Source organism: Dioscorea cayenensis, chromosome 1 (assembly GCF_009730915.1).
Source record: "Dioscorea cayenensis subsp. rotundata cultivar TDr96_F1 chromosome 1, TDr96_F1_v2_PseudoChromosome.rev07_lg8_w22 25.fasta, whole genome shotgun sequence".
In the NCBI taxonomy this organism is placed as follows: Eukaryota; Viridiplantae; Streptophyta; class Magnoliopsida; order Dioscoreales; family Dioscoreaceae; genus Dioscorea; species Dioscorea cayenensis.
In genome coordinates, this window is record NC_052471.1 from 4,993,120 (window position 1) to 5,065,208 (window position 72,089).

The window sequence follows — 72,089 nt, forward strand, 5'->3', positions numbered from 1 at the left end:
TTCTTCCCAGCCAAGTTATGGCTTTCTGGTGTCATATCTTGAGATTCCATCTGCAATAAGTAATTAGCATGAAAACAATTATTTATGAATATAAATATTTATTAAAATCAATGAAGACAATACACTCACAAACAACAACATACGCATCTTTAAAGGAAGGGGAAACAACAATTTGTAAATAAACATATATAGAAAAAATTACACATGTTTTTGTATCATACAAGCAAACATCAAAATGTACAATCATAAGAGCAATAAAATATTGAATGAAGTTACACATGTTTTTTTGTTTAAAAAAACAAAAGCACTACAATATAAAAAGTTAGTTTCATCTATTACTCCACATGTCATTCATGATTGCTTCTCGTATTCCTAACCATTCTCTTGTTTCTTCACGGACTTGGGATTGTGTTCTTATCTCATGCAAATTTGGATTAGGTTCCCACTCTTCAAGGTTTGGTATGTACATGTCACTATCTCCTTGTAGAATATAATTATGTAGAATGCACATGTGATCACAATATCTATTTGTGTTTCAAAAGGAAAAAATGGCCTAGAAGTCAAGATCTTGAAACGGTTTTTCAATGCTGCAAAGGCTTGTTCCACCGACGTACACAATGAAGAATGCCTATAGTTAAACAATTCTTTGCTATTTGATGGAGAATGTGCACTAAATTCCTTAAGATGATATCGGACACCACGAATGGTATGATACCTTCGGGCACTATAAGCCCATCTTCTCTCTCCAAAGCATTCCGAAGGACAAGTGCATCATGAGCTGAGCAATCCCAACTGGCTAGCACATATGTGAATCGTAATTCAAAATTAACTACAACTAATACATTTTGAGTGGGATAATGTTTTCTCCCCCGAAAACGTGCCACAATATCATTAGGAACAGAGGCATGAATATGTGTACCATCAAGTGCTCCAATGCAATCCTATTTGTTAACGAAAAATTAGTAGCCTTAGTAATTCTTCTTGCCAATTTAATCATAATTAATCGTATTTTTTTTACCTTAAAGTATGGCATGAATCTTGGATCTTGTGCTATGATCGGACTAGTTCTTGTGTTAGGTGGTACAATTAACTCAGCACGAAGTTCTCCAATAGCATGCAACACATGATGGAAATATCGGCTAACAGTTTCTCCAGATCGTAAAAAATTCATTCCAACAACTCTATTTCTCACATTATGTCCAACAATGTGAAGGAACATGGCCATTTGTTCTTCAACACTTACATGTAAAGTGTTGCATAATAATCCTTTCGTCTTTAATATATCACATAGTCCAAAAAATGATGCTCGTCTCATTCTTAGCATCGAAATACTAGCCGCATCGGAGCTACATATAATTCTTGAAATATAATTTGTGCGTTGTTCATCCCTATTGTAGTAAGGCTCCCATGGCAAATTAAGTCTTCTTCCACTATACCACATTAATGCTAAAATACTAACAAACACAGCGGAGGCAACTGCAGCATATTCATCTTCAAAATTTGTACTCATCTATAAACAAACAAATCCACTATTACAAATAAAACCATGATTTAATAAAATACACAAAAATAGTTAAAATATAAAATATAAAAATCTTATGCCCTAGAATCAAAGAGGACATAGCGTGAAAATAGAAATTAAATATGCATTTTCAAATTTTAGATTAATTGCCATATCAAACACCCCTTAAATGTTGCAATCGTGGGAAAAAATAACGCACTATTAACCTCAAAAGTGCATACGCTTCAATCATGAAGCTCCCACATATCAATAATCCTCTAGAAGGAATCTTTATCTTTTATATTTTATAAATCATTTCCAATGATCACCTTGGTAGCCAAAAACTTTAGATAAATTTTTAATAAAGTAACTGCCTTTAATTTTATTTTTTTTCCATAAATTCATGTTTTAATCTATCCTATCCACATGCCAAAATTTGATAAATCAAAGGGAGTTGAGCCTGATTAGTATGCAACCATTCCTCTGGAATCCACGAATGCATTTGACAGGGATTTGGAGCCTTTGGCCATGATGAAGCTAACTAAAATATAACTTAGCAGGACATTTCTAAAGGAATAGCAGAAGTTCAAAATTAACAGACATCTGTCAGATTCATGCATGCAAACTCAAACTCAAACTCCCTTTGATATCATAGTTTAATAATTATTATACTATACATTCATGATATCATAGTTTTATAATTATTATACGTTCCCTTAATCACATGCATGCAAACTCAAACTCACCCGTCAGATTCATGCAAACATGATCCCATGAAACAAAACTTTATATATATATATATTGCTGACTATAGGTATATATATATATATCTATAGGTTTATATATATATTGTGATCATTATTAAAAAAATAGGAGAGTATGCAAATGTTTGTGGTTGTTATTAGTGAACATCAATGTCCCAGTTGTCCACACCAAACAAATTAAATATTTAACAATTTTAATGAACTAGATTACAGTTTTCTTATTTTCAAATTTGATGCACATATATGTATAAAGTTCTTATATCAATGATTATCAAATAATAATATCAAAAACATATAAGTAATAAATATACATATATACATACGACAACCCAAAAAATGTAAATCAAGACGACTAATACATCAATCAGTTTCAACAATTAAAGCAACATGCATTTAAACAGCCTAACATCTTATTTAATCTTACATAATGGCAAAATACACAACTTAATAAATAAAAACACAACTAACAATCCATCCACCTTTTAAGAACAAATCTAAAACTAACTCCAACCCAAAAAAGAACTAGACGAAACCACTCCATGTGAATAATTCATTATGAAGATTCTGTTATTTGCTTCTACAATCTGTTTCTACAAGAGTGGCCGAAGAGATGGGTGTCAAACTCGGTGAAGAAGTTGGCTATACAATTCGTTTTGAAGATTTTACTAACCCGGTGGGAACTTCTGTCTTTGCTTTGCTTATGTTCATTTATTTGGAAAATATGTGACTTGTGGTTGCAACGATGAAACTACAAAAAGCATTCTCACGGTAGTTTATCACTTAAAATAGTCTTTCCATGAATTCATATGTTTCATTTCAGGATGTAACCTTGATCAAATTTTTGACAGATGGGGTGTTGCTTAGAGAGATGATGGATGACCCTCTCTTGACAAAGTATAGGTAATTTTCATAATTCACCACTGGATGATGTTGTTTCCAATTCTTTGTTTAGTCTCTTGTTTTGGTGATACCATAAAATATATAATTTTCTTGTCTAATTTTTGGTTTGCGTTCTGGTAGTGTTATTATGGTCGATGAGGCTAATGAAAGATCCATTTCAACAGATATTTTGTTAGGTCTTTTGAAAAAGGTATGGGTTAAATGCCCAGCTATAATTACCGGTGCTACCTTCTTGTGTTTTCTCAATGGCCAATTGTGTTTTCTCAATTACACACATACACAGAGTTAATCAATAGCTAATAAATCAACAGTTATAACATACAACCAAGATCTTAATTAAAAACTACACAAAACTTAAATCCCAAATTACAAACAACCATGCCCTAAAAAGATACAATATACAATCAGGCCAAACTAAACAATCAAAACCACCATAACAAACTTAATCCTCTCCAAAAACTCAAAATATATCAAATCCTAAAAAAAAATCCAATATCTCACTGAAAATATTCAAAAAGAGCCTAGAAAAATCCAATATCTCTCAAAATATTAAAAAAGATCCTGAAAAAATCCATGGAAAACTTAAAAGAAATAAAAAAAATCTAAGCATCTCATGCCAGATCATACCACGATGAGTGCATCTTTTGCAAGGCCGTTACTGCTGCCAGAGATCCGATGGTTTTGTGAGCCGTCACCGCTGCAAGAGAGCCAGACGGTTTGCGAGCTATCACCGCTACAAGAGAGCCAGAGGCTTTGCAAGGCCGTCACCGTTGCAAGAAAGACTGAGGTTTGCGAGGCCGTCACCGGTGAGTCGGTGGAGGATGTCACTGCTGCAACCTAGCTCTTCTTCTCTGCCTTTGTTTTATATTTGGAGGTAAGTGTAAACAATAACTTTTACAGGATTTCAACTCACAGCAACTTTTGCTGTGAGTTGAAATCCTGCAAAAGAGGGTTTACTGGTAAGTCCATTCACATGTAAAAAGTAGTTTTACATCAAACCAAATACCAAAAAGTTAGTTTTACATGTAAAACTACTTACATCACACCTACTTACTTCTACTTACTGCTAACCAAACAACCCCTAATTGTTTTTTTAACCTAAATTTGTTCAAGTCAGGGTGCATTCTAGCTGCTTTTGATCTCTGTCCTACTCAGTAGTAGAACAAGCCTTGTAGGTTTTTTTTATATTTATTTTATATTATTCCTTACCTTTTTTTTGTTAATTAAAAGAAAATCATTGTTAATATAGATGTGTGCTGATTAGAGAAATTTAGAAGATTTTTTAATAAATTTTTTAAATATTATAATTTTATGTCAATTAATTTTTTAAATTTTCATTTAATCAGTTGAAATAAGTATTTTTCAGAGTTGTTGACATGACTACTGCCACTCATAAAAACCAAATTTACAACAATTTTGTTGATAATCTGTTTCTAATTTTTGAAACGGAAATATTTATGTTTCCAAACCATTTCTAATTTCTAAAATGGATTTGCAACAAAGTTAAATTAGAAATGAATTATAATTTTTTTTCATTTCAATTTTTAGAATTTAGCAACAAACTCAATTCCATTTCTAATTTTAGAAGAAGCATAAACATTTTATTTGTAATCAGTTTATAAATTTATTTAGGAACAAATTAGAAACAAAAACATTGTTTCTAAACTATAATTTCTGGCGGTGAAAACACTGAGCTCCCAAGTTGGGTGTAGAAGGAGACGACCCCATGCTCATTGGCATCATCATACACTGAAGCCTTCAAATCCTTAGGTAAGATCTTCAAGTATGCCATTGAGAGGATAATCTTATAAGATTTGTTTGTTTTCCCCTTTATTTTGATGTTGTTTGTGTTTTTCAATGACTGCAATGGAGTGCAGGAAGAAGCCTTTTGGAGTTTTTTTTTTATGAACTTAGGGAATCTGTATTTGTATTTCAGATAAGTGAGCCTCTTTGTGACATGAGAAAGTTTTTGTTTTAGCAAAAACGATTTTGATTTTTGGGAAGATTGATTTTATTCTTGTTTCAAAATCAAAGTGAACTTCATAATCATTGATTTATGGGATGACTGGGTATAATTTGCTCAAGAGAGGCAAGGCATATTGTTTGATCAATCTCAAAAGTTTCAATTTTTTTTTAATTATCATGATTTGAAATTCTAGGTTTGTTTGGTTTATTGAATTAGGAATAACCTTTTCTAAACAATATCCAGCTATCTTTATGTCTTCTCCTATCCCAAAATAAGAATATAAACAATAACAAGAAGAAAAGTAACACAAAAAAAAGGGTCATTGATGGAGGGGCATCTTAAGTAAGAACAAGGCTTAATTTTTTTTATTTGACAAAGTCGACAAACGACAAAGCAGAAGACAAACGGTTATGGAGATGGACCAGTTACAGTGGCTTGACTGACTTCCTAGGGATAAACCCCCGCCATACACCAAATGAAAATAGACTTGGTCCCTTACTTTTTCGTATGTTTTTATTTCGGTTATCCAACTTTAAAAAATTACAGTTTGGTCCATTACCTTTAGTTTTTGTTACAATTTGGTCATTCGAACATATGCCGTTAACAGCAATCACATGTGGTATATTACATTGCATATCTTTTCTCAAAGCTGGCATTTGATCTGGCATATATCACATGTGATCGCCATTAACGGCATATGTTCGGGTGGCAAATCGTAACAAAAATTAAAAATAAGTTATCAAATCATAACTTTTTAAAGCTAAGTGATCAAAATGGAAACACATGAAAAAGTAAGGAACCATTTAGGTTGTTTACCGTAAATAATATTATTTGTATATTTTTTACCATGCATAAAAGCACATGTCCAAGTCGGGGATTTTTTTTTCTTTGGGGATCAATATATATATTATATGTGATATATAATATCAAAATTTTCATGAAGGTATCGGGATTAAAGATAAATCCAAGAAAAGGATTTTGGAGTCCTAGCATTAGTAAACAAACATCTAGTCAAGCCTTTGTTAGTCAAAGTGGTAGGTGTATGTAACTACTTGATAATCACATTTGTTAGGCAAAGTGGTGGTTGCATTTCACTTCTTAATAATCACGTTACTAAATTATTAAGTGTAAAAGATCCTCCCTGTGCTTCATTGTCAATATCTATATAAGTTATATAAACTTGGTTGAGGGTTACATCTTAGTACATTTAATAAAAATTAAATTTATACCAATAAAATTATTTTGATAATAACTATAATAATGATAAATAAATAAAATATTATATTTTTAAAAAATGTGGGACCGCAAAAAAAATTATGATGGGATAAAATTAATATATTTAATATTATCATAAATATTGTATAAGCAACAAGTAATTCATCTTCAATATAAATGTATATATAGATTTCCATGAATAGAAAATAAGTAGAGAAGAAAACATAAAGAAAAAAGAAAAGAAATTGTACCAATAACCGTCAATTACACCGAGCCTTATTTACTTACTTCTTCTTATCTTTTTTCTTCACACACTCAAAATACATAAATGTAGAGGGTATTTATAGGCTTACAAGAGTTGAATGAATGGTTAGGATTGATTCGATCCGACGGTCCAAAATACCTTGGTAGGTGGAATAGTAACAGTATTGGTGGTTGCTACAGTACCACATAGCGTCTTCTATAGTAAGCCGTCTGCTACAATGTTGCGCCTGCTATAGTAAGTCTGTTGCTACAGTAGACATCCATTATTTATAATATTCATAACACTCCCCCTTGGATGTCTATGACTAAAGGATATGCATCGTTAAAACCTTGCTAAGAAAAACCCAGTGGGATAAAAACCCAGACAAGGAAAGAGAGTACAATATCCTTTGTGTTTTGAGGGTCATTGCCTCATTAAAATCTTTGCCTCAGAAAAACCTATTGGGATAAAAACCACGGTGAAGGGAAAAAGAGTACAGTCTCCCCTCAAATAAATAACTTTAATTTATTTTGGGAGTACTTACATTCTTGAGTCTTCTCATCCCGATTTTATGTATAAGTCTTTGGTGAATGCACTTGGGAATTGATTTTGTGAAAAGATCTGTTTGATTCTCATTAGATTGAATCTTTTGAACTTCTATAATGCCTTCTTTCTGGAGGTCATGATTGTAGAAAAATTTTGGTGATATATGCTTCATTCTATCACCTTTAATATAACCTCCTTGTATTTGAGAATAACAAGCACTATTATCTTTATTAATTACTGTAGGATTTGTTGTAGCAGTTGGTAATTTGCATGATGATTGTATATGACTAATCATAGATCGCAACTACTGGCATTCTCGACTTGCTTCATGTAGAGCTAGAATTTCAGCATGATTTGATGAAGTAGTTGTAAAAATTTATTTTGTAGAACGCTATGAGATAGGTGTACTATTATAAGAAAATACATATCTAGTCTGAGATTGCTCTTTGTGAGGATCAGACAAATACCCAGCATCAGCAAAGCCTGTGAGGTTGGATGAAGATACTTGTGGATAAAATAAGCCCAGATCTGTAGTTCATCGTAAATAATGTAGCGCATCTTTTACTCCTTTCCAGTGTCTTCGTGTTGGTATAGAGCTGTATCTTGCTAGAAGATTTACTACAAAATCTATATTTGGTCTTGTACTATTTATAAGGTACATTGATGCACCAATTGCACTTAGATATGGAGTTTCTGGACAAAGAATGATCTCTCCTTCTTCAAGTGGACGAAATGGATCTTTCTGTATATCAAGTGTCCAGACAACCATTGACGTACTTAGTGGATAAGCATTCTCCATATTGAATCTCTTCAACACCTTTTCTATATAGGTTGATTGATGCACAAATATTCCCGAGAGTAAGTGCTCGATTTGTATGCCAAGACAAAATTTGGTCTTTCCCAAATATTTTATTTCAAATTCCTTTCTCAGATATGATGCTATAATTGCAATTTCAGAAGGAGTGCATACAAGATTTAAATCATCCACATATATTGCTATCATAGCAAAACCGTTAGTATAACTTTTAATAAACACACATGGACATATACTATCATTTTGGTACCTTTCTTTTATAAGATATTCACTGAGACGGTTATACCACATCTGTCCAGATTGTTTTAATCCATAGAGAGATCTCTATAATTTAATAGAGTATAAATGATGATGATTTATAATGTCTGTTATTGTGTATCCTTCAGGGATTTTCATATATATGTCATTTTCAAGTAATCCATACATATATGATATAACAACATCCATCAACTACATATCTAATTTATTACTTGCTGCCATGGCAATTAAAAATCGAAAAGTAATTCCATTCATTACAGGAGAATATGTTTCTTCATAATCAATACCAGGCATTTGAGAAAAACCTTGAGCAACCAGTCTTGCTTTGTGTCTCATAATTTCATTATTTTCATTTCCTTTTCTCACGAACACCCATTTATAACCGACTGGTTTTATCCCTTCTGGTGTTGGCACTATCGGCCCAAACACCTCACATTTTGATAGGGAATTTAGCTCAGCCTGGATAACTTCTTTCCATTTTGGCCAATCATTTTTGTATCGGCATTCATTAATAGATCATGGGTCTGGATCATTATCAAAATTTATTTCTATATCTGTAGCAACATTGTAGATGAATATATCATTTATTTCGGTCTCATGCCGATTCATTCTTTGACCATCATCTACATAGCAAATTGAATTTTTAATATTTTCAGAAATATCATTCCCCATTGATTCTTCATTAACTTGTTTAGAGAGTTTTATACTTTCCTCTCCCTTTTTACATGGGAGATCCCTTTCTTTATTTTTCTACTTCCTTTTCTAGAAGCTGAATCTTTGGCGCCAATTGGACTTCTACGTTTTTGTCATGGCTTAGTTTCTAAATGATTTTCTTTCAATAGAGTCTTAGGAATCTCAATTCTTACAGGAGCATTGGCAGCTAATATATATGATTTCATTAACATTTTAGTATCAGTGAATGCATAAGGTATTTCATTTGCAATATTTTGTAATTTAATGATCCTTTGAACTTCAATTTAACATTCATTGGTGTGAGGATCATATGTATGTAATCATGATGCATTCCAATCAATTTTTTTTGGCTTGTTTTGAGTAATCATTTCTCCCTTTAATGATGGGAACACTAATTCATCAAAATGGCAATATGCAGATCTTGCAGTAAATACATCTCCCGTTAATGGCTCTAAATATCGTATAATTGAAGGAGAATCTTAATCAACATATATACCAAGTCTGTGTTATGGACCTATTTTTGTACGATTTGGTGGTGTTATTGACACATATACTGCATAACCAAATATTCTCATATGTGAAATATCAAGTTCTTTACCCATAACAAGTTGGTGTGGTAAATATGAATTACATGCAGTGGGTCGGATCCGTATTAAAGCTCCAGCATATAAAATAGCATGACCCCATGCACTTGTAGGCAATTTTGTCCTTAATAACATTGGATGGACAATAATCGGGAGTCTTTTAATTAATGACTCTGCTAACCCATTTTGGGTATGTACATGATCTACTGGATGCTCAACATGTATTCCAACTGCCATACAATAATCATAAAATAATTTTAATAAAAATTCACCAGCATTATCAAGACGAATTGTCTTTATGGGATAATCTGGAAATTGTGCTTTAAGCCTAATAATTTGTGCCAATAGCCTTGCAAAGGCTACATTTCTTGTAGACAAAAGTAAAATGTGGGACCATCTAGTTGATGCATTGATTAAAACCATAAAATACCTAAATGGTCAGCATGATGGATGTATTGGTCCACATATATCTCCTTATATCTTTTTAAAAATTTAGGAGATTCACCAGTCACCTTAGTTGTCGAAGGTCTGGTTATTAGCTTTCCCATTGAGCATGCTGAACATGCATATTCATTATTTGTTAGGATTTTATAATCCTTTAGTGGGTGTCTATGAGAACTAGTAATAATCTGGCGGAACATAATAGCACCCGGATGTCCAAGTCTTTCATACCATATTTTAAATATCTATGGGTCATTAACCTTACGGGTTGATAGTATGTGATTCCATCACTTTGATACGTGTAAAATATAATCTTGAAAATATACAGGGAAAGCTTTCAAGTACACGTTTTTGGTATAAAATAATTTATGGAATATGAAGATATTCTTTTCCTTCCTTATTAACTGTCTCTAAATGATATCCATTGAGACGTACATCTTTCAAGCTTAGAAGGTTCCTCCTAGACTTAAGAGAATAGAGAGCATTTTTCATCTACAAGGATGTCCCATTTGGTAACATCAATGCTGCTTCTCCAGAACTTTTAATTAGGTCTGATGACCCTGCTATTGTGGCTATACATGCCTTTCTCATTGATAAGGATATAAAATATATTTTTCTTATCAAAATAGTATGCGTTGTCCCGCAATCAATAATGCATTCATCATCAGCCATATTTCTAACAAAACAGAAGAAAAACATAATTTTAATAAAACATAATATAAAGATATATTACAAATTAGTCTATAAAGAAATCTGACACATCTAAATATGTATTTTCAGTTACATTTATATTATTTGTAGAATTATTCTCAATAGAATTAACTGTGGGGTTGTTAGCAAACTTTTTCTCAACATCTTTACCTTTCTTATTTTTGAGTGATTCTTAGTAAAGATAGACAAAATGTTTAGGGGTCTTGCAAATTCTGGACCAATGACCTTCCATGCCACAATGATGGCATGTATCCCTCTTTGTCTCTGACCCCATATTGTGGTTTTTTTTCTTTTGTTGATGTACATTAATTTTGTTATCGCGTGGTCCGATATTATTTCGGCCCCCATCACGATTGTGTCATCCTCGACCACCATAATATCCTCGTCCACTGCGGTTTTTAAAATCGGTATCACGACCACGCCATCTTCTTTGCCCAAAATTAATTTTTGTTAATGTTGCTGATCCAGATGGTTGAGATTGATGATTCTGTATCAATAGTTTATTGTTTTGCTCCGCCACAAGGAGACAAAAAATTAATCCCGAAAATTTTGTGAAATTATTTTCTCTATATTGTTGTTGTAATATAACATTTCGTGCGTGAAATGTTGTAAATGTTTTCTTGAGCATCATACCTTCTGTCACTGTTTCTCTATAGAGACTTAGCACTGACACAATTTTAAATAGCTCGGAATTATATTCTTATACACTTTTAAAGTCTTGGAACCTAAGACTTGACCAATCATTACGTGCTGTGGGCAAGTAGACCATTTTGAGATGTTCAAATCGTTCTTTCAAGGATACCCATAATTCCTGTGGATCTTCAATGGTCAAATATTCATTCTTTAGGCCATCATCAATATGATGCCTTATAAATATTAAGGCTTTTGCCTTATTATCATTAAACTCATCGTTATTAGCCTCAATAGTTTTGCCCAGGTTCTTTGCTTTCAAATGGAGCTTGATATCGAGGCTCCATGATATATAGTTGCTCCCAGAAATGTGAAGATCCTCAAATTCTCTTTTTGCAATATTTTTCATTAAAGATCAATCTCTATAACATATAATAGATGATTAGAAGAAAGGAGAAAAATACGAATACTTGAAATATGGTTACATTAAAGTTAAATGGAAATGTAAAATAAGATTAGGAGCAAATTCGTGCTAATAACGTATTGTATAAGCAACAAGCAATTCATCTTCAATATAAATATATATGTAGATTTCCATGAATAGAAAATAAGTAGAGAAGAAAACATATAGAGAAAAGAAAAGAAATTATACCGATAACCGTCAATTACACCGAGCCTTCTTTACTTACTTCTTATCATTCTTCTTCACACACTCAAAATACATAAATGTACGGGGTATTTATAGGCTTACAAGAGTTGAATGAATGGTCAGGATTAATTTGATCCGACAGTCCAAAATACCCTGGTAGGTGGAATAGTAACAGTAATGGTAGTTGCTACAGTACCACATGGTCGGCAGCTACTGTAAGTCATCTGCTACAGTGTCCATCCATTATTTATAATATTCATAATAGTAAATTAATTAAATAAAATAAGTTTTATTTTTTGAAAAAAATATTTGAGATTCTTAGGAATGATAATGTAAATAAAATTATAATAAACAAAATTTGAAATATATTATTCAAAATAATCGGTCAAAGGGCTCATAGCCTTGCGGTACTTTGCCACATTGCCAAAAATGAGTCTAAAACAATTAAAAGATTTTAAGTTCAAGATTCGTTGGAAACAATAATGGTAACGGGTCACCGATTGTGGATGCGGGTTTGCAGCTCAGTCCACTGATCCTTTGCTAAGGGTGTATAGGTTGGACTTTTACTTCTTAGCCCGTGAGCATGCCCTAATATATATAGAAATTGTCACTTTGTAAAAAAAAAAAAATCATCATTGTGGGGTTCAATCAAATTAGGGTCCCAGGCACATATCTTAGTGACCATGTTGATTTCTAGAATTATAAGTTGTATTTGGTTGAGTTTGCCCAATGACGCCTTGAACACCGGAGATGCCTCTGGCATCAAGCCCTCTTGGATTGTTGTCAACCTTGCTTTTATTTTCACAAAACAATAAAAATCGTGTTGTCATTGTAGGTTGTCTGATTGTAAGCATATAAATAAGCATTAACATTTTCTTGAACATATTCATATTTGTAATATATATATATATATATATGGTATTAAGCCCTTTGCGGACGTTTGTAAAACATTTACAGAGGATGAAAAGGTAGAGCAACAAAATGTTAGAGAGAGACAGGGAGATAAATATATTGAAAGAGACATGAATTGTGATCTATACAGATTGTTGGTTGTACCCGTTCGCTGAGAAGGTGATTGGTTGGTTTAAAAAGGGTTTGTGGTACTAAAATAAATGAAATTTGACGTTTGAAATTTGTTGAGTATTGTAGCAATAATGATTAAATGGTTTTGTTTGAAAATTGTGCTTCTTATTTTTTTTTACTAGTACAACATTGTTTTTAAAAGTTGTTGGGAATGATTAAAAGGTTTTGTTTGAAAATTGTGCTTCTTATGTTTTTTTACTAGTACAGTATTGTTTTTAAAAGTTGTTGGGAATGATTAAATGGTTTTGTTTGAAAGTTGTTGGGAATGATTAAATGGTTTTGTTTGAAAATTGTGCTTCTTATTTTTTTTACTAGTACAGCATTGTTTTTAAAAGTTGTTGGGAATGAGGTGCTAGTAAAAATGACTCAAATGAAATTAATGATGATTGAACAATTCTAATTGAAAACTATGATTCCCATAGTTTTACTGTATGTTCTTAAACTTACTGTGCTTTTTTTATTTTTTATTTTTAATTGAGAGTGTTGGTTGGTTTAAAATAAATTTTCTTCATTCAATATAATCCAATGGTTGGGAGAGAACATTTGTAAATAAATGATCCATGAATGTTCTAAGAGAATCGACCATATATAAATATAACCTGCATCAAATTTAAACAGGCGACATGTTGCTCAATTATTTTTAATGTCACTGTTAGAAACAAAGAATGCCAACTTATTAAACAATGTTGCAGAAAATTTAACTCACGGTAAATGCCTGCAGCAAACCATTTTTTCATCAGTTTATTAGTTCAAAATCATATATATATTGAAGTCACCTTGATTCTTTTTTGAGTGTTTATCAAAATAAGAAGTTAAATGGCCTTTGATAATTATGTCCATGAACAATAATGGACTATCTTTTCGATAGAACGAGGATCAGTAGCGAGTCCCCATCTTCCATCCTTTCTCTGATTTCGGGAGAGAAAGAGAAATTTCTTTGTTTTTTGTTTTATTTGTATTGATTTTTTGGGGGTGTTTGATGGTGATGGATGGGTAATTGTGGTGGTATTTCAGTGGTTGTGGTTTATTCTGGTCTCTGAGTTGTGTGTCTTGTTTGTTCAATGAAGTTGCTTGAATAGTTTGAGATTCAAGTGGAGGATTCTTGAATCTTGTTATTTGAGAAACAAGAGAATTGAGAATTTGCAAAGCTTTTCTTCATGGCTTTTTCTTTGCTTCGAGTTGTTTTGTCTATCAAAACCTCTGCTGAACTTGGCTTTGCGGACTCAGATAGATATGCAGGTAGAGTTCTCAGTTCAAAGTTCGTAGGGAAGAACTCTAGGAAGAAGGTGAGATGGAGTTTTTGTTCATTGCATGATAATCCTAAGCAACATGGAAAACTTCCAGTTTTATCTAGTTTGGTAGCAAACACAGCTGGCGAAGCAGTGATGTATTCAGAGCAGAAGGTGTATGATGTTGTTCTTAGGCAGGCAGCATTGGTGAAGGATCACAAGATGTCCGAGATAGTTGTCGGTGTGAAACCCGATATGGTTATTCCTGGCGCTACATATTCGTTGAAGGAAGCCTATGATCAGTGTAGAGAAGTTTGTGCTGAGAATTCGAAGACTTTCTACTTGGGTGAGCTTCTGTGACTTGTTGGTAATTTTCTCATGCTGTGAGTTCATCCACGGTGGTTAACATATATATCTAACTTTTGTTCACTTCTTTCAGGAACATTGTTGATGACACCGGAGCGACAGAGGGCCATATCGGCGATTTCCGGTAATTATAGAATTCATCGTTTTCCTGTTGATCTCTTTAGGATTGTGGACATTGAAGCAGAAAGTGCTTCTTTGTGAATGTTAATCTTTGGCTTTTCTGTCAAATTAGAAAATACTTCTTTTAGCATATATCTCTTCAGGGATTTGGATATCAAAGCATAAAGTTGCTACTTTGTTAGTGTTATTCTTTCATGTTAGCTCTTGGAGATCTTGTAGCTTACAAGGTGCTTATCTTCTGCTGTGACAAAATAAAAGAATCTTTGATTTGCTTATTTATTAGTTTATCTACTTAGTGAAACGCTCAAAAACAATTCTCTTGGTGCATTTGAAAGTAACTATTTGTTGGATATTAAGCCCATTTAGGGCCAGAAAATAAATTGGGCTTTGGCCCAATACTTCAATCAAAAAGTAAAAATAAAAACTATATAAGGAAGTTTTTTGTAGTTCTCCAAGTTTAAAAAACTATCAAAAAGTAAAAATAATAACTACAAAGAGTCTTCTAGTTTTTCTCTCGATTTAAAAAATTTCTATGCTAAAATTTGGTATCTTGCATTGTTTGTATTTGTTGGTTTAAGAGTTCATTATCCCATTATAGATCATATAGAGAGGTTAAATTTAGCATTTGCAACAATTGTATTTGACCTAGGAAGTCATACTCTTTGTGGCCTATATAGGCTTAATAGAGAGATTTGCGTGTCATGTGTGCCCATATACAGACATTTACAGTAACAGTGCCACAATACTACTACAATGATTGTGAATAGTAATTTCAACTGAGATTTTTCAACTATTGTAGTGCCTGGAACCCAAACACTATTGGAATAAGCTTAGTGCAAAATTTGAAGGACTAGATGTCATATAAATTTAAAATCATTGAAGCAATGTCAGCTTTCAGCTAGAGTTCTTTATTATTCATTTAAAACCTTGTCGTTTCCTGAGTTTCTAGATGTTAATGTGAGCCGTTGCTTTAACAATTGGTCGATATTTCATTTATGAAAGCTACTTTACAATGGATTTTTTTTTTTCAAAGTTTTACGTTGTTGCTGACATTTTCAATTAGTCAATGTCCAGACTAAACCTGGAATACTTAAAACAAGAAACAAAAAAAGAATATAATGGTAATTCTAAGATTAGATTCATCACTTGCCATGTTCAGTTTGGTGCAGAAGGACAGATGAACTTGTGGACGGACATAATGCCTCACATATAACACCAGCAGCTCTGGACAGATGGGAGTTGAGGCTCGAGGATCTGTTCGCAGGTCGCCCATATGATATGCTTGATGCAGCTCTATCAGATACAGTTTCAAGATTTCCTGTTGACATTCAGGCATGTTCTCCAAGTTTTGTAGTTAAACACATCGAGGCTTCACTTTATCTTGAACAGGTAGTTTTGATTGCACTTTCAGCTGTTCAAAGACATGATTGAAGGAATGCGGATGGATCTCAAGAAGTCAAGATACGAGAACTTCGATGAACTTTATCTATACTGTTACTATGTAGCTGGAACTGTTGCATTAATGACAGTGCCAGTGATGGGCATTGCACCGGAGTCGAAGGCAACAACGGAGAGTGTCTACAATGCAGCTTTGGCTCTTGGAATCGCAAACCAGCTTACAAACATACTCAGGGATGTCGGAGAAGAGTAAGTGAAGTCTCCCATCAAATATTTCGCCTTTCTTGCATATCCTTTTACCTAAAGTGAACATGTGTGATTCAGTGCGAGAAGAGGAAGGATTTATTTGCCACTGGATGAGCTCGCAGAGGCGGGCCTCACAGACGAGGACATTTTCAATGGGAAAGTAACTGACAAATGGCGAAATTTCATGAAGATTCAAATTAAGCGGGCTAGAATGTTCTTCAGGCAAGCAGAGCAGGGTGTGACAGAACTCAGTCAAGCCAGTAGGTGGCCGGTAAGTTTAGAAGAACCCTTACATATCAATATCATCAATAGGATATATCAAATTGATTGAATATTGCAGATATGGGCTTCTCTGTTGTTGTATCGCCAAATCCTTGACGAGATTGAAGCAAACGATTACAACAACTTCACAAAGAAGGCATATGTGAGCAAGGCTAAGAAACTATTATCACTGCCAATGGCATATGGAAAATCACTAATCTCTCCATCAACGCATGCGCAGCCTGAGCCTCAGAGTATGACTTTGTGAATTCTAATGCCAAAAATAATCACAAGATGCATCTTATAGCTCCAAAGAGTGACATGTATATTCCTTGTTCTGTAATCGTCGACAAAAGTTGACAAATACAATGTCCCGCTTTGTATAAGATGCTTTGTAATTAAGTTATATGTTCAGCAATATTATGCCTTTGTTGACATCAAATGGTGTGTCAATCTATCCAGTGAAATGTAGATTTCTTCAGCTCTTTCATGTCTCATGTCGTCAACTAGAAACTCATTCACAACACCATTGATCTCAATCAAGCTAATTCCTGCATCCTTCTTTATGCCTTTAATTTTCATTAAATTCCTTAGTTTCTTCATGTCTTCCCATCTGCGAGCCTCACTGTAAATGTTCGACATGAGAACATAAGTTCCAGCATTGCATTGCTCCATCTCAAGCAAGTGTTTCAGTATTTTATTACCAATCCTCACATTACCATGAATCCTGCAAGCTCCAAGCAATGCGCCCCAAACTACAATGTCAGGCTTCATTGGCATGCTCCTTATCAGTTCGACAGCTTCTTTAAGTTGTCCTCCCCGACCATAAAGATGAACCATGCAAGCATAGTGTTCGATTTCATACGGAACATTGTAAACATGATTCATTGTATTGAAGTAGTGTTCGCCGATTTCTGATAATCCAGCATGACTGCATGCAGATAACAGACCAGTGAATGTGATTCCATCAGGCGGGAATCCTGCAGCAACCATCTGTTCAAAGTGATCAATAGCTGCATTTGCGTGGCCATGCATTGCAGCTGCTCCGATGATCACATTCCATGAAACCACACTCTTTGTCGGTGTCGAACTAAACAGCTGCAATGCAATATTCAGTAATCCACATTTCGCATACATGTCAATAATGGCATTGTATAGAGTGACACTTGGGTTCACAATGTTTGCAGAAATGTATTCATGAACTTGTTTTCCGATGATCAAGTCACCGATTTGGCTACAAACCGAAAGGACAGTAACTAGACTAGCATCATCCGGCATCACTCCGGAATTGATCATCTGTTGAAAGAGCAAAAGACTTTCCCGGTATCTACTGCATTGTACATAAGATGATAGCATGGCATTCCATGAAATCAAGCTCTTATCAGGCATTTCATCAAACAAACATCTCGCCCCATCAATCATCCCGTGTTTAGCAAGAGCGCACACCATTGAAGTCCAAGTAACCACATTCTTCTTCGGCATGCTCTCAAAGCATGACATAGCAGCATTCAGTTCTCTGCACTTCCCGTACATATCCACCAAAGCATTCCCCATGATCAAACAAGTGTCAACTCCAGCAACGATGATCAAATGATGTACAAGCAAGCCGAACTTCAGATTCCCGGTCTGCGAACAAACCGAAAGAAGGGTAGCTAATGTGAATCCATCTGGCTTCAAACCTGAATCTCTCATCACCTTGAACAAACCAAATGCTTCGCGGAGATTTCCCAACTGGGAATACCCATTAATCATTGAATTCCAAGACACTACATTTCTCTGAGGAATTTCATCGAATACCTTGCGTGCGAACTCAACCGAGCCACACATAGTGTAAGCATGAACCAGAGCATTCATCACAAAGACCTGCGATTCAAAACCAAGTTTAAAGATCAACGAATGAACCATCTGCGTTTCATTGAAGGCCGACCCAGTCGCGCAGGACTTGAGGACAAAGGGAAGAGTGAAGCCATTGGGCGTGAACCCAGCCGAAAGCATCCGGCGGTGAAGCACAAGGGTCTCACGGTGATCTTTCATGGAGAACCCACGAATGATGCAGTTCCACATGAAACGATTGCGTTTCGGCAAAGCATCGAACACTTTGCGTGCATGAATGAGATCGCCAGCGCCGGACAGCGAGCAGAAAGCGACGACCTTTGCAACAGTGATGGTTTCTCCGAGCAATCCATGGACGATGAGCTGCGAGTGGAGCTGCTCGATCTGGTTCATGGATGAGCATTTTGAGAGCAAGGAATCAATGGAGCTCACGAACGGAAGGTGTTTGATCATTGGTCTCAATGGCAAAATTTGCTTGAATATTAGCCGTTGATATGTATATATAATATATCGTTTGATTTGATGAACGGTTAGGATTGAGTTTATTAGGTTTTATCTTCTTCTCTCATTCGACTTCTATCCTTTCATGGCTTCTCAGGGTTATCTCTTCTCGTGCTTTGCTCCTCTCCCTATTCGAGCTTCTCCCCCGCTTCCTCTCCTTCAATGGCGATCGATTCCATTCTCTGCTACTCGGAGTGGTGGATTTCATGGTGGACAGAGCTTAAGGGTGGTGAAAGCGAGTGTTGATGCTGGTTCTTCTGGGGTTGATCCCAAGGCTGGGGTGGCGGTCTACAAGCCGAAGTCATATGAAATCCTTGTCTCCGACGCGGCGCGGTCGCTTGTTTTCGCTATCGAGGATGGAAAGACCCGTCTTGAAATCGATTTCCCGTGAGCTCTTCTGTCACTGCTTCATTGCTGTTTTTTTTTTGGCTTCTCATGAAATCTCTGATTTTTCTGAGGGTAGCTTCTGTTTATTGGTTGTTTTTCATCAAATGCATGAAAACTGGCCCAATTTAGCGCTTTTAGAATTCTTTTCATAATCTTTGCTGATAGAAGGGAAAGTTGTGTTTGGAGAAAAAAAATAATAAGAACAAGCTGAAACAGTAAACTGCTCAGAAATCTCTCTTTAGTGATATCAAACACTAATACAGCAAGTAATGTTAATAACCACATAAACAAAAGAATCACGGTAACACACTAGCACAAGAACACTGATTATATGGGGAAAACTATTCAAGAATAACATAAAAACCACAAGATCAAAGTCTAGTCAAAAGCTCCACCAATCACTAAGAAAGGATTTCATGCCAAGTTTTCATTAGTCACAAGCTTGAGACAAATACATCAGCAAGAATTATATATTTTCTATCACAAACATACTCAGTGCCGTTGCTTGTACCTTTGGCAACCAAACTAGAGCACACGTAGGAAAAATCTCATCAAAACTAACCTTATTATTGAGATGTCTGCAAAATTTCAGCTCAATCCGATGATATTTCACCACCAGATTGTCCACTTAATAAAAAACTGTCATGTTTTCCTCTCTCTCCTCTCAAGCATTTCTTGGTGTCATTTTACTCCTTTTTTTTCCTCCTGCATGCTGCTACTAAACTTCTTTTAAACCATCAATTATGCAATCCTTGATGATAGTTTTTGGTGCTTAACCACCCTCCAATGTGGCTATATTTATCAATATTCTACTTCACGATTTTGAACTACAATTAGTGGGCTTTTGACTAGATCAACATACCATCCACTTAGGCCATAAAACAAGTCATCCAAATGGGCTACAAAATACTTGTGCCACCCTCTATATAGGAGGGAAACTCAAAATTGGATGACTCAAGTATCGAGGATGGCTCAAGTATTTTGCGGTTGACTGACTCAAGTATAGAGAATGGCTTAAGTATTTTGCGGATGACTAACTCAAGCATGCTGGATGGCAAGTATATTGCAAATGAGTAACCCAGGTATAGATGATGGCAAGTATTTTGCGAATGACTAACCCAAGTATAGAGGATGGCTTAAGTATTTTGCAGATGACTCAGTTATAGAGGATGGCTAAGTATTTTGCTTTAAATGTTGGGTAAGTTTCCCTCTTATATAGAGGACGGCTTAACTATTTTGTGGCCTACGTGAATGACTTGTTTTTGGCCCAAGCAGATGGTATATTGTTTTTCAAAATTGTGTAATGGCATATTGGTAAATATAGCCATTTTGGAGGGTGTTTAGACACCAAAAATCACCATTAGGGGTTGCGTTATTAATGGTTCAGTAGAAGTTTGGTAGCAGCTATGCAGGGGAAAAAGGAGACAGCTGAAAATGACATAAAAATGCTTGAGTAGAGAAAGAAAAACAGTTCTGATGAAGTTAACGATTGGGTGGTGAAACATCAAATTGAGCTGAAATTTTGAAAGTATATCAAGGACTAGTTTACCCAACACTTGAACAATTGGATTGTGTTTTGGAGTTAATTAAGGTAGAACCAGTGGTGGGACCAAGATGCATTGGCTGCAATATAAAATAATATGATAATAAATTTTAATTAAAATAACCACAATTTAAACTAGAACTTCACATATAGGAAAAAGTACAAAACAATTATTTTTGCACATTTGAACTAGAAATGCTGCCACGACCAATGCTGATACCAGACATGCGTGGCATGCGACTAAGAGGAGGTAACTGCATGCGACGAGTTTGTATTTTGTGAAATTGTTGTAGAATCACTTCATTGTCGATAGTTGCAAAAATCTTTCTCAATATAGACAAACAAGCTATCATTCATCCACTCATCTCCTATTTTATTGCGTAAATCAGTTTTGACAACATTCATTGTAGAAAATACCCTCTCAACATTAGCTATTGCAACTGGTAGAACTAATGCCAACTCAATAAGGTGATAAATGAGTGAAAAAATAGCACTTTTACCTGTCTCAAACATTTTCTTAGCAAAACTCCCCAAGTCACCAATACTTGCAAAACCTTCATCTTATCGCACATCATAAATAAAAGTGGTAAGTTGATCCTCAAGTATCATGTGTTCAGTCATTGAGAAGTCTTCAGGAAAAAGCTCTACTAGATGGAGTAGCTTGTGGATGTTGAATTTGGAGAACGAGTCTCTTGGATTAAGGCATGACATAAAAAGAAGTAACTCCTTGCTAGTTTCTGGGAAACGGTTTTACATTTTTTGTGCAATCAAATCAATAACTTAACATTACAACAATAATAAAATCAATAACAAAAATTACTAACTAAATTAAAGCTATTTATAAAACATCCTAAATTAAAAACAAATAATTACCTCACAGAAAATGTCTACTCGATAGTGGTGAAAATGAGTACTGACTTGTCCATCCTGCTTAGAATGACTATGAATTCTTATATTATCGTCCATATTAGACACTAGGATCAAGTCTCTCACAAAAAAGGCAAACCTTCTGCAAGAATTCTTCCCATTTTTTCTGAACTCTTGAAGCCAAGTTTTCACGGTTTCAATTAAATGCATAGCTTGAATGATATTATGATCTTTTTGTTGTAAAGCAAGCAATAATTCATTTATTCCAAACAAGCGCCTCATCAAGTACATCACAAATACAAACCAATAACTCTCCATTTTTTCTATCACTAGCCACTATACCTCTATTATCATTAGAAGTACCATCAGCATGCATGTTTTGCAGTACCTTTAACATTGAAGTCTACATTGATATTGGCCGAAGAATGGTAGTGTAATGCGATCCTCAACGAGTATCTCCTGGATGTGCTAAGTTGGATTCTTGATTTTTTTCCTCTGTCACTGATTATCTCTATTTTCTCTAACTGCTTAACCAACTTATCATGATGTTGTCAAAATTGGTTTCTTCTTTTACATGATGCTCCGGCCACATTAACAATCATAGCAACATTTTGAAAACAAATCACTTACAATCCGATTGTCTTTTGCAACAACAACAATCACCAGCTTGAGTTGGTGAGCAAGACAATGGGCATATCTTGCATATGAATTTTCTCTTAGAATAAGTGCCTTCAAACCATTGAATTCACCATGCATATTTGAGGCCCCATCATATCTTTGTTCTTTTAGCTTTGAAAGAGAACCCATGTTTTGCAAATAGGCAATCAATCGCATTTGTCAAAGAAATTGCAGAGGTATTAGGTACATGAACCATAGCAAGGAATCACTATCACTTGTCCATCATTGTTCACATATCCCAGAACAACTCCCATTTGCTCTTTCACCGATTCATCTCGGGCTTCATCAATAAAATGAAAAAAATAGTTATCTCCAATATCATTAATAATAACACGTGTGATCTACCTTACACAAGCATTTGTTAATTTTTTTGAACTTTTGGAGAAGTCATTTGATTGTTACCAGGGGCATTTTGATTAACTGTCTTCTAAACCTCTTCATTCCGTAGATTGTACCACCGGAGCAACTCGAGAAAATTGCCTTTGTTCAATGAACTTGTGGCAGAACCAAAGGGGGGCTAGTGGGGGTCTTTAACCCCCCATCCCCATGCCGATAAGCGATGAATTGCTGATGGTGAACCATTGAAGCTTCTCTCCAGAACAATGGCAAGCTATGAATGAAACTAATAAAGCAAAACAAAATGGCTTAAGTCAATTAAGTGCTTAATTATTGATTAGGTAAAAGTTTTCATGGAGGAATAAAGATGCATGATTGCATCATTGGAATGCTTCCCCTTAATGTCTGACATATTCACATGGCCACACATGAGATGAGACAAGCACCATTGGTCCATCGCATTATAAATTTTTAAATTATAATCACATTTAACTTATTAATCATTCATCTATTCTATGTGAAATTATATATATAACTAATAAATCTTCATTATTGTGACAATAATGCATCTTCATTATTGTTATAAACTTGAGTAGTTGCATTTTCATTATTGTGACAATAATCAATAAATCTTCATTATTGATAGTAAATTTTCATTATAGCTAATAAATCTTCATTATTGTGACAATAATGAAGTAAAACAAAATGCATCTTCATTATTATCCTAATTTTTTCACATGTTTATTATTAACTCATGTGCAAACAGTGAGACTGTTTGCAGCTTATCACTGTTTGCACATGAGTTAATAATAAGCATGTGAAAAAATTAGGACAATAATGAAGATGCATTTTGTTTTGCCTCATTATTGTCACAATAATTTACTGACAATAATGAAAATTTATTAATTATTGTCGCAATAATGAAGATGCAACTACTCAAGTTTATGACAATAATGAAGATCATTATTGTCACAATAATAAAGATTTATTAGTTATAAATATAATTTCACATAGAATAAATGAATGATTAATAGGTTAAATGTGATTATAATTTATAAATTTATAATATAATGGACCAATAGTGCTCGTCTCGTCTCATGTGAGGCCATGTGAATATGTCAGACTTTAAGGGGGGCATTCCAATGATGCAATCATGCTAATTTTTTTCTCCATGAAAACTATTAACTAATCAATAATTAAGCACTTAACTGACTTAAGCCATTTTGTTTTGACTCATTAGTTTCATTAACAACTTGCCATTGTTCCGGAGGGGGCTTCAGTGCTTCACCATCGACAATTCATTGCTCACCAGCGTCGGTAGGGGGAGGGGGGCGCTGGAGACCCCGCTAGCCCCCTTGGTTCCGCCATTGGGTAGAACTTCAGTCAGTTGCCTTTGAAGCTAATTCTGGTGATATTTTTCCTATTTCTCTTCTAGTTTGGCTTTCATCGGTACGGGTGATGGTCATAGTTATGTTTGTGATCTAAGGATACATGATTCTTGATGTATACTGAAGTATTTGTTTTTAGTTTGTGACTAGAGAAGATTTGGTGAAATCTTTTATTGATAATTAGTGGAGCTTTTGACTGGACTTCGGTCCCATAGTTTTTACCTTCTTATTTGAGGGTTTTCCACGTAATATTGGTGTTTTTGTGCTTGTGTTGCTGCAGCGATTCTCTTGGTTATTTGGTTATTTGTTTTGTTTACTTTACTGGTGTCTGATCTCACTAGGGAGAAAGATTTCTTAGACAGTCTACTGTTTCTGCTTGTCTTCCTGTTCTTTTTCTCCCAACAATTGAATGGATAAATGACTAAATATGGCATTCTCTTGGAATCTATGATCAGGCCTTTGCCGAGCAGCATCTCTAGTTACAAGGTACTCATGCTTGCATTTGCTATTATGTGTCACAACTACTTGATGATTCTTTTCTTAAGTTTACACACACACACACACACACACACACTAATGATTATTGCCATTGAAAATTGGATTTTGTGTGCTCATGATTTTTTGGTGTCCTTTTTTTTTATTTTTTCTTTATAAAGGGATCTTCTGATGAGTTTATTGATGCTAACATCCAACTTGCATTGGCTGTGGTGAGAAAGCTCCAACAGATAAAAGGAACCAAGTCTTGCATTGTAAGTTTGGATCTTTGTTGATTTGTAATTCGGAATAAAATAGTTGAGATGAAAAAGGATAAGGAGTTTATGCAATCTTCTTGGTTAATGAACTGGTAGTAATTGCGTTAGTGCTTTGTTTGTAACATGCAGTGCTATAATTTATGTTTGTATCAGAACTAAACTCCTCACAGTTCATTTATTAGAAAGTATGTTCACTTTTTGGAATGTAGGTTTTTCCTGACAGACCAGAAAAGAGAAGGGCTTCCAAGTTGTTTAGGGCTGCTCTTGATACGGTAACTCTCTTTTCAAAGTATGTGACAAGTTGTTGCTTGTCATATTTATCATTTGAGATGTATGTTAGAAAGCTTATCTTTTCTATTTTTTATGTCGTATCTTTCATCTTCTTTTGTCACCTTCAATGGCTGTTGGAGCTTGCATCTCTGCTTCTCATTATGTGCTTTCTTTTATTCTAGATTGGTGATGTGAGTCTTGCCTCTTTGGATGATTTACCTAGTGGACCTGTTACTACCTTCTTCAAATCCATAAGAAGCACATTGGATTTTGATTTTGCGGATACAGACGAAGGTTTGTTTCTTACATGAAAATTAGAAACATTAGCTTCTTTGTCTCAGCTGTCTCAAAGTATCCGAGTTTGATGGCATTCTGCATCCGCAATATGTTGAACTAATGAAACTGAGCATTTGATTTTTCTAATTAAGTGATAAGACATGTATCAATGGTTTCTGTAGATATAAAAGGAAGATTTAATAGGTCTTTTTACTGCATTGGTTGGCTCTATATAATCTTCTGACAGCAACCCATAGAAATAAGGTCATCTGGATTCTGCCTTTTTTTTCCTTTGTTTTTGGTTTCATGGATTCTTCCTTTTGAAGTGCTAGAAATGTGCATGCTTTAATTGTTGCATTGACACTAGTGTTTCTGTGGTTCTCAAAAAATGAAGCCTATTTTGTTGTTGTCTCTCTCATTTGACTTATGCAATGTTTTTAAGAGGATAATGCTGTACTTCACATTTTCAGGATAAAATCATTTGCCATATTTTAAATGTGATTCACGTCAAAATTTCAGCTAGCCAATGGTTGACCATTTTTGGTATTTTTATAATGTTTAGGTTTCATACGTAAAAGAAGGTCCGTAATCTTGTGGTTAAATTTCATTCTGGGATGTCCCCACCAATGTTTATACTCACTGTTACTTAAAAGTATCAGATATTGTTTGTCAGCTCCTAACGTGACAAGATTGATTTTAATTTATTATACCAATGTTAGAACCAGATGAAAACTTATATATATATAACTTGTATTATTTAAAAAATTTATTCAGCTCTATCCTATATTCTGACTTGTATTACATTTGATTCCAGATCGTTGGAAACCAGATGAACCGCCATCATTGTTGTTATTTATCAACTGTAGCACACGTGATCTTTCTGTTATAGAGAAGTATGTGGTATGCCTTGTCTTCTTAGTTTAATACTTTTTGGCTCCTAGGAAGCTTGGTTGAGCTACTTCCTTGAAATTATGCATATCATGCTCATAATCTGTGAATTTCACAAATCTGATTGCCCAATCTGATATCAAGTTGTAGTTACATGTGATAAGCTTGTATTAAAGTTGAGAAAAAAGTTGCTTGCATACCTACAGAAGCAGTTAATTGCTAATATAGCCTCATAAGAATCATATTTGCTTTTATACCCTGATGAAATGTTTTTATTTGCTTATATGTCTTATGGTTAAAAATCTACAATATAAAATGTAGATTGATCATTGTTTTTTTCTTCTCCTTTTCCATTTTCCAAAATGAGTGAAGTGAATAGGGTAGAGGATAGTTTTGTTTTCTAATGAATTTTTTTGGGTTGGTTTTTGGACGTATGGTTATATAAGCAAATAGGAATGATTTGCCAGGGTATATCAATTTTACAGGGCTATATAAGTAATTGCCCTTTTTTGCAGGGTTATATTCAAGCAAAAAACCCCTAAATTTTATCTATCTGGTAGTCCATTTGATTAACACAAATATTTTTTCATACTATTTTTGCTTTAATTATTGATGGAACATTTCATTTTCAAAATAACAGAAGTCAAGCATTGTCATGCCTATGATTTAGCTTTTATGTCCTTCTCCTTTATTCATTTCATATCCTGCTTTTGCAGGAAAAGTTTGCCACATCAACTCCTGTTCTTCTCTTCAATCTGGAACTAGACACATTGCGGTATTAATTTATTTCACTTCCTGTCAATAAAGGACACACATTTCATGGATGTCACCATGTGACCTCACTGGCTAATTGTTGTTTTCTATCCTGCAGTTCAGACTTGGGTCTTTTGGGTTTTCCCACCAAAGATATACACTATAGATTTCTTTCTCAGTTTGTTCCAGTATTCTACATCCGCACGAGAGAGTATTCAAAGGTAGAGATTGTTTAGCTCATCATCCTGTTTCATGACCATTCCTTATCATTTTCTTTTGATGGGTTGAAGACAGTGCCAGTTGCACCTTACATAGTGAACTACAATGGAGCTCTCTTCCGCCAATATCCTGGTGAGAAACTAATTCTCTTTATAAACTCATTTGAGTTTCCAGTTGCTACTTCGATAAATTCCTATGTAATCCAATTTCCAGAAAAGTTGTGTAGCAACCTTGTAGGAGTTACTTTTCCAAATATTGTTTCCTTGAATTTTCTCTCTAGCAACCCTAAAAAATTTCCATAACTTGGGTCTGATAGTTTTGTAGAATCTGGTATGCATTCAATCATGTTGGTCACTTGTTTGTGTTAATGAGCTGTTTACTGAATGCAATAACAAATTTTGTGATACAGCAAATATCATGCTCTTAGTCTTTTCTTAAATGGCACATAATTGCTCTCATATTTGTTAGTGTTTTTAATGTTCTTATCCCTTCTCTTGCATCTTTCATGTGTTGTTAAGACGGTTCACATGCATGCTTGGCTACATTCTCAAAAAGATGGTTCACATGCATGCTTGGCTACATTATGGGGTTTCAACTTTATTGCTTATTTTGAAATAGATGAAGTCTCTCAATCCTTAGCCATACATTGGTCTTTCATTCTTATGCCTCAAAATTAGTTTATTTACCTCATGAAAACAACGAGAAGATTGTGCGTGGATAATATATGCAAATGATAAGATTCTAAATTTCAGCTCTTCAGAATTTGGGAATCGAATCATATGTATCAGAGCTTGTTTGATGACCCTTTAAGGTTTAAAGCAACAATACTGGAAAATGTAATTTTATGCTTCAAAACTTCAGTCAATCTACTTTCCTCAAGAATGTTCTTGTGCAGGGCCTTGGCAGGTGATGCTTAAACAGACTGATGGCTCGTATGCTTGTGTAGCCGAAAGCACAACCCGCTTCACGCTAGGGGAGGTATTTTCCAACCTTCAGAGTAGAGTTATTCTTTTGATCTGTCGTCTTTATTCTTTTGATAAATCAAGATGTTTTCTGTGCCCAGACGAAGGATGAACTCCTACGTGTTCTTGGACTTCAAGAAGAGCAAGGAAGCTCGTTAGAATTTCTAAGAAGAGGATACAAGGTTTGCATCCTTTTTCTTTGCCTCTAAATGCTTTTGCTATTTAAACTACCGTTATTAAGTTCACAAACTACATTGTTCTCGCGGTTACTCTTTAGAGCAGTGTATCTACTTCTATTTCACTTGTTTCATATTGCCTTTCTGAAACACTGGAACACGCCCCCAAAAACGGGGGACATTTTTATGTTGCTCTGATGATCTCAATATGGGCCTCAATTCTGGCACAAATTCAATTTCATATTAACGAGAAGGAATAAAATCAAATCAAATGATACGAATGCGAAGAATGTTTGCTTTCTGATAATCAAGACTGTCACTTTACTGATTATGTTGTATTAACGCAGAACACGACATGGTGGGAAGAAGATACAGATTTGGAGCTGTCTTCTGCATGGAGAAGTTGAGCATTCATCAGACCATGTTGTTGATGAAGATGTATTTTTGGCCTCCAGATTGAGGAAGGTCAAATTCCCAGCCTCTTGATCATCTTAAAATTCCCAGCATCTTACTAAAAAAATCCTGCAGCTTTTCTTTATGCCATTTGTTCTTAACCCTTGCAATGTATTCTTTTCTATTTATACAATATGTATTTCTTTGGAGTGTTTGAAGTTTTGTGTAGAAACCTTAACAGAGCATTGAAATTGCATGTAAAATTCCTCTTTATGTATAATGTGTGTGTGTGTGTGTGTGTATGTGTGTGTGTGTGTTTTGTTTTATTTTTTTTTATTAAGTTTTTTTAATTGCCTTTGACAAACATGTAACATATAAATTTCAAAGATTAAATTCTCTTTGGGACACTCACACAACTCATGGAAATTTGATTAAGTATGTTACCTAATCTTATATCTCAGCTTGCTAAATCCCTTTTTTTTTTTTTGTCTAAATCAAAATCCAAGTAAATAATAAAATCTATGCATTAATCAATTTAGATGTGTTTTTCATGAAAATTGGTTAACCTGTGAAAAATCAAAACCAAAAAATATTAAAACATGAAAAACATAAAAATTCCAATCTAAATCAGTTTGGTTGTGTTTTCATTTTCCTTGCAGTTTTTAAGTCTTTCATGAATTTTAAATATATATAGCAAGGAAAATGAAACTTCCACATTTCAAACTTTAGACAGAGCTCCTGAAATCAAGCCCAAAAATCTACGTAAGATAAAGACCCAAATATATTATGGTATACTTTTATGCCGATGTAAATCCCTGACTTCTTTTAAATGAGGATGAAGGTCGCTTGTTGCCTAAAACTTTAGCTTTTGGAAGACAAATTGAACAAGCACAAGGAAACTGCAAATGAAAATGCACATTGATCCTCTGAAGGAACATAACAATAGCTGAATTTAAACAACTGTCTTATCTCTTGATGTTCACAGCCTGTGTTTGAAAAAGCATTAATAATAGATATCTGCCAAAATCTATGGTACAGATAATTATTCATTGACAAATAATTGGATTACAAATTTACAAAAGTTATCCTAAACAACAACTAATTTGAAACACCTAGCACCATTATTCCACAACTGAAAATACATTGGAACACATGCATCATACATACAATCTGTACACAAGAAGCAGAACTCAGAAAATATTGGCAACTCATCTCCTTCATACCGTATCGAGAACACCCTGAAGAAAGTTCAGTCCCTCCAAAGATATACTTCTCCGGACTCGAGACCTTGTGATCTCGATCCGAGGGGGAGGTTCAGTGGAAAAACATACAACCACGACAGTTAAATTATCGCATGTATTTCTTCTTAAAGCCTCTTGCACAAGCTCTCTCGCGCATTTCTGAGGATCATTGTGTGCTATGAGCCCTTTCCTGACTATTGTCACAGCACATTGGCTGCTCATGACGTCCCAAAGGCCGTCGCAGCCCATGATCAAGAACTCATCCTCCTCTGATAGTGTCGTCTCTTGTAGCTCTGGTTCAGCACTCAATGGGCTAACAGAGCCTTTAGGACCCTTCATGTGCCAATCACCAAGAGCTCTTGCCACTGACAGCTGCCCATTTAGATATCCATCATAGACCATGCCCCCGAGCCTCTCAATTCTAAGCCTTTCGCTGTGGCAATTCGGTTTGTGGTCTCTTGATAGCTCAACCGCCCGTCCTCGCTTACCTAACACTGCCCGGCAGTCACCAGCATTGGCAATGTGCAGAGTCCTGAGTTGATACACACATAAATTAAGAGTTCATCAAAATTCAAACCACAGGGATGAAGACAAACCTTCCAAAAATAAGAGCAGTCAGAGCTGTGGTGCCTGAGGACTTATCAATCGAAATGGAATCGGCGATTGCATGATCAGTTTTCATGAATGCACTCTTAATGGCCTTACCAACATAATTCGGGAAGTGTGTGTCCTCAATTATGAACCGGAGAAGGTTCTCTCGCACAAATGATGCAGCATCTGTGCCACCATGGCCATCAAATACCTGCTCAATATATACTACTTTACAATCATCTATAAGGTCGACAAAACAATGCCATGATCACAAACTCACCCCATAGAAAGCCCCCGGGGAAGGAAAACAAGCAACACCTCCAAGATGATCAACAAGATTATCAATACATATATGCTCATCTTCCATGTTTGTTTTCGGGCCGATCTCCGCACAGCTTCCTGATCGAAACACCGGTAAGAACCCAGGAATCACATCAGATGGGGACCTCAAGCCCAAACTCCCAATATCCAAATCCTGCAATAAAACCAATCAAGTAATTTACATATACATCGTTTCAATGAATTATACATCAATAGAACAACTCACAAGAAACAACATACCAATTCAGCCGAACCACCAAGTCTAGCTGTGCTCCCGGGATGCCGAATCAATGGAACGTGCCTTGGTGGTTTCCCGTTGTTCACCGGATTCACAACATCTATAGACTCAGTCTCCTTGCTACCAAAACCACCACCACCACCACCACCACCACGACCTTCTTCTAAAATAGGCATCGGCATTAATACAAACACCTTGAAGGCAAAAGCTCACAATTTTGGAAACTACCTTCAATGAAACAATCCTCCAAACTACTAATTAGATCTACAAAACCCTCTCAATCCAATAAACTTGCTCAAATGCTTCTTCTCATGGATAAAATTCACAGTGCTCTATGATTGAAAATAAATTCCTCCAACTCTCAACTCTCACCAACCACTCTAAATAGAGAAAGAAGACCCACATTCCACATTCAAGTAAATCCTAAAAAGTTATTGACTTCCTACCAAATACCCAACAATTGAAGGCAGCAAAAGTCTCACATTTATGCATGGAAACTTCTCAAAATTCATCAAAATCACAACTTTTCAGCAGAAACAACAAGGATTCATGGATCTGAAGAGGATCTTAAAAAAAAAAACCCTAAAAATCTAAAGAACATTAAAAAAAAAAACCAGGAAAAAAAAACACTAAACTTTTCTCAGAAATTACTTGATGGACAAGAAATTGCATGAATTTCCGAGCAAATCGATGGGATTGGATTTTTTTTCCCCATTATTTTCTTTGATTCTGTGGAGTTTTGGAGGCCGATCATTGAGATAAAAAAATAGGAACAAAGAAATCGGAGAGAAAAAAGAGAGGAAAATAGGGAGGGAAAAGCGAGGAGAAAACTGAAGCCTTTTATAGTGTTCTTTAGCCACCGGCTATCGCAGGTCACATCCGGTTACAAGTACCAGATTATTTGATGATTAGCTGTCAGAGACGTACACGTGTCAGTCACAATAGATCTGCACGGCTACGATTTCCCCAATGTCTATGAGGGAGTTTGGACGGTTGAGATTCAGCATATGATAACACCAGGGGATCTCAAGGACCACAAAGTTCCCACAAATTTGGTTTCATTAAAAAAAAAAGAAAGATGTTCTTATTTATAATTGATATGATAATTGCAAAAGGTTGATACTCCAGCAGCATTAACTGCACTGCACATAGTGTTGGTATAGAAATTTAAGAATTCTGAATTTTAATCCGATTGAATGCTGTGGGGTGGTAACGGGTCTAATCCCATATCATCAAGTGAGGGTGTCCAGACTAGATAATCAAAATCTATCTTTTATTATGTATGCAGCAGTCACATTTGTTAAAAAATAATAATAATAATAATTTGATAATTATTGGAATTAATATTTAATCCAGTTCGATAATATGCAATAGATAATGATTTTTCTATGATTTTGTAGGTCTTCTTAGTTTTGATATATTTATATCATTTTTTTTTCTCATGTAAATTGGTAAAAAATTTCCGTAAAAAATAAAATCTCAGGGAGGTATATTCAGAAAAAGCCCAATCTAATGATCTAATATTAATAAATGCATAAGATGAGAAACCTGATAATAAATGCTGCCAAAAGAGCAATTTAGTTTCAAATCTCAAACCAAATTTGGCAACTACTAAAAAAAAGTAAATAAATTTTACATTTACCACCTTCCAACTTTCCAAGAACCTTCAATTTGCTGCCAATAAACCTCTTTTTAAAAGAAAAACTACGGACATTGTTTCTTGGTTTACAGAGAATTGCCAACCAAACAAAGTACATGATGAATCTTTCATTTATCATCTTCTGAATTTCCAAGAACCTCTAATTTGATGCTAATGAATCTTTCTTTACAGAAAAATCATAAACATTGTTGAAGAATCATAGATTTCTTTTTGTTGAACTACAGAATGTTTAATTTTTTGACAGCATACATCAATTACAGAATCATAGTTCATCATTTGGGCCACCAAATTGGCTGAATAATATGGCCATGTCCATACCTTGGATCATCGTAGGCATTGCTACTTCATAAGGACAATCTTTGGAGAATCCAACCTTCCCGGATTTCTTCACTCTTTTGATGCAGTTCTTGAATTTCTCGTGGCACTTTACGCTCATTATCCCTGCAAAGTTTTCAACATCAGCGGAAAATGGTATAGATCCATTGATGCTTATCATACTATAAGTGTTGAATCACTTTCAGTTCAACAAGAAAACATTGGTGGCATGATAGAGTATGACTTTCAACAAGAAATCGATTAATCAACAAGAAATTAGTGAAGCCAACTCAATAAACAAATATTGATTAATTTGATCCTGCTCGACTTTTAATACGCAAGAATGGTAGGTGCTAATTTGGCCAACAAACTAGTTCAGTATTTAAAGCAGATGAATGCATGTTTTCAATACATAACGCAATAAGATAGAACTCCAAGCAAAAATAATAGATGCTTTCAGGCATGATAACATGTATAACAATTTTAATAATAAAGCAGGGTAGGTTCCTCATAACAAAATTTCATATCTGATTCCTAGGGCTAAATAAATAGAAGATGAAATTCACAGTTTAAAAAATGTGTACTCTTTGGATAAATGCATGGTTGTGAATAATACAGAAACTCAAATTATGGTATAGATCTGGCACATAATTGGTCGAAGATTGCCTTGTCACACAAAAGTAATCATCAAGCAGCTTCAAATGATGACATTTAGAAGAGAATAATCATATAGCTACTGTAAAATTACAGAAAATGAAGTAGGGTCACAGGGTGAACTTAATTATTCTGCATGTGAGCTTTAGCATTAAATCTAAAGAGAGGAACCTCATAAAGCACAATAATAGTGGATTAAAGCAAGACAATGAAAGATAAAAAAGGGTATCTCAGGGAAATTCCATCTTCTCGTATTTTAATTGATAAACCAACAAAAAAGATCACATCTCTGTATCAAACAAGTACCCTACACAGAATAGAATTCATATTATAATATTGAAAGCATAAACTACCAATCGATAATGCATATGATCTTTATTAAAAATAAAAAATAAAAAATGAAAAATATGCATATAATCAAATTCCTTTCCAAAATTTCACCTTTTTGTACTTTCCTTGATAAACTAGCACAAAAGGTCACATCTTTGTATCAGATAAACAATCTCCAAACAAAAACAAAGTTATCAAATTACACTTTTGTGAAATACCATCTTCCTGTAGTTTCACTGACAAACTAGCAAAAAGATTACATCTTTCAATCAAATAAATAGTCTACAAACAAAATCAACCAGAATTCTAATATCGAACATATAACCACTAACAAGTAATGCATTCTGCCGAATTCCCCATAAAAATCCCAACTTTTCATACTTTCCTTAACAAACAAAACCAAAGCTCACATCTTTGCACCAAATAATCGACGACCAAGCTAATGTCAAAATCACGAAACTATTCACTGAATACATAAAACAAATGAAACAAATCATGCTGAATCTTTCTCTTCTTTACACTCCAATTTCCAGAACTCAAACACAAAATCAACACTAAGAACAACACCAAAAAGACACAGAACCCCAATCATATAAATCAAAAATCAATGGATTCAATAGATCATACCTTTTTTCTCAACACATTCGTCATGGATCTTACAACAAGAATCAAGTTCATCACATGGCTTCTCCCCAGCACAACCCGTCCATCCCACCCCACAAAACTTCCCATATCTGATCCCCATAGCTTCACAAACCCCGCAAAAAAACAACATTAATCAAAGAAATTAATTGGTAGAAAAGAAAAAAAAAAAAATCTCAACTCACAATTGCAGTTCATGGCGACACAGGATTTGCTGCAACTCGCCTGAAAAGAGGAAGAAGGGATTGATCAAAGTGACCTCAAAAGGAACAGAGAGGGATAGAGAAAGAGAAGGGAAGGGAGAGATTGACCTGGGGATCGCCGGAAACGAGGAGGAGGCCGGCGGCGAGAGTGGCCAGTGCCAGGAGGGCACGAGCTCCGCCTCTCATTCTGTGCGCTTGTCTCTGGCTCCGACGCCATTGGCATTTGGCGTCTTGTTCTATCATGGCTTGGTGACGTTGATTGTATGACGTGGCGATTTGTTATTGGCTGCTTAACTGGTTTATATTTGCCTATTATTATTAGCTAAGTTTCATTTTATTTCTTCATTTGTTGCTTGTCCCCTGAACAGTCACTTCTGTCGTTGGTATTTATTGTTATATTTGAGTTTTATATAAATATAAAAATTATAATTAAAGCATTTAAAACCTATAATTTTTTTTTTTATAATTTGATATTTTGATCTTCATTATAGTTATTTTTTTTTATTAATGTACATATCTATTTTTAAATATGGAAAAAAATAATTAATATTTATAGACTTTTAAAATTGACAAATAATTTGAAAGTTTTTTTTTTCAAATGAGACCAAAAGAATAATCTTTAGCATTGTTAAAAAAAAATCCTTAAATCATATTTTTATGTATTTTATTTACTGGAAATTGCCAAAAATACCCCTAAGTTTGCAATATGCACAAATTGTTCCCTTAAATTTGATTATTCATAAAAAAACCCCTCCTTTTCAATACAATGAATTTGAAACTCCCAAGCATGTAACGGAGTTAGTTTTGAAATTTTTTGGCCGAATATGTCCCTTACATGGCAAGTCGTGGCAAGTGAGACATGGTTTGACCATAACACCCTTGACTGCAATGATTATTCTGCTTTGAGAGGAAGCGATTTCTTTTTTCTTGGTTAATCTCGAGAGAACACCATTAATGGCATCAGTTTCTTTTTTCTAGCTTCACCTCTTCAGCTTTTCCTTATCCAAAGTTGTCACTGCGTGGACATCTTCTGAAGGACTGGATCACTATCTAGAAGCAGAACTCCCACTCAACTCTTCGGCATTTCATTAGCTTGCGCTCTAAAGTAATAAGGCAAGGTGGACGCCGTTGAAGATATTATACAATTTCCTTTTGTTTTGACATCTGTGGGTTTTTTCCGGTTTGATTTGTAAAGTATTCTATTAGAAAGCGAGATTTTTCGGTTTTATGGTGTGATTATTGGATGATCTTCTAGTTTGTAGGGAGATTTTTTGGCTAGGGTTTTGTTTTGTTTTGTTTTTTATTTTCATCTGTGTACACGATCGAAAGCGATAATGTTGTGCTGAAGAAGATTTTTTTATTGTTTTGCAATCTCATTGTGCTGTGTAACGTTTATGATATATGTTACCCCTTTAATTTGATATAGTTGCAGTATGTAGTGTTTAATAGTATCAGTGTAAAATATAAGGTTTCCGTTTAAGAATTGAGTTTACCATTTAAAAACTTAGATTTCCGTTAAAGAAATGAGTTTTCCATTTAAGTTGTCAGTTTTTAATTAAACATAGCTTTCCATTTAAGAGTTCTAAATACTGATTAATGTATTGCTATTGTCGTAGGCTTGTGATTATGGCGGTCAACCTAGTTAATGGTCAATGCTATATGACACAGGTAGTTGAGACTATGGCTCAATTGAAAGTTCACATAAGTGGACGACACTGGGAGATCATCCGAAGGATACCATTTACAGCACTTACTGAACTGGAAACTGTATTTCAAGAGAGGACCCTTTTTGATTCTCTATTATAAAGGTACGATGACCTCACTAATAAATTCAGGACCGGGGCAAGCCTGCTGAGTTTTAGGGCTGAAGATGTGGCTCTCATTTTTGGTCTACGATGTGATGGAGACATAGTAATATTTCAGAAGAAGAAAACACAGTCATCTTTTGAAAAAAAAAAGTATTTATCGAAAACTTACGAAAGACACAGAGACTTCATCAAGAGAACACTTGACCAAATTGTTCGACAGAGAGGAGAAGAAGAAAATTTTGTAAAACTCTTTATGGTGTACCTCATGAGTATTATCCTCTTCCCAAACAGCTCATGCTCGGTTCCGAATTAGATCGTTGATTACGTAGATGACCTATTAGGCATGCGATGATACGCATGGGCGCAGGTGACGCACAAGTGGCTTATGGAGGACGTTCTACAAACGGCCGCTCGAGTGCAAGCAAGATGCGCTGGGAAGAAGACCAATACAGAGTACCTTAAAGGTTGCGCAGTCACACTGAACATATGGTTTTATGAGCTCACTCACATCGGTAAGAAGCTACATTTTTGCAAGACCCCAAGGATATTGTGTTATGGTGAGAATAGTTATCGGAAGCAAGCGTTGATAGGACCCATGTTGTCATCTCTCGAAGGAAAGGAGGTAATAAATCATTATCAATATGCGTTACAATTTCACATTTTACGTTAACAATTGTATGGAGTAACATTTTTCTGTACAAAACTTTGTTTCTTTTGATGTCTACTTGTTATTGTTTAAAAGTAATAGTTTCTATTTAAAAAATTCATTTTGTGTTTAAAATTGTTAGTTATTGTTTAAGTTTATTGGTTACAGTTTAAAAATATTCTTTTAGTGTTTAACAGAATTGGTTACGGTTTAAATTGAGCGGTTTCACTGAGATTGTGTTATTTACAAATGTTAGTTTTCTGAACTGGTTGCCGCAAATACAGATGAAGAAGTCTTTGTTTGGGCCACCCACCGTGGAGTTGATATTGCTCCCGCACCACTGCCTCGAAGGAAAGATGAAAGGCGGACCTTTTCAAGACGTGTTCCACACCGTTCCTCTTCTCCCAGCCCAACCCATGCACATACTTCTCGGTCGAGCAGGGCCCTCCCTACCCCGTCCCCGTCCCCCACGCTGACGGTGATAGCCGATGGCGTCACTCACGGTCATTGCGGTGTATGCAAAAATCTTGTGAGACGAGTTCCTCCGGCTTATTGCTCATATCGAGGAGTTGGAAAGACATTCACAATCGAGTGCAACATCCCTACCAACAAATGAACTACCCGGTACCGACGAGGCTAGGAATAGCCCTGATGCTACCGACGTAGCCCTAGCGTTCATCGACGACGACGTAATTGGGATGGCCATCCAAAGACGCCAGCATTGGAAGAGGCTTACGACGAGAAGAAAATCAACAATATCTATTCCTCCACCGGCTAACGTTGAAACAACAATATCAACACTCGCGGTTAATCGGCCGGATACAAGGGATGTGTCTAAGGAAATTGCCACAATAGTTGCGTTTGAGGAAATTGCCCCCAAGTAGTGGACCAACCTCTAACGGTTGTGTTTCTAGTTGATGATGCCGTTGCGGCCGAAGTTGACAAGATCATTGAATCTCTTATCAATGAAATCCCTGTCTCAGTGGAACTGGCAGACGATAGTGCCGCATCAAAGGAAGACACAATCCCACAACAACATGAAGCAGTAACTACTGCCGGTGAACCATTGTTGGACCAACAAGAAAAAACTTGTGCACCAAGCACAGAACACCAACAACCGTCAACATCATCACACAATAGTCAAAGATGTCTCAGCTATTCTTGGTGATGAACCCTTCGGTGATAAGTCAAAACTGAAGGATGCTACTAACGAAGGGCAAGAAAACATCAATGAAGAAACAATAATTATTGATGTGGACAGTACAATCCTTGCCGATCAACTGTATAACAATGTGCGGAAGAGTTTTCTTCTTAAGAAGAAAAGATACGCCGGATACACTCGCCTCAACAAATTTGAGCAGAAGATAATAAGGATCTTTTTGAACTACTGGATAGACTTGTAAGTATGAAGTATTTATGTTATAATGTAAAAATATGTGTTATGATTTAAGAGAAATAGTTTCCGCTTAAATTTTTATGTTACCATTTAAATATGTGTGTTACCATTTAACAGTATTAGTTTCTGTTTAAAAATCATTGTTTTAATTTAAATATTTGTTGTTTACAATTAAGTATTTATCTTGTCATTTAAATATATGTGTTACCATTTAGCATCAGGATTGCTGTTTGGAAAAATGATTGTGTTAACACAACACGAGCTAGCCTGTTCATAATGTTGGACAGGAAAGAAATGGTCACAGATGATGTCATTGACGCATTTGTGTGCATAATTCAGAAGTCTCTGAAGAGAGTGCCATATCCGTATAAGAATCGCACTTTCATCACGCGGCCACTGGCTCTATTTTTTTCCAAACAGGAAGACACATCTGAATCGACTCTCACTATGATCAGAGATGCTGCACGTAACTTACATGATATTTGTTAGTATAACCGCACTATAATTGGTATGATTTGACACCAAGACAAGATGACTTGGTAACCTGTGTAACGTGGCGTAATTGATGACATGGCAAAGCATGGTGACATTACAAGAAGTCTTGGCTTGGAGGAAAATATCTTGAAGATCTTGGTGAAGCTATTATTGGTAATATATTACAACTTGAAGACAAGATCATATCAAAACCATATTTAGAGAGATTTGATTGGAGACTAAATATGGATGGAGCTCAATTGAAGAAATACCTATCAATGGTATGATTGAAGGCTATAATAGGTATGATTTGAAGAAACCTTAATGAATATGATGGAAGACTATTAAGGGTAAGATTTGAAGACATGCCTATTGTTGGTATGATTGAGATGATTGATTGAAGATCTTTTTTGGGAAGATTTGAAGATAAAATTTGGATGAATTGAAGATCAAGTTTGGAAAGTTTCGTGAAGACGCACAAAGGATGTGCACCCTTTGCGAGGGGACTGCATGGTGAGGAACTGAGGAGGTAGGCTAGTTGCCGATAGTTAGGATCGGAAGATCAGGCTGCACCGACTCGAGCTAAGCATGGCCAATATGTTGATGGGTCTTGAGGTCATTCGCAACGTAACCAGAACTCAATCAAGTCAGCAGACAGGGCCATGTTGCAATTCATGTTACAACAGGAGTTTCAACAACTAATTTTGGAAGGTTTTTAAATTAGTAGCCGTGGAGATTCTAAAAGAGGTATGGACTATATTTAGGATGTTGAGCCGTCTATATAAGCTACTTTGCTTTGAGATTGGGTGTGTCACTTATTGAAGAGAGTGTGTGAGCACTAGATAATCTAGAGAGGGTATTGATTTTTATTGTTGGGAGAGTGAGTGACAAGTATTTGTACTCATCTACTTTCACCTCTTTTAGTGGATTATTTATCTCCGGGCTTGACCCTACAGACGTAGGTGAGTGGACCCCGAAATGGGTTACCAATCTTGTGTGTCTCCTTATTTGGTTTGTGTGAACTTTCTATGAGTGTTTAAGTGTTCTCTAAACCACAAACCACATCGGCGGAACTAACAATGTTGATATCATCATCCTACCAATAATCCTTAATGATCACTTCCATGTTCTTGTTCTGGACAATGGCAAACAAGAGTACAGACATTATTCTTTATGCGAGAGCGAGGAGTACGATAGAGACACCATCGCCATGGTAAATTACATGATGTTGATATCGTCGTTTCTTAATCGTAATTCTAACTTGAAATTGTGTTTCTTGACAGCGAAAATTTTTTGACAATTGTGTCGAGATGGAGTTCGGCGAGACGACGATGACCTCGTATCCCTTAATTCATGACATTGACACTCCAATACTAAAATGAGGAAGTGTTGACTGCACAGTATATGTTATACGGTTTATTGAACAAATACTTGATGATGAAAAGCTATGGCTACCACAAATGGACGTCCCTTATTTAAGACTGAAGTATGTCGCATGCATACTTATGAAAGGGAGCGCAACAAGCATTAGTGAGAAAGCCGATACATCAACTAGAGGACAAAAACATTAAGCCTGTTTGTAATGTACTCTCATGCTAACTTATTCTTTTCCACTAACTTATTTCATTTGTAATGTATATATCATACTCTCTGTTTAAATATCGTTGTCTCTGTTTAAATATTGTTATTTCTGTTTAAATATCGTCGAACTACGATTGGCACGTAAATATTATTGTTTCTTTTTAAATTTGTGTTTATTTAAATTTATGTTTAAATATTGTGGACGTCGTACGCTTGCAAGTCGATACACTTCCATATAGGACAGATAGGTTTAATCTGTAATGTAAACATCGTTATTTCTTTTTAACTATCGATTTTTCTGCTTAAGTATCAATTACATTAAAGTTTTAGTGTTTATGTTTAAATATCAATGTTTCTGTTTAAGTATCAAGGTTTCTATTTAATTATCATCATTTCTTTGTAAAATTTGTGTTTATTTACAAAATCGATAACGAGCAAAATGTACACTAGTATGCGATAGTTTGTAATGAAGATATGTAACTAATATAACTTCTCCTCCTTACTTAGTCGGCGACAATTTCATTACAAGATCTACGATTGTGACCCGACTTGTGGCAGCGACTGCAACGTAACTCGTGGGCCTCAGACACTTGTGATTCAATCCTCTTCCGTCTAGGATGTCCAGGTTGTCTTCTCATGACAGGTGGGCACAATCGCAGTTCACGATTATCGTCTGTAGGCTTGTCATGGTCAGCTATAGGAAAAATAGCTTCCTCATACGCCAACTTGTAATTATTGGCGGTAAAGTATCCGCTAAAAAATCAATGAATGTTTGTGTTTGTCTGCATTATTGCAGTACAAGCATGTTTCCACGGAATACTATAAATTTGTTACTTGCGACATGAACAAGATTTACCTGATAGATCCACGGTGTTGCTGCACTGGTCAATCACTTCATAATAGTCATCGACACAATGACCAACATGAAGATTTCGGTTTTCCGCAACAAGTTCCTCTACCTTCTTATGTTTGTCAGGGCATAAGTATGTCTCTCATTTGGTTGCTTTCTCACAGCGCGTGCATAACATGCACATAAGCTTGAACCTGTATGACGTATAACACATATTGAACATTGTACGATATTGTTAAACTAAGAAACTTAAAGTTAAACAGAAACAAAAAGTTTTAAATGATAACATAACATTGTTAAGTGAAGACCCTAAAATTTAAACATAAACAAAAATTGTTAAATGATAACAAGAAAAATTTAAACAAAGATCCTAAAATTTAAATAGAAACAAACAGGTTTAAATGATAATAAGCAATATTCAGTATTAAATAAAATTAGCATTCAAATACCGTATGGAGTCGACCATTTTTGTTCACCGGTAAATGCTGAGCTTCTTTGATCCACGCATTGAACGACTCTGCGACATTTGAATACATCTAGCCCCAACGTTCACCTCTGAATAAATAATTCGACCAATGTGACATATCTGATTTATGAAGCAACCAGTGATAGGCATTGGGTGATGTAGCATGCAGTTCATTCACTGTATCATCAAATTCTTTAGCTGTGCCTACTTATGAAATACAAAAGTATATGGACCAACACTCCTCCTTCAATGCCTTCCCAAGTCTAACATTGGCTTTCATAAAATTGGCCTCCAAATGTCGAAGGCAGTATGCATGTGGGAAGAAGGGAAAACCCTTGTAATGGCGTTCACAAGGTCCTTAAACCTGTCTGACACAAATGTAATAATCTCTTCATAATCTCTGGCATCATATAAAGCATCACCTAATTTGGAAATGAACCACGTCCAATTAGCATAGGTCTCATTGTAGACAATACCGAAGGCCACATGAAAAAAACCATTGTTTTCATCTTTTCTTGTGGCACCCAACAGAGTACTCCGATATTTTCCAAGAAGGTGGGTACCATCGAGAAACAATAGCGGCGTGCAACCCCTTTTAAACCCCATGACATACACACGGAATGAAAAGAATGCACGTTTGAAACGCTCACCGTCTCTTTCCACAATCGCAATGCTGCTAAGGTTTGTCTCAACCACTTTATCCACATACCAAAGCAACAAATCATAGCTGGAGACCTCGCTGCCATCTAGGCTCACTCGGGTATACTCTTTACCCAACCAAGCTTGCTTGTATGGAATGTGGACATCATGTTCTCGTAACATATCCTTCTAAATGTCCATGGCCTTGTATAAGGATTGGTCCTTTAGCTTCTAAATCACACGTCCGCTTACCCATTTTTTGGACGCTTTTGGGTGTGACACCGAGCCAATTCTACCACCACAAGTGTGTGACTGGTGCATTGTCTTGATTTGGAAAGTATTTTTATTATTTTCCTTAGATACATGAAGGCACCATTGACAACCAACGGCAGCGCATTCTATAGTCACCCGGTATTTTTTATTTTTTATGAATTTGAAGTCAAAATTCCTCTTGATTGCAAAATTTTGAAGTGTGTCTCTGAAATGGTCAATGCCTAGAAAACATTGTCCGATAACCAATGAAAAAACTTTAGACTGATTTGATGAGGAAGGAAGGTTGTTAAACTATCAAGGTCGCACTGAGGTGGAATGGATACGCTAGCAGAATCTGAATACTTGCTAAAATCATTTCTATTTAAACGGGAACTGGATAAATTTAGACGGAAACATAACATTTTAAACATAAGCTTGACAAATTTAAACAGAAACATTTTTGTTTAAACAGAAACATTTATGTTTAAATGAAAAATGAATAATTTTAAACGGAAATGGCGAAATGGGGGTAGGACAGGGATAGCTGAGAAAAAACTTAAGTTTAAAATGGAACTATAATAATTAAGTGAAAATATATAATTTTAAATGGAAACTGGGATATTTAATCAATAATTAACTTGTACAACTATACAACTATGTAAACATAAAGGAGAAGAACTTTATAACGAGAAGAAATTATTGTTAGTAGTAGAAGTCTCAACCACGAGATCGACTGCAGCGTATTTGAAGAGGGCGTACACTTGACATGTGCGTTGGAAGCCTACCTCGTTTTCTATTGGACAAATTGTTTTATGTGCATTAGGTGTGATAAACTTCACCCTGACATGGGAAACATCGAGACCCCATCACTCATATATCTTCACTAACACTGATTCCCAAGAAGTGAGTGGTGTGAACACTAGCACTCGTCCCTCCCCTTTGTGCATCTAGTGATAGCACAAAAACTCTCCATAGTAAACCTACATAAAAAATAAAATGTTACTCTCTCTCTTGTAGGGTAATCAAGGTGAGAGCAAGGAAGAGATTCTCACCTTATCGGCCAACCGACAGAACTCCAACACACCAAATGGGGATGAATTGAAAAACTCCAAGAATCCAAGGTGATAGAAGTCTTCCAAAGTTGGTTTCAAAAAAAGGAAAAAGAAATGTTAAAAAGGTTGGACATGATGTGATTGGGCGATTTTCCCACCATTTTCAAGGGCAATGATGGAATTTCATAACAAGGACCCAGTCCGAGTGATGTACAGGGGCAAAAAGGAAGTGAAACGATAATGGAACGGCTGTCCAGAATATTCATAACTTACAGGGACTGTTTGGGAAGTTTTGAATTTTGTAGGGGGTAAGCATTAATTTTCCCTTTTATTTATATTTTGTGGTGGGATTTGAAGTGGAGGATGTGACTTTTGTTGAGGGATTTTGTGATAAATATTCTTATAACTTGGGTTTGATAGAGTAAATATGGACAAATGATCTTTTTGGGTATTACTTTTTAGAAGTTCTCTTATAAGTATATAATTAAAAATATTTTATATTATTTTATACATATAATTGGCATGTATTATGGTGTTTATTTGGAAACTGATATTTACTATGGTGTAACATGTGATTTTAGGTAACAGACATTGAATAATGAGATCGGAGGGAGCAAAAATAAACAATGTTGAGCCAAAACGAAGAAAATAAAGATCTATCGACACCTAGAACATGGGAACATGTAAAACAAGACACCTTGCGGCCCCTTATAGCCAGATTTGCGACCATAAGCCCAATACAGAGAACTTTTTAGGCGTGCTTATGCTAGTAAAGAATATCATTGCCTGACAGAAGGACTTACGATTAAGACTTATGCTTGTAAGTCAGACCGTAAAGGCCATCCAAAGGAGCTTATAGGGAGTAGAATATGCCGGTAAAAGAGGTTGCAAGTGCCATCAAGAGGAGTTTACGACCCAACACTTATAAGAATAAGCTGGACCGTAATCACCAGGATAGAAAGACCTTATAGGCGGAACTTATGGATGTAAGATGCCAATAAGGCACACAACCCATCATCTCTAGCTCCTTACAATCTTGTTTTTATGTTGGTAAGTAGCCTATAACTGGTTAGGTATAAAATACTTTACTGAGGGTTTTTGAAGAATCTTTTGACGGCCAAGTAAAGGAAGAAAGGGAAAGAGATTCTTAGAGGTATCTTAAGCAATCTAACAAGGGAGAAAAGCTTATCTACTATCCAGAGCACCATTGGAGCCATCAAGGAGCATTCTCGAAGGCATTTGTGGAAGATAGATGGTAAGTTCATTTATTTCTCTGGCAGCTATTGGATTATATGATTGTTCTCCTCTAATAGAGAACTGACTTCTTAGTGTTTGGGCGTAGATGGAACCTAGAGTTTATACTTTGATTGACATTGGTTGTAGACATTGGATGCTTTTATGTTGAATGATTAATTGTAATCCATTGTTGTTGAATTCAATTGTATGTTTTAATTTTCTTGGATTCTATGGTAGCAAAAGTCGAGAATTCATGATTGATGTATTTTTTTGATGACTCAAATGATCCACCTAGTATAGATATACCGCAATTATAGGAGATCACAAGTCTGCCAAGAAATAGGGCACTTTGGAGTTAAGATTTCTCATCCTGTGATCCTTCCGAGTGAGTCAATATAGAATTTTGTGCATAATGCAATCGTAGGGTGTAAACTTCAAGAAGAGATTCCGATTTTTATTTCGTATGAGATTAGGGACAATTGCTTCAATATCAGAATTGCCTAGTTTTTTAAATTCGTGTTTTCTCCAAAAAAAATTCGTAGAGTGTATTGCGATTATAAAGTAGTCTATATCAAGGCCGTATGAGACTAGTTACTATTCATCTTAAGAAAGAGAGTAGTATGTACTAGGAACTCTCCTAGTTCAACAAGATTGCAAGATTTTGGGCAACCACTGTCTAGGACTTAACAAACCCTAGAGGAAGTTTATGCCCAGACATCCTTTCATTATACTTGTTTTGTCGTATTTTCTATTTATGTTTCTAGTTCTTAGCTTTTACTTCAAATTTACACTCAACTTCTTTGATTAGGCTAATTATCGAGTTTAGAGTAAATACTAGTATTCTTTAGTTCCTTACGAATCGATAACCTTTCTTCACAACACTTTGTATCACTCATGTATACTTGCATACAATAGGTGATTTTAGTCCTTGTCACTGTCTTATGTTTTTTTTCCTTTGAATTGTTAACTAACCATTTTTAGTCGTTTTGATTGAATCAAAATCATATATTTTACTTTACTCGGGATCTTTGGTTGATTGGAATGGTTTTTGTTTTTTTTTACACTGAAGTTCTACCACTTTTTATTCACACTTGTTTTCATTCTAATTTATTTTGGGTGGTTCATTTATTTTTTCTTTTTAAAACTTTACATTTAAGGTAAGCTTATCACAATTAGGTTTAAACTAAATAGTTAACTTGTTTTAAATTGAATTAATTTGGTGAACCGAACTAAAGATGGTTAAACTAGCCAATTGTTTAATGTGATATCACCTTATCTATTCATTATTCACAATATACATTTCATAATAAATTTATTTATTTAACAAAAATATTTCATTATTTAATAAAATAATTAGGTAATATTTAAAAAAATTATATTATTTAAAATACATTATAAAAAAATATTTTTAAAAATTATATGCCTTTTCATTAAGAAAGAGTGGAGATTTTAGAATATTTGTATTTTGGTGGAAAAAGAGTAAATTTATTTTTGAGTATTTTAAAAATTATTTAAAATTGGTGTTTGTGAAGATTGAAGTGTATTTTTATCTAAAGCGGAAGATTGAAAGAAGGTGGAGAAATGTAGAATAATGTTTTTTTTTTCCTAATGAACATGTATTTATAGGCATAGATTAAAATAAAATAGAAAAAATAGTTCCAGGTTCATGCAACACAACGGTCTTCTCAATTTAAATATAATGGGAGCCCCACCAAATACTATATATGGAGTATTTAATTTCCAAATGCTTAATAAGCTCAGCCAAGAAACCATTAAAGGTTCTCTAAAACCGTATTTCAGATATATTGAAAAATATATTTTTTTTTTGAGAGAAGCGAACCATTCACATTATTTAAAAAACCCACAAGAATCAAAACAGAAGAAAGGTAATGGGAAGAGATTTTTTTTTTATTTTAAATGTGATTAGCCACAAATGTATTAAAAAGCCCAAATAGTACCCAAAAAAAAAAAATCAAGAGACACAACCAGGATAATAAAGATAACATAAAAGGGGATATAACAAAATATAATGTAAATAGATAATGCCCACCCAAACTTGGAGGAGATCCTCTATACATAAATAGAAGCATAACAAAATATAGAGTGGAGGACTTGGGAAAAGCTGAAGTATAGATGGTAGTAACATTGAGATCATTGATAAGTGCTTATGTATTAGTAATCCGAAGTATTCTTTTTTTACGATAACCATTACTTTTCTCAGATTTTATCGCTAATACATGTGTATTTGAGTTCTTTTGTGCATATAGGGTTATAGAGACAAACATAGAAGAGAGAAGCCAAAGTAGATTGCGAGTGCATTTAGTTGATAAGATCTTGGAGTGGACAAACGTGAAGACACAAGTTGTGCTCAAAGACATGTGAGTGTGTGCCAACCTCCGTTGTGTTCAAGGAAATATGTATATTAGAGGGGCATAAAGGCAGTCACACTCATGTGTTCCGACTTGTGCAAAGCTAGCAAGATTGGCGTCAAATGTGCTTTTATTTGAAGATGCAACGCAATCTACATCATAGATGTGCGCCCGTTTATATTGCCTCAATGAAGAGTGTGGATTCGAGAGTATTTTGGCAAAGTACTGTAGCAGATACCGAAACAAATCACTGTAGCAATTTATTGTAACAGTTACTATTCACAGGTAGCAGAAAATTGATTTCCTGGAGGTTCACATGGACGTGTGAAAATTCCACACGCCGGTGTGGATACCTGATTCCAGCCCTAGTTAAGTCATGATTTCTGCCTAATTTCAGAATCCTTTTTTCCATCTTTTGGCTATCTTTTCTCCACTTTTGGAGGCGTTCGCGGCTAGGGTTTGGAGAGGCTTTGGGTAGGTTTTTAGAGGAGTTTACAACCTTTAACATCGTGTTTCCTTCATAAGAGAGTTATTGGGGGAGCTTTCATTGGCATCGATCCGGCGAGATGTGCCCTAGGCTTGACAAGGGGACCTTTGCATAGGACGCGACCACTCCACAAGACCATCGACACGAACACCAAGGGGGTTTTCTTCATGGATTGCATATTTTTAATTTTGATTTCATTATTGATTATATTTTGCTCAATGGAGAGCTAAACCCCTAGTGGGTACTTGGACTTGTAAACCCTAGGATGATATTGTTTCTTTGACCTTTTATTATGCTTTCTTTAATTGATGTTTTAATTGAGTTCCAATCTTGAATGCTTGTTGAGTTGATTTTCCCTTAGAGTGACACTAGGGTTGAGAATCCATTTTAGTAATCTTTGTTGATGAGTGACACACCATGAGGGTTAGACATTGCTGGATTGAAGAAAGTCGAGAGGGTGAGTCGAGAGGTAGCGGAGAGTCCCTTTTCTCCTCCGGTGTGATTTATCCTACCTCCATGTTCCAAGAGTTCTTTGCAGTCACTATAGAGTAAAGTGCTAAGAGATGAACTTCGCTGGGGCTTAGTTGCGCAAGCAACAGAGTGAAGCGTTGAAGTAATCCTTAGTATCTAGGGCTTAATTGTGACTAGGGGTCTTTCGCCTTGACCAAAGAGTTAGATCTATTTTAGGGAATAGGGTTTATCACTTGGAATCTCTAGAGCCTATAGCAACCTATCACAGTGTGAGGTGTCGAGACTGAGAGATTTCTCCACCGGGGTATAGTGTAGGGTTAGTCACAGTTGACTTTAAGTTTTGGGACCGTGTGTTTAAGGATCTCCATGACTCATTATACATTAGTTAAGAAGTATAATGATTGGTCTTGCACTTGAAACAATAGTCCTAGGGTGAGCAATGTCTGGGTGCCCCATTTATCGTCGATTGCCTCTCCTATCTTTCATTTGCGCCTTCTTCTTCTTTCCTTATTTCTATTTGCTTTGATTCTTATTCACATCACTATTAATTCATCCTCGCTTTAGTTAAATAGCAATCTTTGTGTTTCTAATTGCTATTCCCTGTGGATTCGACTACCCACTCACCGGGGTAATAATTACTTTGACAAACCCGTGCACTTGTGATACACACGCAAAAAGGCGTTGTCAATTATCACCAGGGTCATGCTCATGCTGCACAAGAGGTCCTGGGAACTGAATACTCCTTTCTGCCATAATAGATGACTCCATCTACTGTCTATGGTGTTAGGAGATGTAGACACTTACATGATAAACATGTGACTGATTTTCATAATTATTGAATATAATGATAGAAATTTGAAATTGAATTTGCACTCATTTTTTTTTAACAAAATTTACCAAATAATTGCTTCAATGAGCAAGGATCAGGATGTCCTATGTGAAGGACTAAGACCCTTACACAAGCCATCTCAGAGGTTAGCCAATGAACTAGAAGTCTGGTCTAATCTTAAAATCAGTTTAAAATGATTCTAGATTGATGTTGCCGCCATGGATAAAGAGATGATCCACGGTTTTGATCGCAATGTAGCATACGGTACATGTGGACTTTGGTAGCTTGTTGCAACCCCTACCAAAACCATTGTCTATTCTTGGCTAACTAGTTGAGCGCATTAACCTTCCTTAGGTAGGAGCTATTTATAATAATTAGAGTTACCCTTGTATAGTAGCCCTCCCCATTATTTAGAAACTTATAAAAGGAAAGAACTAATAAAAGCCTTGTTGGTCTCAAGTTCCACATTCTGCTAACAGGCCTTTCCAAGAACAGGGATCTGAGCTAACAGCATACCTCTTCGGACCAATGCAGGGCTCTCTTCCATAGATGACATGATCAGATCTTTTATTGAACCCATGAGGCAATCAATCATGGAGTATTCTTGGGGCCAAAGGTACCTTAGTGCACAACCCCTAAGACAATGGTCATGGTATAAAAGAGTAATTGTGCCATGCCAATGGATGAGTGGATACAGCATTGGAAGTCCTTAAGTGAAATTTGGATACTCTATTAGAAGAAGGATGCCTTCTTTTGGTTTTTAAGAAACAAGGTCCAAATTGGGTTGTTGGAAAAATAATTAAATTGAACTACTTGGGTGATGTATTAGGATATGCTAGTTGTGGTTTTCCACCACCGTTTTCCCAAAAAGGCATTGCTAAAATCCTCTAAGATGATTATCCCTTATCCTCCTTGTTCATGTGGTTCGCACAACCTTTTCTAGCTAACAAATCGATACTTGGGTTTGTCTACATCGGGACCTCCCTAGAGAAAGTCCTATATGATACAATCATTGGATTTCTTGAGCCATATAGGAAGTTTAAATATAGGCATGAAATAAGTTAGTAGGAAGTTGAGAATTGAATTAATAAGTGTGAGTTTGCCTGTTATAACCAGCAATTATTGTAGCTTTTTCAACCCAATGCTGTAGATTTTATTTGTTACTATAGCAGTTGGTATTGTAGCAACCCAAGATTTTCCTTGCTTTCTTCTTTCTTTTTCTTTCTTCTTCTTCTTCATTTCTTTTCTTCACATTCGGTCGAGCAACCTTCCCCTTAGGAATTTTTCGGCCATCCTTTTTTTGACGGATCAAAGCATCAATTCTCTTCCTTACTTACTCTTGAATTCGGTAGGCGCTTTAATCCAAGTTTTTATCCCGTATTTTATTTGTATTTCTTTGTATTTTATTTTTCTAAAACCTAGATATAACTCCTAGATTTTTGCTTGATTGTGGGTATTATAGGCGTAAATTGATGCCATTGATCTTGTGGTTCATTGTGTTGGATGTTTGTAAAGAAATTTCCATGTTTAAGGGCTTACTATAGCAATTCTTAGTAATGTAGTAGTATTGTATCACTTGGTGAACTTTAGTTGTGGCTTCTTTGGTTTAGAGTGAAGCTCAGACTATTAGAAATTCATTGATAGCCTAAGAAGCCAGTTTTAAGCTTACCCTAGGGTCATTTGAGGGTTGCACATTAGTGTGACCTAGGGTTTCTTTTCTTTTGTTAGATGTGCTTTGTTTAATTCTGGTTATTGGTTATGTGTGTGTGTGTGTATGAATTGGTTAAGAGATGAGTGCTCACCTCGAGGCTAGGATACGGCGGAGGATTAGAGTATCCGGGAATTTTAAATCGCTAAAGTTGTAAGTGGGTTATGTTGTTGCACATTTCTAAATAGAATATGATTCAAAGGTCTTCTTTATTTGATTTGAGATTTATTCATGGTTTATCGTGTTTAAGTTGATATGTTGATCGATTTGGGAAGACTTTCCTTGCTGTGGATTTATATTGAGAAACCCTTGTTGCTTGATGAAATTATTCATGCTTTTTGATCGGCTTGAAAAATGAACTTCTATCTTATTTATTAATATTGAAAATATTGATGTTCGAATGAAAGTGTTTATGTTTATACCTATATTCGAGTTGAATTGATTTATAATTCTTTGATTATTTTGTCATGTTTCTAGCATGGGTAATTTTGCAATGGCTTGGATTCTTGATATGGGAATGTTGTCCTAGTTATGGACTCTGTGTTGAGATAAGTATCTATTGCATTGTTTAAATGGTGATACCCTACTGCAGTAGGTGGTCTTCGCTTTCAGCCTTTTGAGGTGGTGTGATAGACCTGCTGATCTTTGTTTGACTAATTCAAGAAGGGATGTAGGACCCTGATTGGACTGTCATCGAGGAGCCGGAGACACCATACGGTGAACCGATGGGTCAACGTTAAGGGCATGAGTACCTTGACGGCTCTGAGATTAGCCACGACCATGGTGAATATTTGGAGAAATTTCTAGACCATTGTGGGCTTGCTTGAGTTGCAAACTTTGAATTTTACAAAGAGGTTATGTTTATTTTCAAAGTAACTTTGAGATGTGAGCTCTTGTGAATATTTGGAAAGTAAAAAAGATTTGATGACGAGTATTATGTTTTATTGATTTTAAAACTTGTATATTTGCTGTATTGGTTATTTTGAGAGCGTTGGGGGATTTATTTGATCATGTTGAAATTTATACTCTTATGAGGTTTATGTACTTGTATTTTCTCTATACTTGATGAAAAGCTTCGAGGCTTTGACTATATTTGTGATAAACCTATACTTTGGTTTGTGGATTATTGGAGATTCATACCTTGTTTTTGATTGGTGTTATTAGTGGAAAATGAAATTTTTTGAAACTCTCTATCTTGTTTTTATATTTATCAATTATGTGCTAACCCACTCACTGAGTAACCTAGGTTGCTCACCATTTCTCCCCCTTTTTAGATTTCCGATTTTAGAGGCGGTGCGGCCTGGTGGAGTGCTGGGCATGGCTAGTATTATTCATCTTTCTTTTTCTATAGTCTTGTATATTTGTATCTCTGTGCATGTTTGCATTGTATAACATTTATGGATAATGTTAGGTTTTGAAAATTAGTAGTGTTGTTGCATGCTCTACTTTATAGGTCAACTTGATTGTGTGATGTCTTATTTAACTTTTGAATTCCTTTTACTCTGTTGCTGAGTGTGTAGCTTCCTCTGTCTATATTTGTACTCTATAGCCTTGAATGTTCTTCTTGTGAATTTTTGTTCAGGATTATGAAAATTTAGGGTTTTGTTAGCCTTGTAGTGATTCAAGGGTTGAGTGGCACGGGTGTCCCTCCTCAGGTTGTCACGGCGGTTGTCACTTGTCGGCCCATAGGTCAGGGAGTGACATTGCCACCAATGAACAAGAAGTTAACTTACTAGGCCCACAGGTCTATGATTCTTCCAATAATCTTTTCCCAATCTTGCCTTCTAGGACACTTTCCATCAACAAAAACACCCAGATAGGTTAGTGGAAGGAGGCCCAAATAACAGTTAAGGGTTCCAAGCACTCTGATGAGTGCATTTTATATAGATTTTAGATAGGTTAGTGTTTTGCTTGTCCTTTTAGCATATTTTTTTACGATTAACCGATGCTACTTGAGGTATGTTTGCTAAATGTTGCAAATAATTGGGGCTTAGACCAAAAGGAGTGAAAAGAAATTAATTCTAATGCAAAACAACATTGCAATACAATTTGCAGGACAAGCAATGTCTGAAGCACACCCGTGCTTGGAAGCTCGGTCGGAAGCACGGGCGTGTTGAGCCCCCGTACGTTTTGCTGGAGTTTGCAAAGAATTGTGGAGCACGGTTTCACTATCCCTAGCACCATTGTGTTGAGGGAGCATGGGCGTGCTTACCCCCGTGCATTTTATTGGAAATATGTTGGGAATATTAGCATGGTCACTGTGCTCCTTGCACGAGCGTGCTCTCAGAGCACGGGCATGTTTACCCCCGTGCAATTTACTAGTATTGCGCTAAAATTAATTCCCAGGATCTAGAGCCAAGCACGGTCATTACCACACCCATCAGCACGGGCGTGCGTACATCAGGAAAGGGTTATTTAAGCCCTATGGTTAGATTTCAAGGGGATCTTCTTCTCTCTTTTCAAAGGCACGGGTTAGGGTAGTAGTCAGCACCATTCAGGGCCAGATCTGGAATGGAGACAAGTGGGAAAAAGGAGGATCATCGATGACAGCCATTGCCAAGCCTTCTCCGACGTTATTATGAAGCAAGAAGGGAGTTTAATGGACTATGAGGGGCTAACCATCTTTCAGTGCCCCGGATTATAAACCCTGACTTTTAATGCTTTGATCTTAGTGATATTGATTCTTGAGTTTCCTTGGGTCTCCCTTTTGTTCATATTGTTTATTCATCTTTGCGTTGATTGCCTTGTTGCGGGTTCATTGTTAACTTGAGTTGGGGATTGCCGATAGCTGCATGAGTGTTGATTTTTTGTTACTAGTTTCTCATCGGTGCATTCACAATTTAAATTTCGAGTTAACCCTAGATTGTCTTCTTGCTGTCTAGAGGATAGATTCTATTTGTCTAGATAAGGTACACATTAGAGAAGTGGTTGATTCCGCTCCGAGCCTTGAGTGAGGACATACATTATCAAACCTTCCATAAGTGGTGACCATGGTCCGAGAAGAAGCTCTTAAATCATTACCTAGTCATTGCATTTGTCAAGGGGATTAGTCCAGGGCACTGTCTTTTCCATTGCTATCTCTTTAACCCGAAACCTTGTCTCTCCTTCTTTCTCTTTCCTTTCTTCCTTTTGTAGTTTAATAAATTCAAAAACAATTTTGAGTCGGCTAGATATTAGGAAACAAACAAGTATCAAGAGCTATACCAATCCTTGTGGACTTGACTACCTGATCCCATTGGGTACACTTTACTACTAGTATATCCTATGCACTTGCGGATACACAAGGGGTGTATCACACTCCCTCACCCAGTGCTGGGCCAATTTTAGTTGAGTAAAGGTAGGTTTTGTCAAAGTTAATGGTCAAGCTTGAGATATCTTGGAACAATTGTAAAATCAGCTTGATGATCTAAAGATCCTCTCTCCCACCTGCAGTTACTGGATCAGATTTGGGTACCCGATTTTTATTTTTTCCCGACCTGAATCCGATCCAGTTTTCACCTTATTAATTTGGATCAGGTACCTGATCTACTTTTTGGATCGAATACCCATAAAATTCGGGTCTAAGAATCAGATACTGGATCATATCATTGGATTATGGTTTTTTTTGCTCACCCTTACCAAGTATGTCACCTTGGGGAGCTTTAGCCCTGTTTATAAAAAAGAAAGACGGATCAATGAGATTGTGCATCGGCTACCGAGAATTGAACAAGTTGGCAGTCAAAAACAAGTACGCTTTACCAAGGATTAATTATCTTATAGACCAGTTGCATGGAGGCCAAGTCTTCTCCAAGATCGATCTGCGGTCTGGGTATCACCAAGTGTGAATCAAGGGCAAGGACATCTCGATGAATGCTTTTTGTACACGGTATGGGCACTACGAGTTTCTAGTGATGCTATTTGGGCTTACTAATACTCTGATGGTATTCATGGATTTGATGAACCGGGTGTTCCTACATAATTTAGATCTATTTGTAGTCGTCTTCATTGACGATATAATGATTTACTCATGCAATAAGCAACTACATGCAAACAACACGAGCTATATGCCAAATTATCCAAGTATGATTTTTGGTTCGACAATGTGGCTTTCTTGGGATATGTCATCAATAAAGACTGTGTTTCAGTAGATCTAAATAAAGGTAGAAATAGTCATGGGCTGGAAGAGACTGAGTTTGGTCAAAGAGATCAGGAGTTTCCTTGGCTTAGTCAGGTACTATCGGAGGTTTGTACATAACTTCTCCCGATTATAGCATCATTAATAATACTAACCCAAAAAGGGGCCCGATTTACCTGGACTCAAGCTTGTAAGCAGAGTTTCTTGGAGCTAAAGAATGCACTGGTATCTCACCCATTCTTGCCCTGCCAAAAAATGGTTGTTGATATGTGACCTATAGTGATGTTTGCAAGACAAGCTTTGCAATGCAGAATGGCTTGCGTACACTTCAAAGCAGTTGAAGCAGCATGAAGAGAATTACTCCCACACAGGACCTAGAATTGGTGACAGTTGTCTTTGCACTAAAGATCTAGAGACATTTTCTGCAGAGGGAACTTTGTGAAGCATACACAGACTATAAAAGTCTAAAGTACATCTTCACCCAGAAAGAATTGAACATGAGGCAATGATAATGGTTGGAGTTGATCAAGGATTATGGCCACAACATCCACTATCACATGGGTAAAGCTAACATGGTGGCTGATGGGCTGAGTAGGAGGTACAACTATGGAGCCGCCATGGACTTAACTGAACAAAGACCTCTATTGGAGGAAATGAGAAGGTTTGAGATGGAGGTTGTTCAACCGAGTTCATAGGTGAGCCTAGATATTATGCACATCTGACTAAACCTACTAGAGAGAATCAAGGAAACTCAAATGTAGGATCCTAAATTGCAAGAGATTTTTGCTCAACTTCAGTAGGGAGTGCCATCTCAGTTTTGAGTGCTTGATGATGGTACCCTCCGATTTGGAGACTGGGTATGCATAACTGATGACCCTGATGACTCCGATTAAAAGAGGAATATTCTGGAGGAGGCTCATTACTCTAGTTACACAATTTACCTTAGAGGTACAAAGATGTACAAAGGGCTCAAGAAGCACTACTGGTGGAACAACATGAAGCAGGAGATAGTGACATTCATAGCTCACTATCTTACTTGCTAGCAGATAAAAGCAGAGCATCAGAGACCAATAAGATATTTTCAGCCATTACCGATACTAGAGTGGAAGTAGGAGCATATCATGATGGACTTCGTATCTGGCTTATCCTGGACTTTGTATTGGGCACTAAACTGACTTTCAATACAACATTTCATCCCTAAACAGATTGCCAATCTAAGAGGATAATACAAACTTTGGAGGACACGCTTCGAGTATGTGCCCTTGACTTTTCTGATGCTTGGGAATGCTATTTGCCTTTGGTGGTGTTTGCTTATAACAATAATTTTCAAGCAAGTATTTAGATGTTGCAGATTGCAGATGAGAAAGTGAAACTGATCAAGGAACGACTGAAAGCTGCTTAAAGCCAAAAGAAGAGCTATGTAGACAAGAACCGTTAAGATCTAGAGCTTCAAGTGGATGATTCAATCTCCTTGAGAGTATTACCTATAAAGGGTGTGTTGAGATTTGGGAAACATGGAAAGCTTAACCCCTTCTATATTGGACCTTTTGAGATTGTGGGGCGAATTGGAGCTTTGGCTCACTGTTTAGCCCTACCTCCAGACCTAGCTCAGGTTCACAATGTTTTCCATATATCCATGTTAAGAAAGTACTTGTCTGATCCATCGCATGCCATTCAGCGTGAACTTGTGGAACTTTAGAAGAACCTGTCCTACGAAGAACAACCAATGGAGATCCTTGACAACAAGGAACAAAAGTGAGGGAGTTGAGTTATTCCATTGATCAAGGTTAGATAGAGTAACCATGCTGGCAGTGAAGGTACTTGGGAACAGAAGGCTGATATGAGGGAGCACTTCCCAGAGTTGTTTAATGAAACTTAATGTGAGTTTAGAGGACTAAACTCCTTTTAAGGGGGATAACTTTGGAAAATTTATGGAAGCCGAGCCCACATGTTTGCAATTTTCACCCGTGAACTTTGGATCTGGTTGGAGAATAATTGAAGCTTTGAGGCGATAATTGACTGGATAATGGAGCTTTGCTCTAAGCTTCTTTAAAGGAAGAAGAGGGCATCAAACTTGGGGAAGGAGGATTTTGCTCACCTTCTTCATTTGCAAGTATTCTTTTCCTCAACATCTCCTCTCTTTGGAGGTAGATCCAGTGCAGACGGTCAGCAGCATGAGGAGCCATGGTCGTAGCTTGTTTTAAACACCGTATTTCCTAGACCAAGTAGGCTCTCACACCAGTATAACTACATATTTCTAGTGAATCATTAGTTACTTAAATATTTAGAAATTTATATATTTATGTAATCCTGGTATTATTTCTGCTAGTATTTTCTATTATTATTCTTTTAATTGTTATTTATTTATTTGTTTCAATTATATTGTAAAATGTTTTATTCGGTATTTTACTATTTGAACTCCATATTTCTGTGGTTTTTAGTACATCTCCATTCTTGGCAATTTGCCCAGCTAGGAAGAGTAAGTCGTAGCCATGTGAACATGTTTTCTGAAGTATCGCTACCAAGCATGCATGTCCGTTCTAACTGCCATCGAAGATTCTACTCCAGCTGTTGATATTCTGTCTGTTCTGACTTTACAGTCGAAGATCCGGCCTTGGACTATTGCTTTTGTTTATTAGTCAGGCAGATGTACACTACTGGTTTTCTATGTGATTTCAATATTTTGATTTTATTATTTTTCAAGATTTCTGTCTGATATTATATCTTTACAGGCTTGTTATCTGTTCTTTGTCTGGTACTTGACCGTATTACATGCAAATTTCTAGATATTGTATTTTCTATTATTTTGCGATCCTACTAGCCCTTGTGGCTTATGTACTCTATGATTTTATTTTCGCAGGAGATGAATAAGCTTAGGATTGGTGGGTTGTTCTAGAGTCTTGTTTCATTAGTTGTTATGTCTTGTTGAAATAACTTAACTTTGAGGTTATAGACCTTGTAATATGTTTTCCTATGTAAGTGAAACTTGCATTCTTATTGTATTATTGTTTTTTGTCTGTTAAGTGTGGCACTATATATCTGTAGGGCTGCTAAACCCCATACTCGAATTATGTCTATTTACTATTATTTTTGTCTATATTTCTATATTATTGCATCTTTTTTGTTTGTATGATAGACAAGAAATGAGATGATAATATAAAATATAGAGAAAAATAATATTAAACAGACAAAATTTGAGTATGGGCTTTAGCGGCTCTACAGATATACAGTGCCACACTTAATAGACAAAAAAAAAGAATACAATTAGAATGCAAGTCTCACTCACACAGAAAAACATATTACAAGGCCTAAAACCTCAAAGTCTAGTTATTTCAACAAGACATAACTACTACAGAAACAAGACCCTAAAACAACCCGCCAATCCTAAGCTTATTCTTCTCCCGCGAAAAGAAAATCATAGAGTATATGACCCACAAGGGCCCAGTAGGATCGCAAAATAACAATATATATAATATCTAGAAATTTGGAGGTACTATGGTCAAGTATCAGACAGAGAACAAATAACAAGCCTTTAAAGGTATAATATCAGACAGAAATATAGAAAAATAACAAAATCATAATATTGAAATCACACAGAAAACTAGTAGTGTACATCTTCTTGACTAATAAACAGAATCAACAGCCCAAGGCTGGATCTTCAACTATAAAGTCAGAACAGACAAAATATCAACAGCCGAAGCCTGATCTTCGACAGCAGTCAGAACGGACATGCATACCCAGTAGCGCTAATACAGAAAACATGTTCACATGGCTACAACTTACTCTTCCTAACTGGGTAAATTGCTAGTAATGGAGATGTACTAAAAACCACAGAAATATGGAGTACAGATAGTGAAATATCGAATAAAACATTTTACAACATAATTAAATTAAATAAATAAATAACAATTAATAGAATAATGACTGCAAATACCAGTAGAAATTATAACAGAATTACATGAATAAATAAATTTCTAAATATTTAACTAACGATACACCAGAAATATGTAGTTATACGGGTGCGAGAGCCTACTTGGTCCAGGAAATATGACATCTAGAACAAGCTATGCTTGCTACAACCTCGGCTCCTACCATAGCCGAGTAGCTCTACCAGATCTCCTACCAAAGAGTATTAGACGTTGAGGAAAAGAAAACTTGTAAATGAAGAAGGTGAACAAAATTCTCCTTTCCTAAGATTACTATCCTCTTCTCCCTTTGAAGAAACCTAGAACAAAGCTCTAATATCTAGCTTAATTATCGCCTCAAAGCTTTAATAAATCTCTGACTAGATCCAAAGTTGACAAGTGAAAATGACAAACAAATGGGCTTATCTTCCACAAATTTTCCAGCCTGATAGAACTTATGGAGGTTTCCAAAGCTTCTGTCAAAGTGGTCAAAGAAAACACATACGCTTGATTTTCAGGATAAGTTTATCATATGGTCAACCCTTTGAAGAACCACCATATTTCTTAGCTAGTTGTTACAAACGATGGTCACTTGATTACTTCTTGGTGCCGTCATAGTGAGATCATTAGGAAGTAGAGTGTTGGCAGCCATTTGAATCTTTGGCGAGGCTGAGAGGTCACCAATGACTATCTTAAGCACCATCTTACCCTTCCTTTTAGCCTCTACTGAAACTTGGTGCAACAATTTATTATATTGGAACTTCTCCGCACTTTCCACTCGATTATCTCCATCATTATTACCACAGTCTTCCATCAAAATGAAGTAATCCTCTTTGGAGTGGAAAGCTGGTTTTGTCTTTCTAGCTGGTGAGAATAATATAGAAGCATCTTATACCAATGATGAGATCTACCTTTAGAGGTAGAGAAATAGCTGACCAGAAGCACACAAGATGCTCAATGCATTGTCACCAATTCTTTGATCAGCTTTACCACCTCCATCACGACATTCCATGCCAAACAATGCAAGGACAAGTTCCATACGTGAGCCCATTCCCTATTGCTGGTTGTCTTTCCAGATGACCCTATTTCTAGGGACTAACACAAGAGTCACACCGAATAGTGGCCGTGAGAATAGGAGAAGTGGAATTTATTGATGTTTGTAAGCATCTTTGCGGCCTCCTCAAAACTATAATTTAGAATGTAAGAGTGACCCTCCAAGGGAGAGATCCTGCCCACCTTTAGCACACCAAACTCCTCCAAGATGGCATTTTAGAGACCTTCTCTAGTGATGAACCCAGAAAGCTCCATGATGACAATTACCTTTAGCAGGTCCTTTTTAGCCTTAATGATGTGCAACATAAAGGTAGCGAGATCGTGGTCCTTATCAAGTGTGACAGTTCAAGAGGAGGAGCTTCTGCTACCTTCTTAGTACTAATCATTGCATGCTTCATTTAATGTCTCGCTCTTTCATTTCTCTTCTTGTGCTATAGCCATTCCTTAGGAGGAGTATGACAGCATGTGACTGCATGATTTGTGCAAGAGCATCAGGGACTGACAACAATTTGTTAACACTTCTTTGTAATGTTTGCAAGCAAGGCTCTTTGACCAATTTTGACCAGAAGATTTTTGGAGTTAACAATTGAAGCTGAGCCCACCTTCCTTGTCCTTACATCCTTAAACTTCGGATCCAATTGGGAAATTATTGGTTTGTAATAATTAAATTTAGGTCGCTTTTAGAGAGCTTGGTCTAAAGGCATGCTCTTCATCTTCTTGAAAGCTCTCTCTTTCTCCTTGGAAGAACTTTAAAGCTTTGTGATTTTAGTGGCCATTGTTGCAGCCATTCAGTGATTTTGCTTTCTCTTTGGTTTTAAGGTTAGATAAATGCTTTGCTTCTTTTCTGTGTTCAATAGCTTGGCGACTTTGTTGTGATGCTTAATAATCTTCCATCATTATACTTGGTACTTAACAATATGGTTATATGTTAGTTTGTGTCTTTCTCACTCTCAGTTTAAGCTATTGTGTTTTAATGAGCCTAGTATGCATTTGGCTGAAATTTGTTCTATGGGCTTTGGCCTTCGCTATGCATCTTTGAAGCCTAATTTGGTGTTGAGCATGCATCTCTTGTTGGTTTTATTGTGTATGTTGTCATGTATTTTGTATGTATATTAGTGTATATATACATATATGGTTGTATGTATGTATGTATGTGTATTTTGTATATGTATTCATATTCAGGTGATTGAAATTTAAATTCTGCAAAGCATTTTTAGTTTAAATCCTCTTTTAAAAATTTTATACACCTGTAAGATTAAGTGATGCTTTCATGAGGTTTTAATTATATATATATATATATATATATATATATATATATATATATATATGTTTGTTCTAAAAGTGAGAGTGTGAGCTGATCGGGTGTAGATCACATCACTCTCCTTTTTGTTTATTTTATGTATCTTTTATATTTAAATATTTTATAATTATGTTTTCATGGAGTTTCTAAACTTGGTTAAGGGGTTAATCATGCTGGGAATCATTGGAAAAACTTTCTGATTTTTTTAATTGAGTAGTGTGAGGTTTGTGGATTTTGAATTTATTGAGAAACCTCAAAATTTGTATTTGTGGGCCTTTTGTTCTTGTTTTATAGTAAGTATAAATTTGTATAATTATTTATATCACCTATTTGGCCATAAATTTATGTTCATATCCTTGTTGTTATATGTATACTTGTAGATATGTATGCAATGTTTTTTTATATTTTTATAGGTCCGGATTATTAGTTTGTGGCTTGGAATTTTCCTTGATTGCTTAGTTTGGCCCTCTTTAGGCCTTGAGCTTTAGTTGTAGGTTTAGATCCGGCCCAAAGTTTGCAATCTAAGTTTAACTTCTTTTGATTGGTTAGATCCCGTTAGCAGACCCTAAGTCATAACATCTATTGAACCCAATATCGTAGTTTCGAGCCAGGTAGGCTCTTGCACCCATATAATTCTACATTTCTTTGGTGTGTGGTTAATTAATGAATTATTTAGTAATTTTATTTAGTTATTTTGTTCTTGCATTATTTATTTGGCATTTTCTTTGTCTGTACTCTGCATTTTTGTTGTTTTTATTAGTACATCTCCATTCCTGGAAAATTACCTAGCTAGGAGGAGCAAGTCCTAGCCATGTGCACATGTTTTTTTTGTAGTAGCACCACTGGACATGCGTGTCCTTTCCGACTGTGGTTGAAGATTTGGCTTCGGCTGTTGATATTCTGTCTGTTCTGTTCCAACTTCACAGTCGAAGATCCAGCCTCGAGCTATTGATTCTGTTATTAGTCAGGGAGATGTACACGTCTATTTCTCATATTTTTTGTATTTCTGATTATTTCTATATTCTGAGTTTTTTTCTATATTTCTGTCTGTATTATAATTATTCTACAATTATCTATATTATCTGTTATTTTTGCGATCCTACTCGGCCCTTGTGGCTCATATGCTCTGTGAAATTTCTTTTATGCGGGAGAAGATTAAACCTAAATTGGGGGTTTGTTCTAGGAGCCTTATTTTCGTGTTTATTTCGTCAAGGTTGTTAACCTCTAGTTTATTTTCTGAGTGAGTAAGAATTGTATTCTGTCTGTATTCTGGCTTTCTGTCTATTAAGAGTGGCATTGTATTTCTGTAGGGTTGTTAAAGCCATATTTGAATTATATCTTTCTACTGTTGCTTTTATTCTTAGTTTTGTATTATTGTTTCTTGTTTTGGTTATTAGGGTTAACTCTAACCAAGTCTGAAGTCTGAGGCCTTGCACCTAGTGGGGCCTAGCCCTATTGGATGCTGTCGATCTGTCAGCCGGCCCGGCTTTGGGGCTAGGGCATGACGTACCAATGATAAGATCTACCTTTAGAGATAGAGAAATAGCTGACTAGAAGCGCACAAGGCACTTAATGCGTTGTCACCAATTCTTTGATCAGCTTTACCACCTCCATCACCGCATTCCATCCAAAACAATGCAAGGACAGGTTCCATACCTGAGCCCACTCACTATTGTTGGTTGTCTTTCTAGATGACCCTTTTCTGGGGACTAACACAAGAGTCGCACTGAATTGCGGCTGTGAGAATAGGAGAAGTGGAATTTATTGATTTTTGCAAGCATCTTTGCGGCCTCCAAAAAACTATAATTTAGAATGTTAGAGTGACTCTTCAAGGGAGAGATCTTGCCCACCTTTAGCACACAAGACTCCTCCAAGATGGCATTTCAACAAACCCTCTCTAGTGATGAACCCGGAAAGCTCCATGATGACAATTACCTTTAGCAGGTCCTTTTTAGCCTTAATGATGTCCAACATAAAGGTAGCTAGATCGTGATCCTTAGCAGGTGTGATACTTCAAGAGGAGGAGCTTTTGCTACCTTCTTAGTACTGGTCATCGCATGCTTCATTTAATGTCTCGCTCTTTCATTTCTCTTCTTATGCTATAGCCATTCCTTAGGAGGAGTATGACAGTACGCGACTGCATGATTTGTGCAAGAGCATCAGAGACAGACAACAATGTGCTAACACTTCTTTGCATTGGAACTGAAAAGCACTGGTGACTAAGACTGCTTATGAGAAAGCTCTAGTTTAGGCGGCCTCATTGCTTCAACGTAAGAGATACTTGGCCTCACTTGCCCCCCTTTTCACATTATGCGCTCCTAACTTTGATGATTGGTGGTGGTCTGAGGTGGTATACCTTTACTGTTTACTTCATCGAGCTGGCCACTGTCCTTTCCACATTGCAGTTCAACAAGCAGCGTGTCCATCTCCCATAGCTTCTGACTATACTAAATTGCACCTTTGTCATCCATTGATTGCAATTTGTGGTTTAGATCCTTAATCTGCCATCAACTCCGTCGCTCACGCCGCTTGGGAGCCATCATTTGTGTAATAGAAATCTAATGGCACCATATAACTTATTTTAAAAATTTGAGAAAAAAAGAGAGTTAAAAAGAAAACAATTGTTCAATATTATCTGAGATGGTTTTATTCTTTTCTTTTATTAATTTTCAATGGTAGTAATAATTATTATAACCAATGAATTGTAGTATTTATTTCATTTTAAATTTGAAGGTTGATGTTGTTTATATTAAAAGAAATCATGATTCTCTATTAGAAAAAAAATATTTTTTTTAAAATTAATTAAAAACATTTCGGTTAATGTTGGCCTCAATTATGTTTTTGGATAAAAATAGATAAATAATAAATTTATGGGTAAATCACATAATTGGTCATTAAGTATGTCCCAATTTCTATATTGGTCATTGAAGTTCAAAAAATTCTATTTCGGTCACTAAACTTATTAAAACCTTCCAATTAAGTCACCCGATAGATGTCGTTAACGACAATCTGACTTGGCTTCCACCTTAGAAGGGCTCATACTTTGTCAGCCTTCCTCTTATCTTTTTCCCCACCAATGGCACAGGTTATCTTTCCCATGTGACTGGAAAACCCTCTTTCTTCTTCTTCTTCTTCTTCTTCTTCTTCTTCTTCTTCATTTTTCATCTTCTGTTTTCTTTTCCACCATATCCATAGATTCCTATTCTCTTTCTTGTTAAACTCCATGAAGGACATGATAAATAGTTGGAGTAGTCAGCGGAATGCTGGTCAGAGTGATGGTTGGTCAAATTTATGACAACATGGATAATGAGATGGAGGCAGGTCTTCTTTATCTAGTTCTTAGTGATTGCATGACTGAATTAAGTGTGGGAATGTAGGGAGGAGATAGAATTGTATAGAATTCGGAATGGATTTTGTATAAGGTTTGTACAAGTGAATTTTTATGTTTGTCTTGATTGGAAGATTCATATGTTTGTTCAATGTGAGGATTTTTAATGTCATATTTATTTGTATATAATTTGGACATTTGATGATGCATAAATTGTTATGATTTTTTTTTTATTTTTCATGTTATGGATTTTCTACTAAAAGAAGATGCATACATTTGTTCAATGTTTTGTTTTTTAATTTTTTTTGCTTGATATATTTATTGCATGCTCTACATTAAAAATTGGTTTTGGTATAGGGTTTGGACATGAGAATTTATATGTCTATCTTAATTTGGTTAAAACAACTCACCTCTTGCATTGCATCCAACTCTTGACTTCCAGTTTCAGTCTGATTTATAGGATGGGAAGAACCCTGCAGTTGAAAAATAATATGGTAGATTTACATGGAAAAAAGCTATAATTTTACATGGAAAAATAATCAGGGTGTAGTTAGTGAAGAACCCTGTGGCCATGCAGAAAAAAGGCATGAGAGAAGAGAGAAGAGAGAAGAGGACAGGAAACGCAGCTAATGAGGCATGAGACCTTATGAGGTGGAAGCCAAGTCAAACTACCGTTAACGGCATCTGCCTGGGTGACTTAATTGGAAGGTTTAAATAAGTTTAGTGAACAAAATAGAATTTTTTAAACTTCAGTGACCAAAATAGGAATTGTGGCATACTTCAGTGACCAATTATGTAATTTACCCTAAATTTATTAAAACTAATAAGAAAAGTGCAACATAAAATAGAGAGAATTGAAACTAAAAAAAAAAATCATTATATTTTGGTTTCCTAAAATTTTAGACCAGAGTTAATTCAACCAACATCCTATGTCAGTTTGTTTAAAGATCACTTTAGGCTTGGGTTTTATTATAAAGTTTGCAATGTGGAAGGTTTAGGGTGAAGAGTATTATTTTAGACATAGCCTTTAAATATTCAAATTACCCTCCAAACTAGAGGGGTGGATTGAGCAGAGATTTGGCCAGGTCCATCCCGGAACCGACCTAGAAAAATTCTCTGGGTCTGCTGACCTTAAGGATCGGGGTAGCAACTTGTAACCAGCCCGCATTGTAGCTAGCCTGGTACAGGTCGAGAGTCTCTAAACTCGTGACCCGGAGAGTTGACTTGCTGGGTCAATCAACTATATACATAGATAGTTGTAGGATCGAGATTAAAAATTTTTATTAGTAGACAACTAAAACTAAGGCAATACTCTTTCACAAATAATTTTTTAAAATTATTTTTTATACTATATATATTCATATTAATTTATAAAAATTAAGCGGTCAAACAATAAATTAAAAAAATTATATAAATCAATTTGTGAAATATCAAAGTACTAAACAATAAATTTTCACAAGTATTTTTTTTCTACAAGAATAATTTTTTTGTCGATCAACTTTTGGCCCATTAACACCAGGTCCCCATGCATGCACACCCCTAAATTCCCTTAAATATGGACACTCTTATTTGTATTTAATATATATATATATATATATATATATATATCAATATATATATATTATGTTTCAATTTCTAAAAAAATATATTATTAAAAAAAGGAAAATAGGGAGGGCAGGGGGCAACCCCTGGCTCCGCCTTTGAACATAAATATAAATTTCAATATCTTTAAATAATGATTTGCACCATATTCTTTTGATTAGTTACAAAATATAGGAAGCTTTAAAGTTAGTGACTTCTTTTTTAATGACAACATGATGATGAGCATAATAAGAATAACCCCTAGAGTTCAAGATCAAAGTCAAAGCAAAGATACAACCCTAATTACGATGAATAAATATGTGGATGATAACTTTAATTAAAAATAAGAGAATTACTTGATATTTAATTTCTCTCACACTCAAGAAGATATGCTTGTTAACAGCTTAATTTGATAGATAAACAAATTAAAATGTAATTTTTTATATCTTTTAAAAATTATTTTAACTTTTCTCAAATTATTTTGAGTTATTATAAATTACTTAAATTTTTTGCATTTTGGGATTAAAATTAAAAAATCCTTTTGTAATCTTTTTGTATTTATTTGTGCCTAACATCAAGACAAAAATAAACGTAAAAATTGTAGACCAGTTAGTTAAAGTAATGGTTTGTTATGCATGGTTCCTTGGTTTGAATTTTAAAAACTTGTTTGGTCAGACGGTCTTGGCCGTGACCAGGCGAATTCTGTGGTGAGTCAGGCCGGGCATATTTGGTTATCCGGCCTGTGTCCCTCTCTACTCCAAACATATGCATGGGAGAATAATAAATCCTTTAAATAGCAGCCTTTTATGGATTATTTTGATATAAACAAAGAATAAAATCTAAGTGTTACCAAAAATTGTCTATCTGAATTGAAAAAGACAATAAAATAGGTTTTAATCACTTGGTTGAAAGTCACTGTCATCATTGGGTTGGGCTGGGCCGGCCTAAATTTGACAGGTCTCATGAATAGTTTGGGTTGGGCTAGGCCGGCCCAAATTTAAAATATGAAACCCATGGCAGAGCTCATGAGCTTGGCTCTTTGGATCAATCATTGGATCGGGCAAGGATCGGGCCGTTGGTTTGGCTCGAATCGGCCCGTTGTTATTTTGTTTACCTTTATTTTATTAAACTTTGTGATGATTTAAAAATAAAAAATAATAAAAACAAATAATTTTATTAATTGATTATTATTATTATATTTTACTTGAGAAAAATATTGCATCAAACTAGATTAGCACCTACCCATTTGTCAATCAAATGCATTTTTTCTATTATACATAAAATCTACCCTCTATGTACTTGATTGAACAATGAAATTACAACCTTTTCCAAGATGAATCATGGAGGAGTCGTTGGTTGGCATGACATGACTCATGCGGTTGGCCCATGACAATTAACAACTTAGCTAGTTAACTCCCTCATATGATGGGTTTATTTCAATCAATCAATCATTTATAATATATTTTTTTATTTTTATTATCAATATTTAGTAATAAATTGAATGGGCGAGATCATAGATCTGCCTATTGGATCAACCCAAAAAAAGTCCAAAATGACTGGCACGTGGGATGGCCCATCACTTAAAAATGATATCCATACCCAATCCAATGATTGTTTGGGTCAGGCTTGGACTGGTCCATCAATCATTGACTTAGGTTCTAGTTTGGATCGGGATTGGGCTAGTCCGTAGGCCTTGGGCCAAATGATGAGAGTGAGTTGAAAGTGAGTTGTTAATAATGAGGGTTATTTTTTTAGGTGAAAGCTTAAGTTTGCCTTGTTGCAACTTAAGCACTTAATTTCAATTTGTAACAAAGCAAGCACATTACTTCAATTTTGTTTCAATGGTAGGGCACTAGAATTGTTCCGACATGAGTTTGCTGATGTGTATATCAGTTTGTTAACATGGAATGTGTCTCCCACGTCAACTGCTTATGTGGATATTGTCATTCCTCCACATTAGCGCCAGCTTAAAATCCCCTTTCTTCATTCTTTCCCCGAGTGATCCTCCCCCTTTCTAGGTATAGATTTGGGCATTCATGATTTGAGGGTTTGGTTTTGGTTTTTTGCTATTAAGTTGTTAGTTAAGAAGAAAGAGGTTACGCCGAAGACGAAGCCTGTGAAAAAGGAGAAAGCTGGGAAAGACCCTATCAAGCTCAAGAGGCCTCAGAGTGCTTTCTATGTTTTCATGTATGCCCTAGCGCTAGTGATAATTTTAAATTTTCATCGGAAGAGGAGTTCTCGAGGGAGAGAATGAAGAAAGGGGGAGGAGTTCTTGAGGGAAGGATGAAGAAAGGGGATTTGGAGCTGGCACTAACGTGGAGGAGTGACAATGTCCATGTGAGCAGTCTACGTGACATATTCCACGCCAACAAATCGATATATACATCAGCAAGCCTATGCCGGAACAGTCCTAGTGCTCTACAGTTGAAACAAAATTGAAGTAATATGCTCACTTTGTTACAAATTAAAATTAAGTGCTCAAGTTAAAACAAGAGTTAAGTTTAGTACCCATCCCAAAAAAATAACCCTAATAGTGACAATAACAAGATGGTGTTTTGTGGAGACTGAAAAATTTAAGGCAAGGTAAATTAAATATTCATTGTCCTATTTTTAGTAGAACATAGTTTTATATGGGGTTAGAAATGGTATTAAAAGCAAGGTTGTCAGACCCGGACCGGCCCGGCCGGTTCAACCGGAAAAACCGGGAACCGGTCATGTGGCCGGCCCGGGTATACCCCATTGACCCAAGTATTAAAAAACCCGGTGTTAACCCGGTGACCCGGGCGGTTCAACCGGGAACCGGTTGACCCGGCCGGGTCAATCGGGTCACAATGTTTAATTTTTTTTACATTATTTAATAATTTATTATTATTTTCTCATTAAAAATCACAAAATCGTGTATATTTATTAATATTAATTTATAATTTATAATCAATAAATAGAATTACAATATATATTACAAAAATTAACATTTAAAAATAAAATATATTAATGTGTTATGTAAATACTTTTCTAAAAAAATTTAATTTATTAAGAAAAATAAAACAATAAATGAGTGTAATTTTATTATAAAAAAATATAAAAATTAAAAGTATTCTAATTAAATAAAAAAATATAAGAAAAATCTAAAAACAAAATAAAAAAACTCAATTGAGATATAAGAATTAGTGAATTAAATTTTTTTATTTATTTTAACAAAAATCAACCAATAAACAAATATATAAATAAATAACATCGAGAGAAGTTCGATAATTATATATTAATATATTAAATTTGTAAATATTTAAAAAAATGTAAAAAAATAAATGATATAATTAGAAAAACTCTCATCGTATATAAAGGTCATTTATCAATTTAAATATCAAATTTGAGTAGGTTTTTATAATATAATTATGGGTTTAATATTATATTTGCTTATTATTAATTATTATAATATTTTTTATATTTAATTATTGACCCCGGTTCAACCCCGGTTCGACCCGGTCGAACCCATTGACCCCTGACCCCTGGGCTTAGCCGGGTCATTGTCCGGGCCGGGTCTGACAACCTTGATTAAAAGAAGAGGCTCGGCGTTTTAGAGTCCTCTGTTTTAGAGCCCCATAGTGTTAGAGCTTTGGTCTTTTTTAAAGACCATTAGAGTTTTTTAAATTAATTAAATTTTAAGTAAAATACAATAAAAAAAGTTTCTATAAATTTATATATAATAAAATAAAATAAAAATATTATATATATGTACGTTTGTGTGTGCGCACGTGCGAGGATTCTTTACGGACCTTGCCCTATTTCGTTGAGGTTACATGGGGTCCATGTTGATTCCCATATTTGCCTCATTTGTTAAAAAACCGAAATTGGACTTTTCTAGTACGCAACTCCTAGGTTGAATTACCATTATTTTTATTATTTTATTATTATTATTTTAAGTCTTGGTTCCACCTGTTTCTTAAAAGCTTTGGGTTCTGAATCATTCTCATTTTTATGTTATATTTAAAAAAAAAAAAAATACAAATACAAATGAAAGGTCTAGTAACTCCTAGGTTGAATTGCCATCATTTCTATTTGATTATTATTATTTTTGGGTCTTTGTCTCACCGGTTTTTAGGAGCTATAGATTTTAAATCCGTCAGAATCAAGTATTGAAAACCCAATAAAGAAATAAATTTTTATCAATGGCAATTTTTTATAAATAATGATTAATTTGATCTCAAAATTATTTGCTTAAGCGATTTAAGCATTTTTCACTTGAACAAATCTTGTTGGTTATTATATCATATTTTTCTCTTTTTAAAATAAGTAATGTCTAGTTTGATCTTTTATTTTTTTATTATTAGTTTTAGATAAGCAAATAATCATTATATTATGCACAATTATGTCACAAAGAGTACAGTTTTTAGACATGCGCAAACAACAACTACCTAAATAAGTAAAATTACTTGTATACCTAATTATTTTAATTTAAAAAACAAATCACATTTATTAGCTCAAATATATTCCTCTAAAATTGAATAAATACTAAAATATTATAGCAAAATCATACTCACTTTCTTAATTCACTTGTTCATTGAGTCTCGCAATGAATCGGTTATTCTTTATAGGATATTTATATTGAATTTTTGTTGACAATGATGCATGCTACAAAAAGTTGGACTGAATAGAGTAACGTCGCAGCAAAAAAATGAAAATGAAAATAACCACAAAAATCAAAGACACATAGATTATATGAAAATCTCTAAATATATTAGGAGATAGCCCATAGATAAAAGTTAAAAAATTTCACCAAGTGAGAAAATTTAAGAGATTTACAAGGAAAAAAACAATTTATGCCATCTTACCATTGCCCCCTTCCAAAGCTTCCCTAAGCACAGGCGCCCTCGGAAGAATAAAACTTTGTTTTTGTCCTTGATTAGTGCTTGACAGTACAAGCCTTAAACAACCTTATTAAGCCAGGACTAATCATTATTCCCATTGGAATATTTTCTTGCTAGTCTGAAAACGCATCTGTCCGGCGGATGATGCTTTTCTGTACTCTTCTTGGTCACATTTGGCATGTTTTCTTTGCACCTCCTTTAATCTACTGTTTATACAACAGCAGCGCTTTCACTTTGCAGTCATGAAACCAAGCATCTGATCCTTACTTCACATTGGGTAAACACATCTATCTTTTCCACACCAACTGCTTGTCATTGGCTCTCTTGAATCTATAACAACTCTTAATTTATTCATCCTTTTGTTGTCACATTCCAAAGCAAACATCAATATTGTTTTGTAAATCATGAAATCATTTTCAGTTTTTCTTTTGCTTATCAGACTCTTAACAGTCAATGTGGTCAGTTTTGCTGCAAGGCCTGCAGTAATCAGTATGGGAGCTGCATTTCCCTTCAATTCTACCTATGGAAGAGTTGCATCTACTGCCATCCAAGCCGCGGTTGCTGATGTTAATGCCGATCCCAAAGTTCTCAAAGGATCGAAGCTAACCCTTAGTATGCATGACACCGAATGCAATGGTTTCAT

At 35.4% G+C, this 72,089-nt stretch overlaps 6 protein-coding genes across 9 annotated transcripts in view; 3 read left to right on the plus strand and 3 right to left on the minus strand.

Moving 5' to 3' along the window:
* Window positions 1–13,913: 13,913 nt before the first annotated feature.
* On the plus strand, window positions 13,914–17,060 carry LOC120261183 (phytoene synthase, chloroplastic-like). 3 transcript variants are annotated; one of them, XM_039268967.1, is made up of 7 exons: window positions 13,918–14,285; window positions 14,427–14,574; window positions 14,668–14,718; window positions 15,874–16,046; window positions 16,126–16,361; window positions 16,437–16,629; window positions 16,699–17,060. In XM_039268967.1, the coding sequence occupies exons 1-7, from the start codon at window positions 14,157–14,159 to the stop codon at window positions 16,885–16,887; spliced, it is 1,119 nt and encodes a 372-aa protein (XP_039124901.1). In that variant the 5' UTR covers window positions 13,918–14,156; the 3' UTR covers window positions 16,888–17,060. The 3 variants fall into 3 exon arrangements, with proteins under 3 accessions (XP_039124893.1, XP_039124901.1, XP_039124911.1); XM_039268977.1 differs by having other exon boundaries at window positions 14,192–14,285; window positions 14,371–14,574; window positions 16,699–17,037; XM_039268959.1 differs by having other exon boundaries at window positions 13,914–14,574.
* Window positions 17,031–18,893, minus strand: LOC120261178 (pentatricopeptide repeat-containing protein At2g22410, mitochondrial-like). Its single transcript, XM_039268947.1, has one exon. It carries the CDS (start codon window positions 18,843–18,845, stop codon window positions 17,040–17,042), a length of 1,806 nt encoding a protein of 601 aa, XP_039124881.1. The 5' UTR covers window positions 18,846–18,893; the 3' UTR covers window positions 17,031–17,039.
* A 145-nt stretch (window positions 18,894–19,038) lies between these two features.
* LOC120281776 (protein LOW PSII ACCUMULATION 3, chloroplastic) lies at window positions 19,039–29,114 on the plus strand. The gene is made up of 12 exons (XM_039288503.1): window positions 19,039–19,340; window positions 24,608–24,638; window positions 24,809–24,901; window positions 25,114–25,176; window positions 25,357–25,468; window positions 26,265–26,350; window positions 27,055–27,113; window positions 27,210–27,312; window positions 27,382–27,442; window positions 28,206–28,288; window positions 28,374–28,454; window positions 28,796–29,114. Exons 1-12 carry the CDS (start codon window positions 19,039–19,041, stop codon window positions 28,853–28,855), a joined length of 1,134 nt encoding a protein of 377 aa, XP_039144437.1. The 3' UTR covers window positions 28,856–29,114.
* A 706-nt stretch (window positions 29,115–29,820) lies between these two features.
* On the minus strand, window positions 29,821–32,030 carry LOC120260442 (probable protein phosphatase 2C 27). Its single transcript, XM_039267955.1, has 4 exons — window positions 31,235–32,030; window positions 30,954–31,148; window positions 30,679–30,884; window positions 29,821–30,614 (listed from the first exon to the last, which is right to left on the minus strand). Exons 1-4 carry the CDS (start codon window positions 31,412–31,414, stop codon window positions 30,059–30,061), a joined length of 1,137 nt encoding a protein of 378 aa, XP_039123889.1. The 5' UTR covers window positions 31,415–32,030; the 3' UTR covers window positions 29,821–30,058.
* An 850-nt stretch (window positions 32,031–32,880) lies between these two features.
* LOC120279099 (probable phospholipase A2 homolog 1) lies at window positions 32,881–35,243 on the minus strand. Its single transcript, XM_039285993.1, has 4 exons — window positions 35,145–35,243; window positions 35,019–35,058; window positions 34,819–34,938; window positions 32,881–33,333 (listed from the first exon to the last, which is right to left on the minus strand). The coding sequence occupies exons 1-4, from the start codon at window positions 35,220–35,222 to the stop codon at window positions 33,155–33,157; spliced, it is 417 nt and encodes a 138-aa protein (XP_039141927.1). The 5' UTR covers window positions 35,223–35,243; the 3' UTR covers window positions 32,881–33,154.
* Window positions 35,244–71,690: 36,447 nt separating this feature from the next.
* LOC120274543 (glutamate receptor 3.1-like) overlaps window positions 71,691–72,089 on the plus strand; it is a 3,385-nt gene continuing 2,986 nt past the window's right edge. Inside the window, exons 1-2 of one of the 2 annotated variants that reach the window (XM_039281167.1) lie at window positions 71,691–71,723; window positions 71,886–72,089. The exon at window positions 71,886–72,089 is cut by the window's right edge and continues 14 nt beyond it. In XM_039281167.1, the coding sequence (XP_039137101.1) occupies window positions 71,938–72,089 (152 nt within the window). In that variant the 5' untranslated portion in view covers window positions 71,691–71,723; window positions 71,886–71,937. Of the gene's footprint in view, window positions 71,724–71,829 lie in introns of those variants that run through there. The other variant, XM_039281114.1, reaches the window with a different exon arrangement.

Coding starts and splice junctions, on each gene's coding strand:
- LOC120261183 (XM_039268959.1), top strand. CDS start 14,157: ATGGCTTTTTCTTTGCTTCGAGTTGTTTTGTCTATCAAAACCTCTGCT. Junction 14,575..14,667: donor TTCGAAGACTTTCTACTTGG/GTGAGCTTCTGT, acceptor CACTTCTTTCAG/GAACATTGTTGATGACACCG. Junction 14,719..15,873: donor GGCCATATCGGCGATTTCCG/GTAATTATAGAA, acceptor TGCCATGTTCAG/TTTGGTGCAGAAGGACAGAT.
- LOC120261178 (XM_039268947.1), bottom strand. CDS start 18,845: ATGAACCAGATCGAGCAGCTCCACTCGCAGCTCATCGTCCATGGATTG.
- LOC120281776 (XM_039288503.1), top strand. CDS start 19,039: ATGGCTTCTCAGGGTTATCTCTTCTCGTGCTTTGCTCCTCTCCCTATT. Junction 19,341..24,607: donor CGTCTTGAAATCGATTTCCC/GTGAGCTCTTCT, acceptor ATCTATGATCAG/GCCTTTGCCGAGCAGCATCT. Junction 25,177..25,356: donor TTAGGGCTGCTCTTGATACG/GTAACTCTCTTT, acceptor CTTTTATTCTAG/ATTGGTGATGTGAGTCTTGC.
- LOC120260442 (XM_039267955.1), bottom strand. CDS start 31,414: ATGCCGATGCCTATTTTAGAAGAAGGTCGTGGTGGTGGTGGTGGTGGT. Junction 30,885..30,953: donor CCCCGGGGGCTTTCTATGGG/GTGAGTTTGTGA, acceptor TATATTGAGCAG/GTATTTGATGGCCATGGTGG. Junction 30,615..30,678: donor ACTGCTCTTATTTTTGGAAG/GTTTGTCTTCAT, acceptor GTATCAACTCAG/GACTCTGCACATTGCCAATG.
- LOC120279099 (XM_039285993.1), bottom strand. CDS start 35,222: ATGAGAGGCGGAGCTCGTGCCCTCCTGGCACTGGCCACTCTCGCCGCC. Junction 34,939..35,018: donor TGTCGCCATGAACTGCAATT/GTGAGTTGAGAT, acceptor GGGTTTGTGAAG/CTATGGGGATCAGATATGGG. Junction 33,334..34,818: donor CGAATGTGTTGAGAAAAAAG/GTATGATCTATT, acceptor AAAACTTTGCAG/GGATAATGAGCGTAAAGTGC.